General features: G+C 53.1%; 1 protein-coding gene and 1 pseudogene across 12 annotated transcripts; one reads left to right on the forward strand and one right to left on the reverse strand.

Annotated features, from left to right (window-relative positions):
- Positions 1–2,329: 2,329 nt before the first annotated feature.
- Positions 2,330–44,475, reverse strand: PSTPIP1 (proline-serine-threonine phosphatase interacting protein 1). 12 transcript variants are annotated; one of them, XM_021940772.2, is made up of 17 exons: positions 43,969–44,475; positions 21,530–21,630; positions 21,241–21,315; positions 17,779–17,912; positions 16,539–16,578; positions 14,342–14,376; positions 14,061–14,167; positions 11,758–11,820; positions 11,033–11,131; positions 10,106–10,151; positions 8,998–9,077; positions 8,296–8,394; positions 7,223–7,319; positions 6,655–6,745; positions 4,096–4,151; positions 3,722–3,846; positions 2,330–2,612 (listed from the first exon to the last, which is right to left on the reverse strand). In XM_021940772.2, the coding sequence occupies exons 1-17, from the start codon at positions 44,002–44,004 to the stop codon at positions 2,481–2,483; spliced, it is 1,416 nt and encodes a 471-aa protein (XP_021796464.2). In that variant the 5' UTR covers positions 44,005–44,475; the 3' UTR covers positions 2,330–2,480. The 12 variants fall into 12 exon arrangements, with proteins under 12 accessions (XP_021796464.2, XP_021796462.2, XP_021796463.2 ...); XM_021940770.2 differs by having other exon boundaries at positions 3,722–3,855; XM_021940771.2 differs by having other exon boundaries at positions 4,087–4,151.
- A 14,388-nt stretch (positions 44,476–58,863) lies between these two features.
- LOC101023984 lies at positions 58,864–60,929 on the forward strand (annotated as a pseudogene).
- The last annotated feature ends 9,431 nt before the right edge of the window (positions 60,930–70,360 follow it).

Raw genomic sequence — 70,360 nt, forward strand, 5'->3', positions numbered from 1 at the left:
GCACCACGTCCCCACCATTAGGTACAGTGCAGGTCACAGAGAAGTCATCAGAATATCCTGGTTGGATTACTTGGACCACCTGACAGGTCTGGGACCCAGCTGGACCTGGTAGGGCTTCAGACATGTGTCCTGGGCAATGTTTTTGGCCCAGGCAAGCATTTCACATCCAAGGCTTTATTCACGGACTTCTCTCTCCTTCAGGAGAGTATGAGACCAAGCACCAGATGACATTTTTCTCTCCAAACATCTCTATTGGGAAACCTTGGATGTATGAGAGCAGGAGTGGGTGTTTGGTTGGCTTTCGCAGGATGGCTTTAGGAGGGAAAATGACATTTCAGGAAGGATTTAAGCATCACTGAATTTTTCCAGAGAACCAAATCCTTTTCCCACCCTGTCTGCCACACACCCTCTGGTGGGAAGCAGTGATGGGTGACGCTCAGCAGACGGCTAGCCTGACCCCAGCTCCGGAGCCCAGCTTCCCGGGCCCCGCACCTGCAGCCTGGGGGCTGCCTGTACCTTTGCATGTCTGCTTGGCCCCAGCACGAATAACACTTTGGTGGGAGAACAGCCCTCTCACTGCATTGCAGACTTGAGAGGTGCCCACGCACCTGAGGTGGCAACCCAAGGGCGCTTTCCCTCCCCTGCCTTCACCATGTCTCATGCTTGCTTAACTGAATCCAATTTTTTGCTCAAGTAAAGATCAGGGTATAAAGATGGGCATTCGTGTGAAACACCAGAGCAGTCCCCTTCTGCGAGCCCCTTCTTGCCCTCTTCTTAGAGCAGAGCTTGGTGAAAAGCCTCATTTCTGCCATGGTGGCATTTGACAGCCTGGGCACGTGGGAGAGCCTCTGTATGCCAGCTGGCTGCCAGCCTGGCAGAGCCAGGACTGGTGGGGAAGCCTCATGACAGTGATGAGCTCCCTGTCACTAGAGATGTTAAAGCCCACTGGGATGCCCATTCCCCAGAGGTGGCGGGGCAGGCATCGTGCAGGAGGTGCCAAGAGAGTCTCATCTAGTCCTCAGTCCTGGGGAATTCCAGGGGTGACCTCACTCCCTTCTCTCTGTCACACACACACACACACACACACACACACACACACTCACTCTCTCTCTCCCTGTCATGGTGGAGCTACCAGAGGCAAGAAGGAGCAGAAAGGAGTCTCCCTATCTCCTTTGCGTGTTCAGGGCCACCTCTTCCCAGAAACCTTGGTGACATCTCTGTGCACTGGGACATTTCCTGTAGAGTTCTTAAACTTTCTGGGCCGTGTGGTCCCCTTACTGGGTCAAGAGTTCCTTGCATGGAGCAGACTGAGGCTTTGCTCCTCTGATTTGAGGGCAAATCCAGCCCTCCCTAGGCCTGGCACAGAGCTGTGTCCGTAGAGAGCAGTCCTCAAAGGGTATGGATGAGGAGAGGCCGAGCAGTTCGCAATCCAGATGAAGACAGTCCGCGGGTAACAGCAGTGCCCTGCAGCAGCTCGTCAGCATGGTCCCAGCAGAGGACCACTGTGTCCCCCCTCCCACCCCTTACAGTCCTGCACCTGCCTGCCTCCGAGGCGGGGTGGGGATCCCAGGCGGGTGTGGGGTGGGCCGACTTGGCCACCCCCAAGACTGAGGGCCAGGGGCCCTCTCCCCCACACCCACTCCCAAATGCCTTTGGCATGGATGAAGCCTATCATGGTTGGAGCAGGGCTTGGCTAGTGGTGGAAGTTATGTTCCTGGGACCAAAAAGAGAAAAGGACTGAAGGCCCCCCCTGTGCCCCTCTCTGCCTGGGGTCTGGAGCCCTGCTCGGCCAGGGTTGCCATGTTGACAGGAGTGTCACGGACAACAGTGGCTTCCCCGGGCCCCACTTGGCACCCATAAGCCACAAGCCTGCCTTCCTCGGCTTCCACCATGGCCTCTCCAACAGATCCATCACTAGCTTCCTGTTTCCAGACTGAGTCCTCAGAATATTCCTGGATGTACCCCCAACCTCACCTTTGCCCACGCACTTGCTCTGCTCTGGCCTTTGCTGCCCGGCTGTGGACCTGCTCAACTCTCCGTCCCCAAGACGCCTGCTCTCCCCATTGCAGCCCTGCTGAACCCCTTCTTGCCCCTGCCACATCCTCCTGCAACCCTGTATCCTCTGTCCAGGTGTGAATGTGTCTCCCTGGCGGTCTGGGAGCTCCTAGTAACTGGGGCCAAGCCTCTTCTCCTCCAACTATAGCTGAAGCCTTGGCTGAGTTGGGGAGCTCCGCCGTCCAGGCTCCTTCCCTTGTTCCTTTACCTCCTCTGAACTGAGCACTCGGACCCTGGAGCAGGAGAAGGAGAGAAAGACCCCAGCACACCAAGGAGAACAGAACGCACTCCTTTATTCTCTGGGAGACAGGATGTCTCTCAGGGCTGGGGACGCTTGGTTCTGGGCCCCAGCAAGGCATGGTCAGTGCTGGGAGCACTGCTGGCTCCACTGGCAGGGCAGGTCCGAGGGGGCTCCTGGCCCTTCCTCAAAGCTTCTCCAGGTAGGAACCAGGGACGAAGCCACGCTGCCCATTCCTCTCCACGGTCCACCAGCCATCCTCCCCTTCCAGGATCACCTCCAGGATGTCTCCCGCAGAGAGGTCCAGCTCATCCGGGTTCTGGCCAAGAGATTGAAAGCACATGACGCTAGAAGGGCCTGCGGGGAGGGGCGTGGCCTGGTGTTCCCCCACCCAGCAGTAAATGCGGCATGCCGAGCTGTGTCCCTGCCTGCTGGGGCAGCCCCTTGGAGACACAGGATGGGGGTAACCCAAGGGACCTGGCTTCCCATCCACCCCAGTTTGTCATCATAGGCCTCCCCCAACCTGGGTTTCTTCCCCACCTGTACCTCCCCTCTCCCACTCTGGAGACGCAGTGACTGGAGCATGTCAGGGGCCAGGGGTATGCATCACACCCCAAGCCCAGGACACACGCCCAAGCTTACCTAACAGCCTCCCCTTTGTGGTCCCCAGCCCCAGGTAGCAACTGCCATCCAAGTACCCCGTCACTCTCCTGGCCTGGCTTCCCTACCTCCCCGAGCCCTGGCCTTGTCAGTGGAGCCCACACCCAGCCTGCCTGGCCATGGGGGGTGCTTAGCCTCAGTCCAGTGGATGTGAGGCCTGGGTATGCACCCCTCCCCTCAAGCAGGGAGCAGAGTGGACCCTCTCTCATAGCTGCCCTGTGGCTGCCTTGGTACATCCTCACCCTATGCACATCAGAAAATCAATCCTGGCACGATTGCAAGACTGATTCTGGCCACAGTTTTCCACACCCATGGCCACAGAGGACAGGGCCCTGACCCAAAGGCGCAGAGCCTGGCCCTCAAGCTATGACCTGCAGGCAACCCCAGGCTCTGCCAGCTCCCCGCATGTGTGTACCACGCAGCGCCCAGCCTGTGTGGACGGCACAGGCCCATGTGCCCCACATGTGTGCTGTGTACAGGCCCCGGCAGACACAGGCCTGCTGCACACCAGCTTCCAGTCAGTACATGCACGCTGAGGCCCCCCAAGCCCTGGGTGCTGTTCTCAGAGCTCATGCCCGAGCACACTCCCAGGTGCCCTTGCTAGTGTGGACATAACTCTCGGGCACATGTGCCCTCCTGAGCAGGAGAGGATGCTCGAAGATGAGTGAAACCACCAGGAGAGATGAGGATGCGAGGCACTGAATGGGGGAGGGAGCGCTCAGGTGCAGGGGAGGTGGCACAGGTGGGTTTAGGGTGTGGAGGCCTCACCTGTGCTGTATAGTCGTAGAGCGCCCGGTACTCCTGGGCTGGCGAGGCCGGGTTTCCCTGCATCTCCTGCACTGCGATGGCTGCGTAGACACCCTCATTCCGCTCAGGGGTGGGGGTCAGGGTCTCTGTGGAGGCTGAGAGCAGGGTGAGGCATGGACCCCTCCCCTTTCTGGGGACACTGGCCCCTGGAGGTTCTGCTAGAATAGGGTTTCTCCATGCTGGGCCCTGCCTCTTCCTTCCGCTCTCCATACTTGCTTTTGGGGGACACACCTTTCCCCTTGAGGGGCCTCAGTGGCCCCATCTGTGCCACGTGGGAGACCTTTCCTTCCCCCCTGGATCAGTGTGTTTGGGAGTCCCCTCCTGACCCCCTTTACCAGCAGAAGCTGCCAACGAAGTGGTCTTGGGACTTCCGTGCAGCAGTCCAGAGAACCTGGGGATGGGGAGGAAAGAGGATGAGTGCCCCCGCTCCACACTCAGGGTGCCACCGGGAGGAGGGTTTAGACACGGAGAAGTCTCAGAGCTGCACACGCTCTGCCAGGGCTGGGGCTGCCCCTAGCCTCCTGGCATGGATGTGATTTATGAGGTGCCCCTCAGGCAGGAGGGCCCCCAGAAGGTGGTCCCGGTGGCTCCTCCTTCCCCAGCTGTGCCCTCCACTGGCGCCCTCTGCAGCACCTGCTCCCTGCAGGGCCCTTTGGGGGGATCCTAGAACCCCCAAAGCTGCAGCTTCATGGGAAGACTCCCATGGCCCTTTTGGGGGTTCTAGGACCTCCATGCTGAGGCCTAGACACCCAGTCCTTACCCTCCAGACCCCTGCTCTGGCTTGCCCTAGCAGCTTCCCTGGCCAGTAGGGGTGGGGGTGCACTGCCACACAAAGCCTGGCTCACGTGCCCTGCTGAGGCCTCCACTGCCTGGGCTGAGCCAGCCCTCCTCCCTGCGGGCCTGCTCAGCCACCCTGTGCACAGGAGTTCTGGGATAGCGCTGGGCTACTTTATCCCTGCCCCGTGCCAGGCTTAGGCCTGGACTGAGCTGGGGTTGTGAAGGTTTACTGAATAAAGGAAAATAAAACAGAAGAGGCAGATGCTGGGGGCAGCCCCTGAAGTGGGCAGTAGTGAGGGCTCAACAAGTAGAGGCTGACACTGCCTCCAAGGCCAGAAGCCTTCTTGGTGGGGTGGGGCTGAGTCTTCAAAGGTGAGTGAAGCTTTCCTAGGAGAGAAGGGGAATGAGGCACTGCGGGTGACCAGGAGAGGGAGCACTCAGGTGCAGGGGAGGAGGCACGGCACAGGTGGGGTTTGTGGAGTGGACCAGACCAATTTGGGTGTGGGGGGGACAGGACTGAAATAGGGACTGGACCAGACCCTGAGGGACCTTGAATGCAGGTGAGGGGCTGAGCCATGACTCAGGGGCCTGTGGGAGGCAGCCCTGCAATTCAAGGTGGCATGTGGGGGACCTTTCCCACATGAGGGGCCGAGGGCCAAGGCCCTAGGAGTGCACACACATGCACAGGGTGGACATGCGTGGACCCAGCACATGGGAGGGCCTGACACCAACAGAGGCGGGCAGACACGCACCAGCGCCCCAGGCAGCAAAGGACAGGGTGAGAGCCAGCAGGGGCTGGGGACGGGAGGAGGAAGCGGCCAGAGCAGGGGGAAAGGTGTGCAAGGCTTGCTGAGCCATTGTGCTGCCTGCCCCACACCTCTTTTTCCCAGACTGTCTATACTTCTGACTCTCAGCCACTGACCCCCACCTCTTCCCAGCCCTGCCTGGCTTCTAGCTGCCCCATCCAGAGGCCTGACCAGCCCCCTCCAGCAGCCAGGCCTCCCTCCGCCCTGCAGGACCTCTCTCTCTAATCCTCTCTGGGGCCACCCCTTCCTGATACTGCCTCAGGTGAGCTCTTTTGTCCAGTTGCTTAAATGACCACCTTTGCTGGGATCCAGGTCCTCACCAGGTGCAGGGAAGCCTGAGTCTCACAAGCTTTTGTAGCATGTGAGGCTGTGGATGTGCTGCGCCCTGGGGCCACTGCTTTCATAAGATTCTCAAAGGGGTGTGTGTGTGTACCGCTCTCAGCACCGGTGGTTCCCACGAGCCTCTGCCTCCCAGGAGTAGGAAGCTCCAGGGGCTCCTGAGGCCCTGGAATGAGCCGGTCCTTGCGAAGGGCCAGGAACTGCATCAGCCCCTCCCCACAGTCCACTACCTCCCAGAGGCAGGGCCCTCTTGGTTGAAGGTTGGCTGGAGAGAGGAGTGGCAGCATGGCAGTGGGGGCACAGGCACCACGTGAAACCCACAGACCCTTGTGGATGCTCATAGACAGGGCACATGGCCTCCCTCAAAGGCCTGGCTACGAGGGCTCCCTGAGCCGGCTATAGTGTTCCCAATGGGCTGTCACCATTGTCACTCAAGGCCTGAACCAGGAGAGTCCTTAGGTTCTGAATCTGACCCCAACACTCAGGGCCCTGGCCTTAGAGAGTGCGAATGACTTGCCCAGGTCACACATTGAGGCCCGGCACCAGGACCTTGGCACTTGACTGCAGCCAGGCCAGGGAAGGGACCCTGGAGAAGCCTGGAGAATTCTCCAGATGCCCCAGTCCTGCTCCAGCCAGACAGCGTTGCCACTGCAGCCCGACAGGGCACCAGGCTCACGCGAGGCCCCAGGGACAAGGAAGCCAGCATAGGGGCCTCCGCAGAGCTCAGAGCACATCCCCTGCTGAATAATTGGGATGTGATTATTCACTTAGTGTCTGGGTCCCTCGGGCTGAGGGCTCCATAGGCTGAACTGAATGTATCTTGTCTCCACAGGGTACCCAGCACCTAACTGGGCACCAGATACAGATACATAGTAGGTGCTCAGTGAACGAGGAAGGGCCAGGTGCAGAGGAGGGGCTTGACCCACTTCCTGGCCCAGCTTCAGGCCGTCACATCGTCTGTTGGGGCCTCACCTCTTTATCATGCCGCAGGATGGCTGTACGCTGGGGCTGCTGGTCAGTGGGGTGACGTCCCGATCATAGTAGTTCTGGTAGGGCACCGGAGCTGCAGACAGCAAGCTGTGAGGCCCAGGGCAGCCCCCAACACCCCATTCTGGCCCTGCCAGAGACTCAGCTGGGGCCCTACGTTCCCAATCTGGCCCTGGCCCACCCTGGTGCCTGGGGAGGTGCCTGTCTTGCTCCCATGAGAGACCCCACTGTAGGTACCACCAAGACCTAATATTCTGGACCCGTGATCCAGCAGAACCAAACAGGCGGGGAGTGGGGGCCGTGGGAGCTCCTCACCTCAATCCCCATCCCCACCTCTTCCTCTGAGTGCTATCGTGCCCTTAGCTTTGCCTGAGAGGAGGCTGCAGGGCTGGGACCCAACCCCCCACAACCCCTTGGGTCTGGCTAGGGCTCCTCTGCCTGAAAGGGAGCTATGAGCTACCCTAGCCCTGTCCTGGCACTTGAGGCTCAGGGCCAGGCCTTCCCAGGGGCTCAGTGCACCCAGAGGCTGTGCTGTCCACAGGCTGGTCCTCACCCGGGGGCTCGGTGCCCGTGCTCTTGGCCTGGATGAAGCCGTCGATGTCAGCGTCTATGCTGCAGCCTTCCAGCGTCAGCCGCACTTCCTCATAGAGCTGGGGCAGGAAAGAGCAGAGGCTGCAGCCCGATACCCACTCTGCCCCTCTGTGGGCCTGAACTCTGGCCAGCGGCCCCCACCCACTGGCCTCCTCACAGGACATTGTGCGCAGCTCAGGGTCTTTGATCCTGAGGGGTCACAGCCCTGGCTGACAGCTTCCTGTTTCCTGAACACCTTCTATGCGCAAGGCCCTGTGCAAGGGACTTAACTCACACCTGTCCTCTGAGGTAGACCCCACTTTTCCCATTGGATAGATGAGGAAACTCACAGGAGAGTGACTTGCTCAAGGTCACAGAGCGAGCATGCAGCACAGCCAGGTCTTGGGGCTAGTGAGAGTGGATCCAGAGCTCACCCTTCCACCTCGAGGAGGCGAGGAGGCAGCAGGGGGCTCAAGTCACTTGGGCAAAAACAACAAGAAAATCGATCCCCACAGTCCTGGACAGGAGGGTCAGGCAGGAAACACAGCAGGCAAGGGGGCCAGGGCTGCCCGGGAGAGCCATGCGCTGGGCTATATCAACAGAGCTCAGGGCCCCTGGCGGGGGGCCCTCTCTGCTGAGGAGGACCCACCCAGCAGGTTGGGCTCAGTAAGGGGAACCAGGACACCCTGGAGATGTGGGAAGCAGAGGAAGCCAGGGTCCTCCAGCTTCCGCCAGCCTCTGAGGGCTATGTCCACCTCCCCTCCCATCCCTGGCAGAGGGAGCAGGTGCTCTGTGGCTCTGAGGCATGAGGAGGAAGTCAGATGGCAGGGGAACCACAGAGTCACCATCTTCCAGGCAGAGAAGCCTTGGCCCTGTGGTACTGATCTCCTGTCCTGGGGTTCTGGGGGCAAAGGCTGAGCTGCTGAGGCCTGAGACCCCTGGGGCCAAGCTTGGACCACAAAGGACCAGGTGCTTGTTGACTGGCTCAGACGGACCTGGGCACTTTGCTGCCTAGAGGCTGCCCTCCCTTACCCCACCAAGGCCCTCAGTCCCCACCTCATCATCCTTGACACACTGCATGGAGAGCTGGTTGCTGTGCACCCACAGGGCATTGCGGAGAATGGTCAGCCGGTCAAACTCTTGCAGCTGAAAGGCCTAGGGGCAGTGGGAGGGAGATGAACTGTGAGGAGGTGCTGCAGGGCCTGGCCAGGCTGGGCCCTGTTCACAGCTCAGCCAGAGCTGACCAGGCCAGTCCTCCCTGCTGGAAGCCCGATCCAAAGGAGAGTGCCCTGGAGTCCCCATCCCGACTCTGGGCCAGCCCTGAGGCTTCAGGGAGGGAGGTGGAACTGCCCAGGGGGTCCCTGCCCCAGCCTCCCTTCAGGCCGCACCACACTGAGGCAGAGGGGTAGTGAGAGGAGCCTCGGACAGGAGTCCTGAGCCCTATCCCCCAGGCCCTGTCCATCGGCAGCGCCCAGAGAGGCTGTGGGTTTTGTCCAAGTCTCAGTTTTGGCTTCAACAAAAACGGTGAAAGAATGCCTGCCTGCAATGAAGGGGCCCGGGACTCAAGGTCAGGTGACAAGCACCAGGGCCAGGCCCCAGCACAGGCCTGTGAGCAGGAGGCTGAATAAATGAGTGAGTAACTGAGTAACGTGTACCTTCCCCCACTGCCTCGCTTGGGCCCCTTGAAGCAGCTGGAGCAGGGATGGGTGTCTTCCACTTCCCGGCTGGGGAAAGCGAGGCTCCCTGTGGGCCACTCACCTCACAGGTGGTCCGGTGTTCCTGCTCCCACTCAGCTCGGACCTTCTCCAGCTGCGTGATGCTCTGCCTGTATACCCGCTCTGCAAGCGCAGGCAGCCTCAGGGAGGGCCCTGACACGAGTTCCTCCAGCCCTGGCTCCTGCTGGGTCCCATCCTGGAGGCCTCCTCCCCCCTGGGAGCCCCGCCTCCCCTGTGGGACCTGCCCTAGCAGCTGGTGGAGCCTCATCTGAATGCCTGTCAGGGCCACCCATGCTGGTACTGCTTCTGCTCCCCAACTGTGCTCTGAGCTGCCTGAGGGCTGCAGTGGAGCCTCATATATGCAAGTCCAGAATATTGGCATCTGGGCATCTCTGGGCGCCCCACTTCACTTTCCAGAGGGGAAACTGAGGCTCAGAGAGGGCAGCTCAGAGGGTGCTGGAGGAGGGGTGGAGTCCCACAGGCTTGGGTCACAACTTCTGTGCCCAGATCTCTGGAGGTCACCTGTCCCCCCGCCAAGAGAGTAGCTGGGTCCTGATAGAGACAGAGCACAAGGGAGAGGCCTTCCCAGGGGAAGGGAGGAGGGTGGGCGCTGTGTCCGGTGGGTAGGTGGGGCACCAGCAGAGACAAGGGTGTTGGTAGGATTTGGGCATCAAGTGAAGGACAGAGGCCCAGAGAAGGCTATGTGCACACGTGCGTGTGCCCGAGCTTGAATGTGTGTGCGCACATGCATGTGATAGCGGCCCTGTCTTCTGGGGCTGTGCCATGCAAGTCCTGGGCTCTGAAGCCCGATGGCCTGGGTTCAAATGCAGTCCCCACCACTTATTGGCTGTAACCTGGGGCAAGTACTGGACCTTTTAGTGCCTCTGTTTCCTCATCTGTTGAGAAAGGGAATAATAACAGCAGCCACCTCGGAGGGCAGCTGTGAGGACTGAACACATGAAGTGCCAAGAATGGCCGGCGAATGGGGGAGCACAGCGTTTATTTTGACTGCACGTTTCTGGAATGAGAGCGCCGCGCCCATGACTGTGCAGCCAGGTGGGAGTGTGTGTGTCCCAGGGTGTAGAGGTGTGTGTGGGGAGTACCACCCAGGCCTCTGCCCTGGTCGGATGGGGCAGCCAGGGCCCACATACCTGCCTCAGTGGCTGAGTCCTTGCACTGCTTGGCTTTGTTCTGACTCTGAGGAAACAGAGGGGAAGCAGCGTTGAGACCCTGCCCCAGGAGCCCGGGCCCACCCCGGCAGCCCTGAAGTGAGTGTCACACCTTCCCCAGCCACCCTGCAGGGGAGTTCAGGAGCCAACTGTGGGCAGATAACATCATCCACGAGCAACCTCCCCTCACAGCGGACCACAGGCTAGCTCCATGGAAAGGGAATGAAGATAGGAACCGAGCCCAGCAGGATGCCTGTGAAGAGTGGGACCACAACCCACAGGAGAGATGCAACTACCGCTGAGCGCCCTGGCTGGGACTTGGGCCCTGGCCCCTGACTGACTGCCCCCAGCTCATCCTTGGGCCATTTCCCTCTCTGGGCCTCAGGCTTCCTGTCTGTGCAATGGGTGATGTGTTTCCTGGGCTCTGGGAGCTCTGATAACCCCACTCTGGCCTAGGGGCCACAGCCTCAGGAGCATGGGCTCTAGACCACCTGAGTTGGGGGTCCCTTCTCTGCAGCTTCCTGGCTCTGAGACCTTAGACAAGTCACTTACTGTGAGCCTCAGTTTCCTCTCTGTGACATGGGCCTATTGAGCCCTTCTCCGAGGTTGTGTGAGGGTTGGCGTCTGCTCTCATCGCCCCGTGGGCCTCAGTGGGCCTGCTCCGAGGAATGGGTCCCTGAGTGCCACCTGATGGTGGCAAAGGGGATCCAGCTGACCTGCCTATCCATGCCCTGAGGTTCTCTATAGGAAACCCATTTCACAGATGAGGAGACTGGGGGTCAGAGAGGGCTGAGCAGCTAGCGTGTCCCACATGCAGACCTTGCCTGGGGGTGTCTACGGCACCCCTTCCGTGCCTCCTCCACTGCCCCCAGCCCTGGGCAACCCACACCGCCCAGCAGCTCAGCGCACCTTCTCCACCTGCTTCTGGTGGCCGTTGGCGCTAATGCGCTCGAAGGCCTGCTCGGCGTCGTCTGCATCCCGGCACTTCTGCTCATAAGTCTTCTTGGACTGGGAGTGTGGAGGGGCGTGACTTGGGGGCTGCACAGCCCTGCTCTGTGTGCCCCGGGAGTGAGGCTCCCTGAGCCCAGCCTCCCTTTTTGCCTGGCGAGGGTTGTGGGTGGAGTGGGGGCATCCTCACCAGGGACAGGGATCTGGGGGTCCGGAAGGAGATTGAGAAGGTGTGGGGGTACTGGCAGTCCTGCTCCCAGGTCCTCTCCACTGAGGACAGCACGGCCTGTCCCGGGCCCCGCCTCCTGGGCTGTGCTCCTCAGCGAGGGCACGCCCCTCGCCACGCCCCTCGCCACGCCGCGCCCTCTTAGGAGCCCCTCTCCCTTCCTGCCCAGCGTCTCGCAGGATCCAGCTCAGGGGTCCCTCCTCACTCCACCCTTAGAGTCCCCAGCCGACTTCATCTACCCTTCATTCACGAGCACCCAAGGAAAGGGCCCGGGCCCATCCCCACGGGACCATGGCGCCCAGCGCAGGCCCAAGCACCCCGTAGGTTGGTGCGCCCTGCAGGACCAAGGCCGAGGCCAGCCTGTTCCAAATGCCCTGCCTGGGGCCACAGCCCAGGATCGCACCCTGAGCCCTTCTCAGCTCCTCGAGGGAAGGCCGCGGCCCCGGGCCCTGACGCTCACCTCCATGGCCTTCTTGTAGAGCGACAGCTTGCTCTTCTGGACCCGGTCCATGACGGCCTCATACTGCAGGGGACACGAGGTTCTGAGCCGAGGGCAGTGGCCTCGGGAGGCTCCCCTAGGCCAAGAGGACGGGGTGTCCCTGGGATGAGGCGCAGCACCTCTCCTGGCTCTGGAGAGGGGGTGACAGGCTGCCCTCCCTCCCCCAGAGCCTGCTGCTTCACAGTGACCCTCACAATGGAAGACAAGCCCAGGGCATCGGTGTGCCCTGAGGTCCTGGCTGCAGACCTTGGCCAGAGCTTCATCTCCAGCTGGGGAGTTCCCAGCCCCACACATGTGCACACACAGTCGTTCATCCTGCATCCCAGAGCCTCTGCAGGCATCATAGTTGCTCACACATGTATGCACACTATGACACACACATACATGCAGAGCTCCTCGTTAACTCGGAGGCACATCGGCCCCATCCCTAGCTGCGCACACGCATGATCACAGGCATCCCTGTGCACACCCACAGATGCCACTCACAAGTACACACTCCCACAGTCACCCACACACAACCTCAGGCCACATGCGGGCACAGTGGCTACTGGGCCCCTGTAGCAAGGTCTGGGGCCAAGCCTCCCCTCACCTCCCAGGCTTCCTGTTCTGATACAGAAGGCAAAACAGGCAGGAAAGCGACTGGGTTATGAGGTAGGAGGAGAACTGAGCCAGTTTGTGCCTGGGGTCTCAGGGGAGGGGTTCTGTGCCAGCTGGGAGACCAGCGAGGCACAGGCACTCACACACACACACACACACACACACACCCTAAAACACCCAAGCAGGGCTGGACAAGGACACATGCTCACAGGCACATGCAGGGGAGCGTGGGCATATGTGTACACTCCTGTGAGCATGTGTCCTTGCTCTGTGGCACACACACACACAGAGGCTCAGACACACATGGCACACTCCACAAGACAGCACTCTGCCTGCGGGGCCCTGGCCACTTGGGGAAGGAGTGCTCTGTCCAAAACAGCCTTTGCAGCCAGTGCAGCTCCTCTGGCCACAGGATGGCTCAAAATAGCAGGGCTGGAGTCCCTCCGTCCTGGCAGGCTCTCTGCAGGCTCTGTGGGCAGGTCCCGACTCAGAGAGGGTGTCTGTTGCAGCACCTCAAGCCTGGGCCGGCTTCTGGGGACCCACTGTCTGCTCAGAACCCCACATTTAGAATCCTGAAAGCCCAGCTGGCAGACGGGCAGGTGGCACAGCCAGCCACGCAACATTTCTGCCAGCAGAACCGCTAACCAGAGCTGAAGCCCTGTCTGTGGAGACTGAGGGGAGCATGGCTTGGGCTGAGTTCTCAGCACTTGGGAGGTAGACATATGTGTCCCATCCTGTGAGGGGGAAACTGAGGCACAGAGATGGGAATTGGTATGGCCAGGACACCCAGGCCCAGCCTGGCCCCAGCCTCAGATACAGCTTCCTCCCCTTGAAGGCTCAGTTGTGTCTTCATTTTCAGTTCTTCGGCCAGTATACAATGATCCTTCCTCCCCAAGCAAGAAGCGGGTCTGTGTGCTGCCCTCCCAGCCTATGCAGGGCACCACCCTCATCACTACGGCCCTGAGAGGCTGAGCCCCCATCCTCACAGGCCCAAGCCCAGCCTCCAAGCCAGCCTGCGTCCTGCCTGCCCTCCAGGGAACCCATCCCCAACCCCAGCCCTGCAGCCTCCCTGACAAGCAGCTGCCAGCCTGTGCTTACACAGCTCCCATGATGGGGACCTCACTTTCATGCAGTCACTCTGTCTCGGGATGGCCATGCCCTACATATGGGTGAGAAGTACCTTTGGATGCTAAGCAATGCCACACAACTCTCCCACCCATCTGTGTCTGACCCCTCAGCCTTGGCAGTCCTGTGGGGTGACTGGCTGCAAGTCTGCCTTTTTCCAGGACAATCAGCCCCGGTCCTTGGACTCAAGACCAGTTTCCAGTGACCCCCACAACTTAGACTGCCTCCTCTGGACACCACCAAGTTGCTACAGACCCTCTAGAGTCTTCCGCAGTAGGATCCTCCTAGGTGTGAGGCAGCTCGGCGGGAAGGACCCTCTACAGGGCTCTGGGACTAAGAGTTGGCCTTGGTGTCAGTGGCCAGGCCTCTGCCCTCCCCACCCACTTCAGATTACCCTCAAGCCCCAAAGCCTGGGGTACTGTCCCACCACCACCCCCTGCCACCCTCCACTGACTCTACCAGGAGGGTCAGCCCCCACCCCCACAGCAACTGAGAGGCTGGCAATGGGGGAGCAGCTCCCCTGCCTCCTACACCTGCCTCACCTTCTTCCTCTGCTCCTTCTGCCTCTCACGGAACTCCTCGAGACTCCGCAGCTCCTCACGCAGGGTCAGGGCCAGTTGGATGTGTGAGCTGCCCACATTCTCCATTTCTTGGGGGCAGAGCATGGATACTGGTCCCCAGTGTCAGATCTGATGGGCCTCAGCCACCCACAACTCGCCCCTGTCTGGGCCAGCCCAGCCCCAGCCCCAACATCTCATCTTCTGTCCCCCCAAACCCTCCACCAGCCCCAAAAGATCCCATTGCCCCAGGGTGGGGGACTTACGCTGCTTCAAGGAGTCAAAGGAGGCCCTCAGGGAGCTGCAAAACAGACGGGTCCAGGTCAGGAGGAGGAGAGCACAGTGGGAACCTGAAGTCCAGGCCATCCCCAGCTGGGGCGGGGAGGGGGGTAGGGAGTACTTTTATTTTGGTGGGAAGACCCTGGGTCACTCTAGAACCAAGGGACCCTTTAGCCAGATGGTGACCATCCACTGGGGCCCCAAACTGATTTCTGGAAGGCAAAGCTCTCTGCAAATTAAAGCGATCAACCCCCTGCAATGTGGCAGAAGGAGGTACTGATGCCCCACCCCCCAACCATCTGTGCGCCTGGCTGCATTCTTAGAGAAGAGGGGATTGTCTTCAGGACCCTGCCTCCCTCCCCTGAACTCCTCTCCCACACTCACAGCCCTCTCTCCTCCTCTGCAAGTACCAAATGCCCCCAGGGTGAGGCTGCAGGGGAGGGGACAGTGTTCAGATGGGCTCTCAGTAGGTGGCCCAGGGGATGTTTGGAGGAGGTTGGATGGCCGTGGGAGAGGCCAGCAGGGTAGGGCGCAGGAGGTGAGAGGTGGGCACTGTCTGCCAGGGAGGGAGGGAGAGGAGGGCCCAGCACCACATATAGGAGGCAGGGAATGATGGGCGGGGGCTGCCAGAATGAACACATAAAGACAGGACACCGAGTGCAATGTGAATCTCAGATGAACGAGCACTTTTTGAATATAGTATGCTCCTTGTAGTATTTAAAACGTATTTTTATTTTTAAAGTATTTGTTGTTTATCTGAAATTCACATTCACCTGGGCATCCAGTATTTTATCTGACTCTCCCTGCAGCCTCTCTGTGGAGCAGCTCGGCTGCCCCCTGGCGGCTACATGACCTCATGACGCCCACCGGACAGCCCTGGGTGGCGCTGGCAGCACACCAGGCAGGCTTCTCAGGGGACTTCTCCTCTCAGTAGACACCTGGGGAAGCAGAGGCCAAGGAGGAACAGCAGCCTGGCAGGAGCGTGGGGATCCAGGTCTGGGGGAGATCTGTGGGGGCCAGGCCCCTCGCCCTAAACTCGTGGATCCCAAAGTGAGGTCCACAGACCAGCAGCATCAGCATCCGCAGAGCCTGTTAGAAATACAGATTCTCAGGCTCCTCCCCGACCTCCTGAGTCTGAGGCTTCTGATTGGGGCCCGGCCCCAAGCGCTGCTGATGCCCATCCAGACGTCAGAACTGCTGGCCTGAGTGACGAGACCTCCTCGCAACTCTGCTGGCACAGGTGCCTTTATTTATCCCACTTCACAGATGAGAAGCCAAGGGTCACAGGAGTGAAGAAGCTGCACCCGTGGCCACCCTACAGTAAGAGGCAGAACCCACGGAGAGGAAGGAGAGGGGTGGCTGTGTGGTGATCCCACCTTCCCTTGTGGGACTTAGGACTCTTCTCTGACTCCTCACCAGCAGTGACACCTCCAATCCCTCTGCTTCCTGTCAGTTCGCCTCTCAGTTCAGTTCCCCTCTTTCAGTTAGAGGCCTCCAGTCACAGCGTGGTCCCCCCACCCTCAACCCAGCCCTCACACACACCACCCTCCAGCCGCACCTCCTTCATGACCACAGCATGCCCAGCCCCTCCCAGAGCCCAGGGCCTGCACATCCACTGCCCAGCCCTCAGCTTTTGGGCCTCACATCTGACAGATACCTCAAATTCAGCATGTCCAAAACCGGACTCAGCACCTGTCCTGCAAACCTCTCCTCTCCCAGGGCTCCCCTCTCAGCAAAGACACTGCTGTCCACCAGTTATACACACCAGAAATCCAGGAGTCACCCCGGGCTCTGTCCTCTCCCTTCCTTGCCTCCACCTTCTATTTTATCTCCTAAATCTCATGCCTGTCCCCCGCGAGCCGCCACCACCGCTGCAGCCCCTGCCCTACCACCTCCACCTCCCACCTGTCAGCCCTGCTCTCTGCCCCTCCCCCCATTCCTTCCAGGTGCCAGGCTCCTTCTTGCCTCAGGGCCTTTGCATGTGCCCATCTCCATTGCAGCATCTTTGCCTGGCATCCTCTCCTGTCCTTTCTGAGCACTGATGTCACTTTGGACTGACCCAGTGGATGTCTGTCACCCTGCTGAACCATGAGCCCTTGAGGACAGGGGCAATGCCTGGCTCTCCGGCTCTCCTCCTCATTGTCCCCAGGCTCATAATCTAGACTTTCTCAACCCCAAACCCACCTGTGGGCCACCCCGGTCCATGGTCTCAGTCTGCAGGGTGCTGTAAGGAATCGCAGGTTCTGGCAGCTGCTGGGCCTTTTCCCAGCCCCCACCTGAAAGCTGAGAGCCTGCCTGAATGCACAGCACTGCCAGGTGGACATTCGGCCTCTGTCCCACCCCTGGGACAGTCTTGACAGTGATGGTCTGTGCTCACCTTGAACTCCCATTTGCCCCTATGACCTGGCTAGGCCTTGGGGGCTGCATAGATGCTGGTGCTGCCTCTGTCTGGGGCACCTGGGCAGGCAGGCTCTGGCCCCTCCAGGCCCCCTCTTGCTGTCACCTGGGCTGCAGGCCTTCCTGCCCCAGGTATCCTGTCCCCATTGCTGGAACCATCAGGCCACCCTAGTTCAGCTCACACAACAAGGCCCAGAACACTCCTCCCTTTCTTGGCCCCAGAAAAAATTTCAAGGAGGCAGCCTCAGCTCTGTGGATGAGAGGAGGAGCCCAGCTTTGCCCCAGAACTCCCAAAGTGAACAGCCTTGAGCTCTGATCTTGTGGAGGGTCTGGGGGCCGCAAAAAGTCATTCTCTGTCCCATGAAATTCCCATTTCCTCCCCGCCATCTGCGCAGGGAAACTGTCAAGATCTCCCTGAGTGCCTCTACTGCGTCTCCATCGCATGTCAAGGACAGGGTCTTGCACAGGCCTCTATCTCCTGCCATCTGTTACCAGTGCCTTCATGTGTAACTCATTCCATTGCCCTTTTTGACTCAGCTCTCAGGAAGCTCAGTCTGAAATTCTGTGCTCATATACAGTCCAGATTTCCAGTGTGTTTCCTGCTCTGTCCCCACTGTGTCCCTGCTGCCTGCCCACCGGCTGAGAGGAGTAGCCCTCTCGCCTCCCTGTGCTGAGGCTGTGTCCACAGTGAGCCAGCATCAGGGGACATCTGACAGGAACAGGGCCTGGCTGTCTCCCGCCAATATCCTCAGCAATGTCGTCATTCTCTCTGAGTTCAGAGGAAGAGAGACCATGAAAAAAAAATTAAAAATCTCTCTGACAGGAAAACCACAGCATTTTTGGTTTGTGGCAAGTGGGGGTGAGGCAGGGACGTGAGGATTCAGACCTGCACCCCTTGGGGGCTGTGCCTGCTCACTGGTGACCACAGAAGGCTTACAGGAAGCTGGCCTTGCCTTGATTTTCCTTTGTTTCCCAAACCCCTGTCCTGTGCAACTTCCGGGGGCATGCAGCACCCCCAGCACCTTACCTGATGCAGGAGGAGCAATAGGGGAGTGGAGGTGACAGCTTTCTGAGGGAGGTGGCATTTCAGGCAGGCCTTGAGGGATGGGTGGGACCGGACAGGGGAGCAACAGGGCAACAGCAGGAGCAAAGGCCCAGAGGCTGGAAAGGAGAGTCAGGCAAAGTCTCTGCAGGGCTGGACATATGACGTCAGCAATATTGGTAAGCCCCCTGCAAATACTAACACTGTCTTTTTCTTTTAAGACGGCGTCTCACTCTGCAGCCCAGGTTGGAGTGCAGTGGTGCGACCTGGGCTCACTGCAACCTCCATCTTCTGGGTTCAAGTGATTCTCCTGCTTCAGCCTCCCAAGTAGCTGGGGCTGCAGGCTCGCGTCAACATGCCCAACTAATTTTTACATTTTTGATAGAGACGGGGTTTCACCATGTTGGCCAGGCTGGTCTCGAACTCCTGACCTCAGGTTGGCCTCCCAAATTGCTGGGATTATAGGCGTGAGGCATAGCGCCTGGCCCTAATGCTGTCTTTAAAATGCACCTTCACGCTGGTGGGCATTGCTGGAGTTTGGGGACTGGGTCTTACTTGTCCATCCTCCATTACCACTGCCCCACGGATGTTTGCTGAGCTAACATGTGAAGGAGGTACATGTCAAAAATCACTTAAGATGTAACCTCCTGTTAATTTCAGTGGCCTGAGCCTCCAGGCCTGAGGGTGGCTCTTGGCTGGTTTGAAGTCAGGGGACTGTGCCGAAATGCAACAGCTTCAGGCAGTGGGGCTGGGGAAGCTGGCCAGTTCTGCCCTCAGGGCTCACTAGGCTATTTATGGGGTCACTTAACCACCTGACTTTTGTCCTCGTTCTGCACCCTGTTCCTAGTCTTCCCATCCCCCAACCCCCTGCCTGTTCTGCAAGGGGCCGGGAATGAGCATCCCACAGACCAGGGGGACAGCTGTGGGCCTCAGGGAGGCCAGGAGCTTCCCCTACTCAGAGATGGGCCCTGGAGGGTGGGCCACCAGCCCCCATGCTGAAGAGCCAGGCCAACTTTCCTGAGGGCCAACACTCCCCACCCCCAAGGAGTCCAAGATGAGGAAACAGGTCCACAGCCACTGTTCACCTGTTCACACTTCCCCACCAAAAGCCCTTCAGGTTGGCATGGGTAGGGGTAACCGGGTCTAAGCCAAGACTGACAGTGAGGCAAGGCAGGATATCTGGGAGGGCTTCCTGGAGGAGATGGGCCTGGAGGAGATGCATAAATGGACCCTAATGCAAAGGACTAGGAAGGAGAAGGAAGTCACCCTCAGTGTGCTGGACTCTGGCTAAGGAATGGCAAAGCCCTCTTATTTTATTTTATTTTATTTTATTTTATTTTATTTTATTTTAAATTAGTGAATCCTCCTGACCCATCCAGGGCATGACACATAGTAGGTCCTCAATTAAATGGTGTCTAAATGGATGGAAGATGGATGCTCGGCCTACACTGTAAGGAACAGCTGCATGGCCTCACCAACACTACTTCATGCCACATGGGTCAACAGCAACACTATGGACAGCCCCACTGTGTGCAGTGAACCCCTGTGGCTGGGCACTCTCTGCTTGTCCTTGTGACTGCCCAGAACACCTCTCCAAGTGACCATCCCCTTCCACAGGTACAGACCCTGGACTCAGAGACAGGGAGCATCATCCAGGGCCACACAAGGGATAAGTCAGGGCAGACCCTGTCCCACCTGGCCTTGAATAACCACGGCGCAATCAGGGCCGCCTCCACCTGGCCCCTTCTTCTAGTTCTACAAATGGAGCAAGATGTTGTGTACCTCCCCCTTCCCGTGACCCACCCTGCCCCCCACCCCCACTGTATTTTCTTTGTGAATAGCTTCTCCTTCCCTGCTGTAAATCCCCTGTGACTCACAATCCCCTGAGCCTGCATCACACAGACTCACTCCAGCCTGGCTCCCATCGTGCCTTGCCGGGGCCACCCTCTCCACCTCTTCTGAGTCTCTGAGTTCTCCCCATGAGGTACCCTCTCTTTCTGGGAAAGTTATCTTCCAGTTGGCCTGGAGGCCGGGAGGCCGGGAGGCCAGGAGGCCAGGAGGGGCTCCCTTGGTTGTGCTGCCAGGCCTCCACAGCTGCTCCCCACCTGACTGAGAGCTCTGGGCACTGCTTCCTGCAGAAGGCATACACCCATTCACTCCTCACCATGTTCTGAGCCCTCCTCTGTGCCCAGTCTGCACCCGGCCCTCAGCCCTTCCCTTGCGAGGCCCTCAGACCATGTTCTTGTTGATCTGCACAGCAGCTCACTGGAGTGGGAGATGAGAAACAAACTCGGAGAAGCTAGGCGACTTGCCCACAGTCCCACAGCTCACATCGGCCGAGCTGGGACCAGAGCTCTAAGGACTCCCTGGAGCCCTCCGTCCTCCCAGGGCTGCGTGCACACTTTCTGGCCTCACACATGGCTCATGCCACATCTAAGCCTTCCTGTGATCTCTGGTTCCTGGTTGGAAGCAGGAGCCGCCAGGGTGCCTGGTGTCTTTGGGGGACCTTCAGAGTATGGCACATTCAGTTCCTGTTTCGGGGGAGCAGGCAGGAGGGGAAGGGGTTCCACAACAGCTGCAAGGTCAGGTCTCAGGGCCCCTCGGCAGGAGGACTCTGCAGAGACCTTTCAAGAACTTGGAGGCCGGTGGTCTGTCTTCCCCTCGACCTGGCTCTGTCCTCACCCAGGGGGACAGTCGGGGCCTTCCCCAGAGCAGCCCCTCCACTCCACTGTTAGGGTGGTTCTGTCCTGAACTCAGCCTGATCTCCTCACCCCTCCTCCCACCCCAGTGGTCTTCGTGCAGAGCCCTGCGGGGCTGGAGACCCCTGCTTCATCAGAGCCACTCCCCTGATGGCCTGCCCTCTAACCAGGCCTCAGCTAAGCCCCTGAGCCCACTTCTTCCTTTGAGGAGGGCTGCGTTACTATCCCATCACTGATGAGGAAATGGAGCCACGGAGTGTGTCAGCAGCCAGCCCATGGTCAGATAGCTGGGGGATGAGGAGCTGGCACCGGAACCCAGGTGTGTCCCCTCCTGGACCCCTGTCTCTGGCTACATCTCCATCTTTGAAGCCCATGCTGAGCCAGTGCTGCAGGGGGCTTGGGCCACCAGTGGAGAGGCCTGTCACTTGCCCCTCAGGACTTCAGTGGAGGCCACCCAGGCTGGTGCAGGCTGTACTGCAAATGACTGAGGATGGATGGCCTCCTGTCTCCCCCGCCCAGACCCTTTCCAGCACTCAGACTCTCGGGCTTCCTCCCGCACAGAACCTGGCCTCACCCTGAATGCCCGATAACCAGGCACCAAGGAGGAGTCCCGATGCTTCATGAGCAATCCAGACCTACCCTGGTTCTGCCCAGCCTCCCCCATGCCAGGGAGCCCTAAACCTCATTTAAAGGCCCAGAAACTGCCAGCAGAGGAGAGGAGTGAGCCCAAGGGCCTGGGAGCTCTTACTTGATCTCCGTCTGGCCTCCTGCCTTCCGTGCGATCTGCACCAGTTCCTTCCCGTACCGCTCCTCCGCCTGGGCCCTGCAAAAAAAAAAAAGGGCATTTGAAAGATCATCAGTGACTTGCCCTCTTTGGGGGAGGCCCAGGTTTGAGGGAACACAGGAGAGTTTTTTTAAAGCAGGACATGTTCTGACATGGCTTGGCTGGGATGGGGGCCTCGGCCACTGCCCCAGGAGCTGAGTGGAAGACACCTGTCTCCTGCCCTGTGCTCCCCGTGGCCTGCCCAGCAGCTCACCTCTGCCTCAGTAGCTCCTCCATGTCTTTGCACATCTTCCTGCCATCCAGAAGCCGCTGCAGCAGCACCTCGTAGCCCGTGTGGGCTGTGAAGTCCCTGCACTGTGACACAGGACAGAAGGACACTTGAGGGCCACGGCCAGGCAACACCAAGCACAGCCCTGTGGGGACCCTCCCACCATCTCCAGGAACAGCCTCTCTCCTGCCTCTATCTCCCCTGCTCAGGGCAAGCTCTTGGGACTCTAGACCGGGCTTTACACAGGCACACAGGAGGTCCCCTCACATCTGCGGAGGTGATAGGTACATAAGTGAACCCCACCCAGCTGACAGAGCTGGAGGTGCCGGGCCTGGCATCAGAGCTCACAGGACAGGACACACATCAGCATGAGATAGCAGATGGGAAGGGCCACCCTTAAGTCCCCCTGATGACAGTCAGCCCTGAAATTCGCTCACTCACGGTGCCACCCTTCCAATATCCCTATCTCAGCTAAGTGGGGAAACCGAGGTGCAGGTGGATGACACATGATCGCATCCAGAGTGGCCCAGCTACAAAGTGGCTGGCCTGGCCTTGAACCCCAGGGTGTCTGACTGGAGTCCCTGCCCTTTGCCTCAGCACTGTGCAGTCTCCATGACCATCACAGCAACTGCAGTTTCTTGGGCACCAGCCATGTGCCAGATGCCACGCTGGGCTCTCCGTGGGCTCAGGAAACGCCCCTCATACAGATCCAGGGAGATGGTCATGGAGGGTTACTTCAGTCAAGGCCAGAGCACACGCAAACACACCCTACATCCACCTCTGGACTGGGGTGGGGTGGGGAGCCTCAGAGAACTCTCCAGGGACAGCTACCCTCTGGTGCCTGGCACTTGGCCAGCTTGCCCTGGCTGTCGTTCTGGCCAACCCAATTCTCCTTTCTCCCTGTGCAGTGGGTTCCAGGTGTGTGTCTGAGCTGCTGGTGTGGGAAGCTGGTGTGAGGAGTTGGGGGAGGGGGGTAGTCTTTAAGGACTATGAAGGAACAGAGGTCTCCCAGGACACTCCCAGGCCTGGGGAATGGGTCCCAGGGCCAGGCTCCCCGCCACAACCCCCTAAGCTCTCCCAGTCGCTGCGTGCAGGCTTACTCCAGGGCAGCTTGAGGTGCTGGGGAGACAGGATTTTTGTCACCAACTGAACCAAGGCAGGCCTGACATTCTGCACCTAGTCTGTCTTCCTTTCTATCCCTGAGGACCCCTAAAGCCTCAGAGACTGGAGCAAGAAGTCGCAGCTCCCCTGACCACACACATTACAGTCTCCAAGGTCACACACACTCCAGGGTCGCACACACTTAACATTGACTCAGGTAAAGCCTGGCGCTCCTTCCCCTGACCCATGTCTCCCCTCAAACGCCACCTTAGGGGTGTGAGGGGAGCAGGGATGGAGTCAAAATCAAGGAGAGCTCTCTGCAGGAAGAGGCATTTGAGTCAGGTGCTGGAAGGAGAAGGTATTCTCCAAGGTCTAAGGAGAATCAGAAGTAGCAGGGAGGGGTAGCAATGGCATAAATTGCCCCAACAGCACCCCCGCTTTCCACCAACTGCAGTCCACCATCAGCAAGCTCAGAAGGGTGGACTCTCCTGGCCTGTAGGACACTTAGGACCCCAAGCTCCTACCCCCTCCATAAACATCCCTAGAATTTCCCGAGGAGGGCCTGGCCCAGGCTTAGCTCTCCCACAGAGCAACAAGCAGGGTGTCTAGCCTGTAAGGCCAGAAGCTGTGCCCCCAGCCTCAGAGGCAGGCCTCCACCCCCATGTCCAGGTTGGTGTCACTGGGCTAGCCTGGGCCAGGCTTCCATTTCTGTGGTTTACGGTGGGCAGCTGCTTGCAGCCCGTAGCCCTCCCCTTCCCATCCCTGAGCCTCTGCCCTCGCTTCAGACCCTCAGGTCGGAGCCCCCGGTGGCTGGGAAGAAAAACAAATCTGGGGCCTCAGCCTCCTGCCCCTGCCTGGAGGGATACCAGCATTCAGGTCAGAATGCCACAGATCCCCCCACCCCAGAACCGGGAGCCACCTTGTGCGGCTCCCCTTACTCCTCAGGAAACGGAGGCCAGAGAGGGAAATGGCTTGCTTGAGGCTGCAGAGTCAGGACGAGAATCTGGACTCTCAGGGGACCTGTCATTTCTTCCTGATACCTCTGGAGTGGCCGCCTGGAGCCCAGCCCACACCCAGCCCTCACGCCAAGGGAACCCTTCTTTTGTCCTCATGGAGGCCCCCAGAGTGGAAAGAGAAGCAAGTTGAACCTACGTTGGCCATTCAGGAGGAGTCAGACAGCAGCGAGAGGCCCTGCAGGCTGCGACCACCGTGCTCAAGCCCCAGAGGCTGCAGGCTCCAGGATCCTGCCCAGTCCCCCGCTCAGAGCTTTGGGCTGCTGGCAGGGGCTGTGGCTGAGTGAGCTACTGTCACAAGGACTGGGCGGTTCCCAGGAAGTGCCTGACTTTCCAGGGGCTGCTCACGATGGCTCCCAGCCCTGCACCCCTTCCCCCAGCCCACGTCCTCCTCCTTCACCCCCACCCCTGCCACCTCCTCAAGGGCATGGGTCTGACTCAGTGCTCTGATCTGGGAGAGTCAGGCTCAGGATGTGTTTAGGAAATGAATGAACCCACCATCCTACAACTTAATCAGTCGTGTGGGTCTGCCACCCAAGGCCCAGCATCAGCATCACCCCCAGGGGCCCTACCCTAGTTGTCCCCCACTCTTACCTCCCTCTCCCCTCCTCCTGTCCGACCTCCATCATCTGAATGCTGCCTGTGGCCCTGCCCTTTGTGAAATCTCTATTTATCAAGTCCACCTGGCACACACTGCACCCAGGGTATCACAGGGTATCATAGCGTTATCTTCCTGACCATGACACACATCCTGGGAGGCAAAGATGGGGACAGGAGGCCCAAGCAAGGAAAGAGACTGCCCAAAGCCACACAATGGGCAAAGGGCAGAGTTTGGGATCTGAACCCAGGTCAACCTGTCCCCAAAACCATATACCTACATCAGCCATTTAATAGACAGCCCAGGAACCATTTTCTATTTTGGAACGTCCAAACATGATTCGAAAAAATAACTCTTGAAAATGATTACTCAAATTATCTCCACCTCAAATCAAAGCTGTATTTTGGGCTATAATTTGGTTACTGTAGATTCACAGAGGGTAGCCTGGTGCCCAGGCTGGGTCAGAGGAGTGCAGCCCTGGAGAACCAGTGAACAGCCAGTGGTCACGGCCCAGCCATGTGGCACCCAGGACAACCTGTCCTGGACTAGGGGTGTCAGGTGGGGAGCGGGCACAGTCCCTTCCTCTGGGAGGCTCACTTGAGCCAGATGTGGGACCCAGCCCTCGCCATGCATGGTGTGTGGCCATCGGCTCCAGGCTGCATCCCAGAACTCCAGGAGGAGGCTCTTGGGAGGAAACATATTCCTGCCTCTGCCTTGAGGCAGTGTGGCCAAGGCCTGGGTGGCCTGTTCTGTCCAGAGATAGCCCACTGGCTTCATTCTCTGGTGGGTGTTGGTGTGAGCCATGGCCCAGGCCTGTGAGCTGACCAGGGCCCTCCACACCCCCACCGGTTGAGTGGAGAAGCACCCTCTGTACCTACCACCACTTCCCCCTTTTCATGCCCATAACACTCTTGGTGGCTGCAGGGGCGAGACCACAGACATCAGGGCCTGAAGCAAGCCACTTTACTTCTCAGGACCTCGTTTCCTCATTGTGGAAGTGGGGGCAGGAGGCTAACCCCTTTTCAGGCCCTGACAGCCCACCCCTCTAGGGCACAGTCCTGTTAGTATGGACCACAGTTCAGAGAGGGTCCTAGGGCCTGTCTAAGAGGCTGGGAAGGGTCTGACCGACTAGATGTGGGTTCACACCTCCCGTGACCCTGGCCCTTCTCAGCCTGTTTCCTTCCCTGTGAAAATGGGCCTAATAGTTCTCACCACAGAGAGGTGTCCTGAGAAGCAAGTGAAATGGTGTGCATAGGTGAGAACAGTGGACTCAAGATCAGGGCTCACCACAAGGCGGATACTGGGCTAGGGATGATGACTGCCATTTTATGGATGAGGAAAGGGTAACCCAGAGAGGTTACCCAGTCTGCCCAGGGACCTGCAGGATGCAGCCAGGATATAACCCAGATATCCCAAGCCACGATCTTGGCTGTTAACTTCCCATTACTTCGCCTCTCTGCAAAGCCCCACACTCAGGGCCTGTCACCCAGTGGCAGTTCAGCGAGCAGCAGCTCCCCGAGCCCTACCCGCCTGTCCGCCACCTCCCCCACCAGAAACACCTTCCCTCAGCAGAGGCCAGGCTGGAAGAAGTGAGTCACCTCCTCACCTCCCCTCTCGCCTTACACACCTTCCTCCACCAGAGGGTCCGTTTAAAGCAGAGCAAAGCCTTTTTCAAACGCTCGCTTGCCTGGCACTCCAGAATACACCATCTATCAGAGGACAGCTAAGCCTCCAACCTTGGAGGGGGACGCCTGGGTTTTGGTCCCAGTTCCCATCTGCTATGTCCAAGAATTGGCACCGAAATCTTCCCTGGGAACCAAGTGGGGGCTGTGGAAGGTAGCCAGGAAGAGCTGCCTGGTAATTCTGTCCATGAGAACAGCCTGACAGGGAGAGAGGGACCCTAAGGAGCAGCTGAGTGGAGCAGACTATTGGGTGCAGTGGGAGGGGCTGGAAGTGGAAGGCTGTAGGGAACGGAGTGGTTAGGGACTGTAGCGGGGCAGGGTCGCCAAAAAACCTGCCCAGGTGCCAGGGAGAGAAAGGGCTGACCTGTGTGCATTCGCTGTCACCAGTTACAAGAATACCAGGGCAATGAGACGTTTCTCCCCTTTACAGTCATGGCCCCGTGCCCCACCCCACCCATGGAGACCCCAGAGGCAGCTGGCAGTGCAGTGTGGGTACCCCGTGGCAAGGGAGGAAACCGACCCTGTTCTCTTTTCCCCATCAGAGGCTTCCAATAAAAGTCGGGGGACTGGGGAGCTTTACATTGAATGACAGAGTGAAATTGTGACACTAGGTTGGACTGGATTGGGTTACACCTGAAGATGACTAGGAAAGCTCCAGCATGGGCCCACAGGTGGGGAGGCAAGACCTAGCAGCGGATTTGGAAGGTAGAGGAAAGAAAAATGTTTCTGCTTGCACCCTACCAAGTTCAAAAACCATCTGGTAAAAGGCTTCCTATTCTTGCTGAAAATCTTTCTAATGGCTGACACGCCCTTGGGTTGATAGGTCCTTCCTTTTTAAAAAAAAACTTTTAAAAAGATTATCTTTTATTGGTGGGTGAAGAAACAGAACAGGGAGTGTAGATTCCCTGCCTGTCCTGTCATCTCAGACGCCTCGGGAGTCAGGGCCAGCTGTTTTGGATGGCAGTTGCGGAGCCGCATGGTGCTGGGGTGCTCTCCTCTCTCATACCAGCAGTGACTTCTGTAGCCGGTGTGGCTGACACTGTGGGTTTGCTAGCACCTATTTCCTGTTGCTTGTCTTCTGTGGACTGAGAACCTGGGGTAGGAAGGGCTGAGCTCCATGGAGGCAGAGGGGGTCTTTCAGGTTCCCCACTGGATCCTGGCACCCGGTGCCTACACACCACACTGCTCACAGACACACTGAGTGACAGGCTGGAGAAGCGCCTCGGTGAGGCCCTCAAGAGGACAAGGCCTTATGACTGCTGCTTCCTGAGATGCCCCATGGAGGGGACCAGATCATTTGCTTGCAGATTCAGTGACCCATTACCCAGCACCTTTAAGGAAGCCAGACATACTGGTCTCCTCTACTTCTTACAACAGTCCTCTGAGGCAGGAATTATCATCCCCATTGTATAGATATGGAAACTGAGGCATGCTAAGTCAATGAGTAGCAACCAGACTCATTCCACTGCCCTACAGTTAGTACCCCACAATGGGACTCCTCTCCACCATTACTGGTTGGCAAATTGAGGCAGGCAAAGAACCAAACACTCAGGTACAATATGGATGGATGGATGGATGGATGGATGGATGGATGGATGGGGTGGGTGGGACAGGCAGGCAGGTGGTGGTGGTGGAGGTGGGCAGGAACTGGGCAGACAGATGGAGGGAATGGGTGTGGTGATGGTGGGACAGATGATGGAATAAATTAGATAAATTAGATGATGAATGGGTAAATTGGATAGGTAGATGGGTAGATAGATCAGATGGTAAAATGGGTGGAGTGGATGGAGTGGATGGAGTAAATGGGTGGAGTGGATATGGATGGATGGATGATGGGTGGATGGATGGATGGGTGGATGGGTGGATATGGATGGATGGGTGGATGGGTGAATGGGTGGGTGGGTGGATGGATAGGTGGATGGATGGATGGTTGGATATGGTGGATGGGTGGATGGATGGATAGGTGGGAGGATGGGTGGATGGATGGATGGGTGGATGGGTGGATGGGTGGGTGGGTGGATGGGAGGGATGGATGGATGGCAGAGCCCTCAGTAAACAAGGCAGTTGCTTACCCAGAGTATTTGGGAGGAGGAAGGTGATAGGGAGGGAAGGAGGGTTCCAAGCCAAAGCTGTGAGGGAACTGCTGAGGTTCCAGTCTCACCTGGAGATCTCTGTGAGGGCATCAGGAGCAGAGGGAGCACTAGTGACTGGCATTTCCCAGCCCAGGCCAGGACTCATGGGGGCAGAGACAGGGAGGCCAACTCCTGGTCAATGCAAGGAAAGGCTTCCCAGGAGCCCGAGTGGCTGTATGGAAAGAGGGCGGGGTGCTTTGACAGGTGGAGAGCGCCCATCACTACAGTCTGTAAGCAGGTCTGGTTCCACAGAGAGGACTCAAGCCTCAGATGTGAAACTAGAGACTTGCTGTCTAGGGGTTCCCTGACCCAAGTGCTGCTGGGATCCATGGATAAGCAAATAAATATGGGACGAGGATGACTTACAGCTGTCTGAGATGGCCCAGGGTAAGTGTTGAACAGAGAGGGCCAAGAAGGCAAAGACAGACAGTTTTTAGAGAACAAATGTGCATTAATGTTGTCAGATGAGTAACTCTGTGTTCACCTGGGCTGACAGGACCTTGAGATTAGAAATGAGTTTCCAGAGTGCCACGGTTCTCCTCTGAGTCCCAGTCTGATGGCCTCTACTGGGCCTTACAGAGCCCCTCACCTGAGCAGCCCAGCTGGCCGGGCCCCGAAGATGCCTGGGCTGGGCTCCATTGTGCTGGGAGGCCCACAGGCCCATGGCTGACAGGGGCCCCATCAGAGCCCTGTGAGCTTCCAGGGACTCCCAGGGGTCCCACTAAGGGGACAATACAGGCACTGGACAAGGACACACTGCGCATGAGTGTGGCACCTGCCCTCGGCAATACTGATCACGAGGCAGCTGTCTGTCATGAAGATGAGGAAGGTGACGACAAGAGAGATGACTCTCTCTAATGTTGTGGGGCGTCTGGCTTTTGACCAAGGTCTGTCTGGCTTGAAAGCTTTGTTCTTTTAAATAGGCCTTTTCAATGACGAGGCAGGAAAGCGCCCCACTACCTCAGTTCCCCTGCCTGCTTCCCTCCTGCACTCTCATGGGGCCAGCCCAATTCCCACTTCTTTCTCCTGTGTCATGAAACCAAAACATGCAGAAAAGTGAGAGAGGGCTGGACATGATGGCTCATACCTGAAATCCCAGCACTTTGGGAGGCTGAGGGGGGTAGATCACTTGAGCCCAGGAGTTTGAGACCAGCCTGGTCAACATAGTGAAACCCTGTCTCTACTAAAAATACAAAATTAACTGGGTGTGGTGGCACACGCCAGTAATCCCAGCTACTTGGAGGCTGAGGCAGGAGAATCGCCTGAACCTGGGAGGCAGAGGCTGCAACGAGCCGAGATTATGCCATTGCACTCCAGCCTGGGTGACAGAGTAAGACCCTGTCTCAAAAGAAAAATAAAAGAGAAGAAAAGTGAGAGAGGAGGCAAGGAGCAAACACAAGATGGCCAGAGGTAGATGGAGACACGCCCCTCAGGCTCAGCTGCCTGGAAGTCCAGTGCTAGTGCTGTTCCTGTGCAAGCCTGCTTCAAGGTAACAGAGACAGGTGCAGGGAGATGGAGCAGGTGTCTGTAAAGGTGGCCTGAGGCCAGACTGAGGAGAGCCAAGTCATGCACAGCAAGGGGCAGGACCTTCCCAGGAGGTCATAGGAACCAGGACCAGGTTCCAGATTCAGGGGAAGGGATTGAGTGGGTAGGGTGCCTGGTGGGGCTCTCACGCATGATCCCCTCCAATCCTCAGGGAACCCTGTCAAGTCAGTACTGTGCTGTTACTGTCCCATCTTTCAGGCAGGTGAGGAACTGAGGATAACAGTGACTCGTCCAGGTCACACAGCTCTGTACAGCCCTTGCCAAGCTGATTTGGCAGTCGGGGGCTCACTAGGATCCAGCAGTGGGTGAGGCAGGAGGCAGAGGCCGACAGTGAGGGCAAGTGAGGAAGGGAGGCCGTGGGCCCTTGGGGGTGACTGATGCAGGGGAGGATGGAGCTGAGCCACCCCAGACCCTGAGCCCTGGAGGAGGCACTGACCCTATAACCAGCCAGGAGGGGTCCAGCTGTCTTCACAGGAAGAGCAGGGCTCCTTGCTACATGGGTTCCTGCCTGTGAGTGACCAGCCAGGGGTACCAGTGGTCCAGGCACTGTTGTTGCACACCCCCGTCCCCAGGCATTGCCCTCCCACACCACCTACACCTGCCAGGGAGGTCCCAGAGGAGCACAGGCTCAGGCACTGGGTTCTGGTTCTGGCCCGTTCCACACAGTCTGCATGAGTCACAAACCTCCTGGGCCCAGATTCCTCCTCTGTAAGATGGGGATGAGAGCATCATCCGCTTCCAGGGGCTCTGAGGACTAAATGGACAACACCTGCAGGAGCGTCATGCAGGGCACTTGACGCTCACTGGGCTCCTGGAAGGGCAGCCGAAAGGATTCATGCATGTTAACTGAGAGGAGCCCAGGGAAGGGGCGTTTACAAGAACTGAGTTTCATCCTCGCTGGGACACTTCTCTAGACTAGTGGCTCCCACTCTCTGGCCTCAATTTTTTCATCTGTAAATTGGGGAGAATATGTGGACTCCTAAGCCCTTATAGGGCTGATATGGGGTGTCCTGCTTTGCGGCTGTGAATTGCTGTAGGTGTGAGGGCTGGCAGGCTCCCTTGGGCTTGGGACTTGCTCAAGAGACAGAGATGGGCCCCTAGAGCTTCAGGGGAGCCCCACTCCTATGCCCATGCCCTTCCCTGAAGGCAGCCTCTGGAGGCCCTTTAGCCCCCTCTGCCAGCCTCAGCAGGTTCAGGACCTCGGAGCTGAGCCTGAGGCCTTCCGTGCCTGGGGGCTAGTTGGACTCCGCACCTGCAGGGGACGGCATGCGGGGCTCCTTATCCTTGCTTGGCCGTTAACCTGCACGTCTCCACTCTCAATCCTCTAACGTTGGTTTACTACTACAATGTTTACAGACAAGGAACCAAGGCTCAGAGAGTTGAGGGGCTCCCCAGGGCCACCCATCAGTGTAGTAGGATCAAAGCGGGCCACTGGGCTCTAATGTCAGAGTGAGAGACAAAGATGGCGCCTGCCAAGTAAAGGCTTCTATGTTGGAGCCTGGGAAATTGCTCTACTCTGCCCAACACAGCCAGTGGACATGTTGCACAGAGCCACGTTGCGGAGAAACACGGCTCTAAGTAGAGTCAGATGCTCCCCCTACCCCAGGCCTGGGGAGCTGGGCTGTGTGAGGAGTCTGGTGCTCTCTGGGACCATTCATTATTTAACATTTTACTCTCAGCCTACACAGAGGTAGGACTCAAGTCAAGACTGCCGGGTGCAGTGGCTCACACCTGTAATCCCAGCACTTTGGGAAACTGAGGCGGGTGGATTACTTGAGGTCAGGAGTTCGAGACCAGCCTGGCCAACATGATGAAACCCCATCTCTACTAAAAATACAAAAATTAGCTGGTTGTGGTGGCAGGTGCCTGTAATCCTAGCTACTCGGGAGGCTGAGGCAGGAGAATTGCTTGAGCCCAGGAGATGGAGGTTGCAGTGAGCTAACACGGTGCCATTGCACTCCAGCCTGGACAAGAGAGCAGGACTCTGTCTCAAAAAACAAACAAAACAAAACAAAACAAAAAGATGGCTGGACCCTGAGTACAAGCTCCTTCCCTTGAGGACTGGGAGTTATCTGAGGCCTGGGATGAAATTTCTGCAGCCTGACACACAAGGCACGAGATGGGCGGATCACGAGGTCAGGAGATCGAGACCATCCTGGCTAACGCAGTGAAACCCCGTCTCTACTAAAAATCCAAAAAATTAGCCAGGCATGGTGGCGGGCACCTGTAGTCCCAGCTACTCGGGAGGCTGAGGCAGGAGAATGGCATGAACCCGGGACGCAGAGCTTGCAGTGAGCCGAGACTGCGCCCCTGTACTCTAGCCTGGGCAGCAACTGCCCAGGCTGGAGTGCAGTGGCATGATTACAGCTCACTGCAACCTCGACCTCCTGGGCTCAAGTGATCCTCCCACTTCAGCCTCCCAAGTAGCTGGGACCACAGGTGTGCACCACCACGCCCCAGCTAATTTTTGTATTAGTCATAGAGATTGGGTTTTGCCATGTTGCCTAGGCTAGTCTTGAACTCCTGGGCTCAAGCAATCCACCTGCCTCAGCCTTCCAGAGTGCTGGAATTACAGGCATTAGCCACTGCACAGGGCCAGAAGTCCTGATTTTTAAAGGCTCCTCAGGTCCAGGCAAGCTGAGGCTGGGACAGACATTAATTCCTTGCAGGGTCTTCTCTTGATCCACTGAGGAAGTTGGTGACCCAGCCTCCAGGCCTTCCCTCCAGACCCTCCTTGAAGAAGAGTGAGAGCTGGTGGGCCTTAAGGAAGTTGAGACGTCATAGATGGACTTTCTTGGGGAGCTGGAAGGCAGAGCAATCGCAGGGAGGAGCCCACAACCCAGGGGCCCTCTAAAGCAAGTGTCTCCCTATGTGTGCCTACGGTGGGAATATGATGAGGAGTCTGTCATGGACTCGTGGCCAGTCCAGGTTGGGCAAACTTAGGAGGGTCCAGACCTCAGTCTCCTCACCTATAAAATGGGAACAACAAAAGCAGCTCTACTCAGGCCCCCGAAGAGCCAAAACAATCTTGAAAAAGAAGAATAAGGTTGGAGGACTCACACTTCTTGATTTCAAAGCTTACTACAAAGCTACAGTAATTGAAGTAGTGTGGTACTGTCATAAGGACAGACATATAACCAATAGAATGGAAATAGTGAGCTCAGAAATGAACCCTAACATATATGGTCAATTGATTTTTGACAGGGGTGCCAAGACCGTTCAATGAGAAAAGGACAGACTTCAACAAATGGCGCTGGGAAAACTGGATATCCACATGCAAAAGAATGAAGCTGGACCCTTACTTTATACCATATGCAAAAATGAACTCAAGATGAATTGAACACCTAAATGTAAGACCTAAAGTTACAAAATTTTAAAAGGAAAACATAGGGAAAAACTTCATGATATTTAACTTGGCGATTATTTCTCAGATATGATATTAAAATCATAGGCAACAAAACAAAGAGTAGACACATTGCATTCATCAAAATGAAAAACTTTTGTGCATCAAAAGACAATATCAAAAGAGTGAAAAGACACTCCGGAGTGGGAGAAAATATTTACAAATCATATCTCTGATAAAGGATGAGTATCCAGAATATATAAAGAACTCCTACAGCTCAACAATAAAAAGACAACCAATTCAAAAGTGGGCAAAAGTCTTAAATAGACTTTCTCCAAAGGAGGTATACAAATGCCCAATGAACACATGAAAAGATGCTCAACATCATTAATTATTAGAGAAATGTAAATCAAAACTGCGATGAGATACCACTTCATGCCTCCTAAGGTGGCTATGATTAAAAAAAAAATAGAAATTAACAAGAGTTGGCAAAGATATGAAGCAATTGGATCCCTTTTGCATTGTTGATGGGAATGTAAAACTGTTTGGCAGTTATTCAAAAAGTTAAATAAAGGATTACCATACGATCCAGCAATTCCACTCCTAGGTATATATATAAAAGAATTGAAAGCAGGGTTTCAACAGGTACTTGTACACAAATGTTCATGGCAGTGTTATTCACAATAGCTCAAAGAAACAGCCCAGTGGCCATCAATGGATCAATGGATGTACAAAATAAAGTATATGTGTAGAATGGAATAGTATTTTGTTATAAAGAGGAAGAAAATTCTGACACATGATATGACATGGATGAGCCTTGAAGACATTATGCTAACTGAAATAAGCCAGCCACAAAAGGACAAATATTATCTGATTGTACTTATAGGAGATGACTAGAATAGGCAAATCCATAGAGCTAGAAAGTAGAATCGAGGTAGAACAAGGTATGAGGTGAAGGAGTGGGGAGTTATGGTTTGATGGGTACAATTTCTGTTCAGGATGATGAAGCAGTTCAGGAAATAGTGAATGTTCTTAATGCCTCTGAATCAATACTTAAAAATGGTTAAAATGGTCAATTTTATGTTACATATAATTACCACCACCCCCAAAACTTTTAACCTCTGCTCACTCAGGTAAGTCAAATGAGGTCATGAAAATGGTACAAACCAGATGTATGCCCATTGTCAGCAACGGTAATTTTTGTTTTGTTTTGTTTTGATGTTGAGTGTTCGCTCTTATTCCCCAGGCTGGAGTGCAGTGGCACAATCTTGGCTCACTGCAACCTCTGCCTCCCAGGTTCAAGCAATTCTCCTGCCTCTGCCTCTCAAGTAGCTGGGATTACAGGCACGCACCACCACACCTGGCTACATTTTTTGTATTTTTAGTAGAGACAGAGTTTCACCATGTTGGCCAGGCTAGTCTTGAACTCCTGACCTCAGGTGATCCTCCCACCTTGGCCTTCCAAAGTGCTGGGATTATAGGCATGAGCCACCACGCTCGGCCAGCAATGGTAACTAATTACCACAATTATCTATGTTGACGCCTGTCAACCTAAAGTTCTACATGGAGGCACTGGGGAACTTTGAAAAATACTGATGTCCAGGTCCTACTCCCAGAAATCGGGATGTAATTGACCTGGGGTGTGGCCTAGGCATTGGGATTTTTTAGAATGACAGTCCTACAGTCTGGCTCTCTGCTTCATTTCTTTTCTTTCTTTGTTTTTTCTTTTTTGAGACAGTCTTGCTCTTTTGCCCAGGCTGGAGTGCAGTGGTGCGATCATGCAGTCACTACAGTTTCCAACTCCTGGCCTCAAGTGACCCTTCCACTCCAGCTTCCCAAATACCTGAGACTACAGGTGTGCACCACCAGGTACAGCTAATTTTTGTACTTTTTTTTTCTTTCTTTTTTTTTTTTTTTTAGAGAAGTGGTTTCACCATGTTGCCCAGATTGGTCTTGAACTCCTGGGTTCAAGTGGTCTTCCCGCCTCAGCCTCCCAAAGTGCTGGGATTACAGGCGTGAGTCACCCCGCCTGGCCGCTGTTCTATTTCTGACCTTATCTCCAACTACTCTCAACCTTGGTCACTCTCTCTAGCCATGCAGGCATGCTCTTGCTGCAGCCCATCACCCCCTCACTTCCTCCCCAGTGTGACTGTTTCCCGTTCCTGTTGCCACAGCTGGGAAGCCCTGAGTTCCATCTGACCACCGCATCCCCACACTGGTTGCTGGTCTCCAGGGTTCCAGCTGGCACTTCCTGTTGCCCAATGGTGGGTGGCCTGTCAACACAAGTGGGAGGAGCTGTCACTCTCCTGCCTGCTCCATCACCCATTGCTCAGTGTGCCAGGCCTCAGAAAACCACCACACCCTCCCATTAACTGCAAAGGGCTCTCTGACCCAGACCTGGGAAGGTGGCATCCAGGCCTAGCCCAGTCTGAAATTCCATGCTTGTGGCATCCCCCAGGCCCACATCCCTTCCATGAGGCTCAGTTTCCTCTCTGTAAAACAGTAATAAGAATACTGACCTCACAGGACTATTGCTGGAATTCAGTGAGATAACATAGATCATCTTGTTACTTGAAACCAAAGGAATGATTCTCTAATGGTGGAGTATAACATGCAATGCTGAACATCAGTGGAGGAGGCATTCTGGAAACAGCAAGATCTATGTATAAGGCTCACCCTATAGGTGCATATCCAATTATAAATCTGGGTCCCCTGGGACCTGTTCCTGGTCTGCTACCCCACTATGGTGAGCAGGAGGAGGTGGTCCCTTAGCACTGCCCTGAGCTACAGAAGGAGGTGGTCCCTTAGCGCTGCCCTGAGCCGCAGGAGGAGGTGGTCCCTTAGTACTGCCCTGAGCCACCCCATCCTCAAAGCCCTTATCTTAAGTGATGATGACCCTGACATCCTACAGATGAGGAAACCGAGGTTCAGAAAGGGAAAATGATTCTCCAAGGCCATCCAGCAAGTGTGGGTGAGGGCTGGGTGAGGCTTCGAAGAAGCCCGCTTCCTTCTTCTTTTTTTTGAGACGGAGTTTCGTTCTTGTTGCTCAGGCTAGAGTGCAATTGTGAAACCTCAGCTCACTGCAACCTCCACCTCCTGGGTTCAAGCGATTCTCCTGCCTCAGCCTCCTGAGTAGCTGGGGTTACAGGCACGAGCCACCATGCCCCACTAATTTTTTGTATTTTTAGTAGAGACAGGGTTTCACCATGCTGGCCAGGCTGGTCTCGAACCCCTGACCTCAGGTGATCCACTCGCCTCGGCCTCTCAAGAAGCCATTTCCTTCTAAGCCTGGAGGATGAGTCATTACTGAGTCTGTGAGGGAGGAACCTTCCAGAGCCAACCCAAATGGGAGTCCCGGTGTGGGCGGCCCAGGGCCCAGGGCATCATTCTCTCTAGCTGGAAGCAGAGGCAGTCTTGGTTTCCACCCAAAGTTCCCTCCATTGTGTGGTTTGCAGCGTCAGCCAGGCTCTGGGTGAGGAGGAAGGGCATCCCACTCACAGCCTGCAGCCTCTGTTTTCTTTTGCACGAGAGGAAACAGCCACCACCAGAGAGGGTGTAGAAAGGCAGAAGAAAGTATCTCTGCCACCACTTAGGGCAGAGACCTTTCATAATCCAGCTCGTGCCTTCCCTTCCTACCAGTCACCTTGCACAATGCTCTGGGCCAGAAAACTGTCTTCCAAACCCCCTTCCACACCTTTGCCCATGCCGTGCCTCCCACCTTGAGTGCCGTTTGTCCTCCTGACATCTCAAATCCTCACCCACCCTCCAAAGCCCAAAGAAAGGCCCTCCTTCTCCATCCCAGGGGCTGCCCTAGCTCTGTGTAGATGCCAGGAGCAGCCAGGAAAAGCACGTGGGTTCCTGGGGACTGGAGCACAAAGCAGGTCATCAAGAAGCAGATCTTGTTTTTTATCAAGAATAAAATTGAATTAAGAACACCAAATCGACCCAGAACCCTGCAGCTAGCAAATCCTGGCAGTGACCATCTGCAGGCATCGCAAAAGCAGATCAAGCAAGACCACAAACCTCTGCAATCTTCTAACACCTGAGCAGCCAGCCATGTCCTGTGGAACGGGCACAGATGAACCAAGTTCTTGGTCACCAGAGGCCCATGTACCACAAAGTATGCACAGTGTGTGGAAAGGGCGTGCTAGCAAACCACAAATTTGGCGTAGAAACACCAACTCAGTCTTGAAAGCAGGAATTACTTAGTTTTCTTTTTAAATATTTTCTTTTTAATGACACAGGTACTCTGTATTGACTTGCAGAAAATCAGATGGGGGATGGAGAGAATCCTACTTCCAAATCCATAGACACCAATGTTAATATGTAGGGAGCCATCCTTTCATCCTACACAAATTAAAATAGAAGCAAGAACAAACTCTCTAGAATTCAGGGGCAGAGGGCAATAGAGTTCGACAGACCTGGGTGGGAGTCCCTGCTCTACCCTGCACAGGTGACCCTGGTCTGGTCCTAATCCTGCCGTGCCTTAGGTCCCATCACAGAGTCAGGAAGACACTGACGATGGGTTTGGGAGCATGTGGACTGAATGGCACCATGCCTGGCACAGAACAGGCACTCAGCAAACAGGCAGCATTGCTGCTCCTCAGGGGATGATGTAAGTAGCTGGGATTCAGGGAAAAATTCTTCATGGGACTTGAAATAAATGTCATCTTTTTCATTTTTAATTGTTTGATTTAATTTTGAATAATTAATACATTCATATGGTTCAAAAATCAAACAGTATAAAAACATCAATCCTGAAAACATTCACAGACGCTCAGCCTCATCCCTCATCCATCTCTTTTCTCTCATTCTCCCAACAGGCAACCACTTTAATGAGCTCCCTGTGCATCCGTCCACAGATTTTTGTTGTCAATACAACAAGCCTGTGCCAGTATAAATGCATATTTCCCCACTTTTCACAATGGGTTGCCGACCAGACACACTGCTAGATACTCTCTGCTTTTTACAGGGAACACCAGGTCTTAAAGAGCTTTCCCAATCAGGAAAGGGAGAGCCTCCGTCCTCACTCCTTCTGACAGATGCAGCCAGGCAGGTGCTGAGAAGGTACTTGGTGGCAGCAAAGGCAGGATGTCCAGGGCCTTCAAAGCCACAGCAGTTTGCTGGGCTGCAAGGCCTTCCACAAAGTCAGAGCAGGCTCTAGTTTCCAGCAGGGCCCCACCCACAGGCCCTGATCCTTCCAGGCCATTCTGGGGTCCCTCCTTTCTGTGTGAAAAAGCTCCTGCCCAACCAGAGGACTATGGGGGATCCCAAAGTGGCTGCTAGTGCCCATGGCTAAAGAACTGTCCCCACTCTTTCACCCAGAAATGCCTCCTCCCCTGGAAAAGAGCCATTAGCCTCCTCTGCCCAAAGAAATCATCCCCAAGTGAAAAACCTTTAGAGTCAAAGATCTACCCATGGTGTTACTGTCCAGAATAATAAATAATTGTCAGTAACCTAAATGTTCAGCCATGGGGGATTGGGCAAAAAAATCACAGCATAGTCACCAAATTCACAAGCTAGAGCACTGTGCGGCCATGAACATCGGTGTGGCCGAAAATGAGGAACCCATGTCCACACCCACAAGTGTTCCTGATGGAGTGAGTTACGCTAAAAAAAGGAGAGGGTGGCAAACTGTGAACACTAGCGCTACTGAACCATACACCAAAAAAATGGGTAAGCTGGTACATTTTATGTTATGTGTATTTCACTACAATTTAAAATAAAATTTAGAATACTAGAAAAAAAAGGAGGGAGGGCCGTGCATGGTGGCTCACGCCTATAATCCCAGCACTCTGGAAACCAAGGCAGGAGGATTGCTTGAGCCCAAGAGTTTGAGACCAGCCTAGGCAACATAGGGAGACCTCACCTCTGCAAAAATAAAAAATTTTTAAAAGAGAGGGAAAATACGAAATTGTGTACACAGTATGCTTGCACCTATGTAAGGCAATCTCACCCAAACACAGCAATATCTTAGCAGTTGTGTGATTAGACTAAAGGTGCTTTCTCTTTTCCTAGTTTTCTCCATTTCCCCACTTTCCTTTTAGGATTTTATATTAGTCGATTTTGTTTCTTTAGACAGTACATATATACACATACACACTTTAAATATATATATACACACACACATACACACTTTAAATTATACATATACACACACACACACACACACATATCTTTAAACGCCCAGGATAGAACAGGTGCCCAGCAAATGTCAGGCTCTCCTAATGCCCCTGGGCCATGGTAGACAAGTCTGGGGGTAGAGACAGGCAGCTTTGTGACAGGTCAAAGTAGCGCCCCTCAGTCCCCTTCTCTGTAGTCTCATAAATGGGCATCTCAGCGTCTCAGAACTGGGGAGGGAAAAGGCACCAGCGGCTGAGTGCCACATAGGGAAGGGGCGGACCAGCCTGGCCAGTCCCACTGTGTGAAGCTGGTGAGTCACTGCCCCACCCAGCATCAATGCTGTCACCTGTTAAATGGGCTTGGGGAGGCTCAGCTCCTCCCAGTGTGGCACAGGGGTTTCCAGATGGAGCCAGAGCCCAACCTCAAAGGAGAGAGACGCCCACATGTCAAGGGGAAAGTTCACGCCTATTGTCCCCATACCCCCTTGGTGGTTCCCACCCAAAGGGTGGGTGACGGTCACTGTAGTGCATGTGGCCCAGCCTCCCCAGGTCCTTACTTTTCCTTTTAACTACCCTAAAAGGGATAGGATGTGGATCTCAATAGAATCTGATCCAGAACTAGATTTTCCCTCTTAAAACAATATCTAATGACATCTTTGCAAAGGCCATTAGATGGACATACATATTGTGAGGGATGGGGGGCCTGGGAGGGGATGGCACAGTTGAGATGCTGCTCCTCTCAGAGCACTCCTTGCCTGACCCAGTTATTCCTCCAGCCCTGGCACTGGACCATGGCTTCCTTCAGGTCAAGACAGTCTCATTCATCTGATTAGATGTTGCAGGGTGAAGAAGCTCAGGGGTCCAGGGTGGACCACCTAGTAGAGAGCCCTACTCACCAAATATTTGCAGAATATAACAAAAGTGAAATGAAGCGCTGGGCACTGTGGCTTACGCCTGTAATCCCAGCACTTTGGGAGGCCGAGGTGGGTGGATCATCTGAGGTCAGGAGTTCGAGACCAGCCAGGCCAACATGGTGAAACTCCACCTCTACTAAAAATATAAAAATTAACCGGATGTGGCGGCGCACGCCTGTAATCTCAGCTACTCGGGAGGCTGAGACAGGAGAATCGCTTGAACCCAGGAGGTGGAGGTTGCAGTGAGCTGAGATTGTGCCACTGCACTCCAGCCTGGGCGACAGAGTAAGATTCTGTCTCCAAAAAAAGTGAAATGAAGTAAAAAATGGGTTCAGGAAGGGAGATGGACCATGGAGACATTCACTGTCCATTCATTTATTCTATGAACACATCCTCAGCTGGTACCCCACTCATCAGCCCTGTGCAGAGGATACAGACAGACATTTCTTGCAATAGTTCGGCCGCCTACTGGGAGTGGAGCTGTGACAAACTGGGGGCAGGGGGAGGACCCTTCCTTCTCTGGGTTTCCCAGCTCCTTAGACTCAGTGCTAGGCTAGACAACATGAGGTCTAACGCCCTCTCCGCTCGGACAGCTGGGATTTGCAGACTCAACCTTGTCTCACTGACAGGTCCCACTCTGAGGCTCATTTACAAACTTCCTGCCAAGGGATGATGCTCTTTATCATCTGCATGTATCACAGAAATCACATTATCCCTTCCCTCCCCTGTGGCTGGTCTGCCCTGCCTCACTCCTACAGCAGCATGCATCTGAACACTCAGCTGCAGCTAAAATCAGGCTATAAATAAATACTGTGTGGTCACACTGATACAATTACAAAAACAGGTCGACCGAGGGACAGGACTGTGTCTGCACCCATGCTGAGTGTCCCCACTACTTCTGTACCATTACAGCTGCTTTTCAGACTGTTTCTGTCTCCTTCCTTACAATCAGGCTGCTAACTGCCCTGCCTGTGAAATGTCCTCTCCACCAACATTTATCCATCACCAACTGTGTATCAGGTACTGTGCAGACTGCCACCAATTGCTACATCTATAGGCTAAAAGACCCCAAGCCAAGTTCGTTAAAATTGTGGGTGAAATTAGAGTTCACAGGACCTGAGTAAAAGCTAGGGGACGTCTCCTAGGAGTGTAGTATATGAGCTTTAAGGAAAGCTCTTAGGGAAATCATCTTTGGCTCCTGAGAAACCACTTTTGCTTCCTCCCTTACTGTGAGCTAAAGCCAGACACAGCAGGGCTAGCTCCCCTCCTCCGCCCCGTGTTCTGTATGGGTGAGGTGATATGGGTGATAACTGAAGGGCTGTGATATCAAACATGATCTTTCTAGTTTAGCCAAAGTAGGGTCCCTCCACTCTGTCAACTCTGTCACCCAGACCAGAGTGCAGTGGCGCAATCTCGGCTCACTGCAAACTCCGCCTCCTGGGTTCAAGCCATTCTCTTGCCTCAGCCTCCCAAGTAGCTGGGATTACAGGAGCATGCCACCACGCCTGGCTAATTTTTGTATTTTTAGTAGAGTCAGGGTTTCATCATGTTGGCCATGTTGGTCCTGAACTCCTGGACTTCAAGTGATCCATCTGTCTTGGCCTCCCAGAGTGCTGAGATTACAGGCGTGAACCACTGCACCCGGCCTAAAAACCAGTCATTTCTAAACAGTGTGCTGGCAGGCCGAAGGGTTTAATGACAGTGCCTTGGGCTGGGGTGGGGGAAGGCCCAGACAAGGGCCAAGCTGGCTGGGCTGTTCCTAACATAACACCTGCGGTCAGAGTAGTGTGCCTTTTCTGTTTTACAGATTTGTCTACAAATGAAGCTTCAAAATATTGTTCTAGCCACCTTGTCTGATCTTCTTACCCCTCTGGGAGATAAGAGGATTTCCTCTTACCCCGAAGCCAAAAGATCCAGTGATATGAAAGATAGAGGGATCCTGAGACAACACAGGTGCTGCAGCCAGCCTGCCAGGGTTTAATCCCAGCAGTGTGACCTTGCGCAAGTCTCTTAATGTCTCTGTGCCTCAATTTCCTCATCTGAATAAGAGAGAGAACAGTAGCATCTGTTTGAAGGATTGAATGAGTGAATATGCATTCATCTTGAGAACAGCACCTGGCACATCTTTTGTGCTCAGCAAATGTTAGTTGTTATGCACTGGGATGGGCTGAGCATCAGGAAGAGGTATTAGAATCCAGAGCCCTGGGGCAGGTGATGCCTTGATGCGTACAGTGACCTTTCGGGGCGTCGGCCCAGACTCAGTGTGAAAGGTTCCCACTGGCTACTTCTCTCCCCTTCCTGCTCTGGCCTTCCCTAGGGAAACTATATGCCCACCCCAGACCCAGGGAGCCAGCCACAGAGGGGAGCAGGCACTTGGAGGCCAGGAAGCCCAGAGGTGCGACGAGCTCAGAGTGTGGGCAGGATGCCGCTCAGGAAGCTCCACAGGCGCTGGCTGCTTGCTTCTGCTGCTGCTGCCACACCCTGATCCCTTATATGCCACCCCTACCTGTGCCCAGATCCTGCCATAGGGGCTGCTCCTTGCCCAGCTCTGCACTAGGCTCTGGGCCTGGACAGAGGTCTCGGTGATAAGATAGTCAAGGGGTCCTGGCCTGCCCTGGGCTAGAGTGGACTGGGTTTCCAGGCCCTACCCCTTCCCCCAACTTTGCACACCAAGGCAGGGCAGCAAGGTGGTGACTCACATCCCCCACCCCCCAGGGCTCCAGCTGCCAGCCTGGGCCCTGAGCATCCTGGTGCCTGGTCCTCCGGCTGGGCTGAGGCAGCTCTGCCTCCATTCGATTATCTGGGCTGCGCCCACCCTGTCTTTGTAGAGATGGGGGAACTGAGGCCCAGAAAGGCACAAGGTGCCCTCCCCATGTGGGGTCCTTTGCCTACTGTGCAGTCAGTGCAGAGGAAGCAGAACATTCACACGCTGGCCACAGGCCCCAAGTGGAGCTGGCCGGAAGGGAAGGAAGGCCTGGCTCCGTGGCTCTCATCCTCCTGGCTGCAGCCCCAGGAAAGGGCCCAGGGAGGGCAGGGCAGTTGGCTGGGGCTCAGCCGGCTGAGCCGAGGGCCAGAGAGTCCTCTTCGGGGTTGGAGGCAGCACCCCAGGACAGCCATATTCCCCAGCTCCAACCAGAGAGGTCTCAGCTTTTCCCCAGAGCCCTGGGCACAGCTGGAGCTGAGGGGCAGAGGGGGAGTTGAAGGACAGCTGGAAAAATGCTGAGATGATCCGGGGGTCCAAGCTGGGCTGCAGGCTACGTGGCCCGGGCCAAGTCACTTTACCTCTACCACTGGCTGGGCGCCCTTATTTCATGGGGGAAATGACTTGATTTAAGCCTGTGTTGAATTTAAGAAAGTAAGCAAGCAATTGCCCGCCTGGCTGCCTCCTTGAAGGATCCCTAAGGTCTGCAAGGGACAAGGGGCTGGGTGAGGGAAAGAGAATTACCATTTGGAGTGAGGCAAGGGACTGGGGTCTTTAGTGCACTGGATCCCCTTGCTGATCCAATGCTTTAGTTGGTGTGTTGATTTTTATTTATCCCCATTATATAGATGGAGAGACTGAGGCTCAGAGACAGAAATGACTTGCCCAGCCTATAAGTAACAGAGCCAAGACCTGAACCCAAGTTTGTCTGGTCTCTAAATCTGTGACCCCTCCTTTGCTGCCCCACACATCCTCCTCAAGCCCCCACCCATGTGTTACCCTCTTCTGAGGAGCTCCTGCTGTGGGGAGAGGTCTCCCAGAGGAGAAAACAGCTGGGGCAGCAGAAAGGAGGACCCTCATTCATGGAGTCCACTTGCCTTCCAATCCAGAAGGGTGGGGGCCCGGGTCACCTCCATGACTATTAAGACCAAGAATCAACCACTATTTTATGAGAAAGCTCCCCTCTCAGAGCCGCATCCCATCACCTGCATGGAGATTTCAGCCTAGCTCTGCCCGCTCCACTTGTTCAGTGCCCCCAACCATCCTCACTCACCCAAAATGCATCTTTGAACTGCAGCTGGGGCATCATCCTCAGGCGTCTGCCGCGGCAAAGCTTGCTCTCCTGCCACAGGCTGGCCTGATGGAGGGCCAGGCGCCAGCAGCACCGTCCCAGTCCTGGCAGGGCTGGCCCAGGCCCCCCTTCCCGGCCGGCGCCGTCTGCAGCACTCAGAAGGCAGCCATGAGCCAGAGAGGAGCTGCCGAGGGGAGGAAAAGGCTCAACCTGTTTTGTTTGGGGCTAGAATCGGCAGCAAAATGAGGAAGGAGTGGAGCTCAGTGATGGGAGGGCGGGCCCTGGTGTCCAGCCCAGCCCCTCGCCGACCCTGCGGTGATGGAGGACACAGTCTGGGACCCAGAGCAGGGAACAGGGATGCCAGCCCTGTGTGGGAGGCAGTGGCCAGTGGAAGAGGCAGGCTGGAGTTCAGGCCAGGCAGGCAGGCAGCCCGAGGCCTGCGCAGGAAGGTTTGTGCAACCTCCCCCCGGGCGGGCGTGGGGCCCTCGCCCACAGGAAGTGGAGTTGCTGTGCTCCCCTGTGCAGCCCCGCCTGCCACCTGCCATCCTGCTCTTGCCTCTGCTTGCCCCTCCAGAGGCGCGGGCTCACTATTCCAGAGGTCATATGCTAAGGGAGCTTGAGGCCCACCGACAGTGTGGCCAGGAGGGGCCCAGGAACCCCAGGTGTGTCACTGGCCGGCCAGCCCAGCGCCCTTCCAGGCTGGGCCCAGAGATGCCAGACTCTCTACCCCGCACAAGCAAACCATTCTTGAGGGGCTTACCCAGGCCTAGGGCATCTGTCATGCATCAAACCCGGGCTGCTCCGGGACCCGAACCAGGTCCTGCCCTCAAGGGTCCCACAGTCTGGGGGCAGACACAGCTGTGCTCTGGGGGGCTGTGAGCACACAGAGGTGAGGTGAGCAGGCAGCAAGATGAGGGAGAACAGCCTGAGGCCCCGGCACTGCCCCCCACCCCCCACCACCGCCACCGCCGCAAGTCTCCCGATTAGACACTGTTTGGGGCAGAAAACCCCCCTCTGAAGATGGAGACTTCCGGCTCAGTGAATGGGAATAGACGGAGAGAGAAACAGGATTATCAAGGTACAGAGTAGGGTGTTTGGAAACCCAGCCTGAGGCCCAGTTTTTGTTTCATTTTGACCCTACCCTTCAAGGGCTGAGGGACCTTAATAGACTCTCCAACTCGCTGAGCCTCAGCTTCCTCATCTGCCACACCCAGTCTTTGGAAAGGAGACAGTGTCAAGAATATTTCTGGAATTTCCAGTTTGGTGTGCAGGTGCTGGGGGCACTGTGTGGTACCACCTGAGGAAGAGCCCTGGACTAGAACCCCTACCCCAGCCCTGAGGAGCCAGGCCCTGCCCCCTCAGCAGAAGATGCAGCAGGAAGTCCTGAGCCCAGGGCAGGCTGGCAAAATGGGATGAGTCAGGGATTGTCCACAAATCACCACCCTCACTGATGTCTGCCTTACAGCTGACGGGGTGGTAAGATAGATGAGAGTTGCTGCAGATGAAATAGCTGAGCTCCCAAGTGCCCATTATGCATGCCCAGGGTTTAGAGAGAGGTGCACACCCAGGCTCTGAAATAGCCACCCAAGAGGAAACACTCTGGGGAGAATTGCAGAGCAATGGGACTGCCCCCAGAAGGCCCTCACCTCCAGAAACCTTGGACTTGAGCTAACCTTTAATCTGTAAGGCACCCCAGTCAGGTTTTTTGTTACTTGCAGCTGAAGATAACTAATAGTGTAAAAATCCCCTTGAACTTTGTAGGCCATAGAGTGAGGCAGGCTGCACCTCCCCTCCCAATGGCACCACCACCTCTGATAGCACTGGCTCAGCCTCCCTGAGCTCAGTTTCTCCATCCATCAGATGGGATGATGCCTCTAGGTCTGGAGCAGTGTAGAGACCCTCTGTTAACAGAAGTCTCCTGCCCTCTTATTGGCAGAAAATCTCACAGCTGGGCTCCCTGCCCTGCCTCTCTAGGCGTCCTTCCCATCACCTCCCAGAGACTTCCGCTCCAGCCAGGCCTCTTCCCTCTCCCCCGAGGCACCTTTCCCACTCCCACCTGCTCTGTTCCCTGCCTCCCTTCTGGCAAGCTTTCCTTGATCTTCCTTACCTTGGCAAATCCTCCCACCCCTCAAAGCCAGCCTCAAGGCTCCCACACATGAGGCCTTTGTTTCCCAATTGCACTTGTCCAGCCAGGGCAGCTCCGGATGGAGGGCCATGCTGGTGATGGGCTGGAGCAACTGGGGAAGGAAGTAATGGGAGGAACCCCTGGAGAGACTCTGCAGTTCTCTGCTAGAGAATCTTCCTCCTCCCCTCCCTTCCACCCTTACCTATTGCAGCTCCCCGGGCTGGGCGACCAGACAGCCAATTGGGCTTTGGAGTACTTACCCAGCACCGGGTACATCATTCTGCTTTTCACATGGACCGCCTCACTTACACTGTCATTATCCCCACTTTACAGATGAGCAAACCAGTGATTAAAGAGTGTTAAGTAATGCACCCAAGTAACAGACAATAAGCGGAGGGCTGGGCTTTGGTCCGAGATCTGTCGGAAGTCAAAGCACATGCTCTTAACTTCCACGGTTGTCTTTTACCAACAGCCCTCTATTCAAAATGGGTTTCATTGTTCCTTTCTCCAGTTCTACCTCGAGACCCTCTCACCCAAGTTGATAGATAGAAAAACAGTCTAGAGAAGCCACCGGGGCTGATGGTGCTATTGGGATGAGAGGCTGCCCATTCGCAAGGCCAACCATGGGGAAGTATGAGCACATGACCCACTTTGGGCCTTTAGCACATGCTATTCTGCAGTCACTGTGTTATTTGCATCAGTTGAGGATGCTTTTGGCTGCAAAGAACATAAACCAGAGGGTCTGACACAGAGGATGTGTGCTGTCACCTACACAAAGGGGCTGGAGGCAGGGCAGCCTCCAGCTGTGGTACTTGAGGGCTTCAGCTCAGTCTCTCTGAGTTTCTCCTGCATCTATGCTTTTCCTCCTTGGGCTGGAGGCCAAGGAGCTGCAGCAGCTCTAGTCTACAACCCCAGACACAGCCACAAGCAGAGAAAGAAAAGGACACCTGCCCTTGTGTCTCATTTTCTCCAAAACCCCTGCACTCTCCCTTCTGCCCAGCTCCCCAGAAGACCTTCCCCTGTGTCTCCTTGGCCCAAAGTGGGTCATGTGCTCATAATTCCCCATGGTTGGCCTTGCAAATGGACAGCCATGGATTCTGAAAGCCAACCACGTGACCACCACAACCTTCTCCTCAGCCCAGGCACACAAGGACTGCTGAGCACCAACTCCTGCAGGGTCCTGCTGGGCCTGGGGCCTCAAGGGGAGGCCAACTTGGTTTTTGCTCTGAGGGGCCCAGAGACTGACAGACAGGTTCCAGGAAGTTCTTTCTCCATGAGGAGTGGCTCAGAGCAGGTGAGACCAGAAGAAGATATTGTGATGACTTAGACAGGAATGAGGTCTGGTTGGGGCAGGTGGGGTGGGGCTTGGGTGGATTGGTGGGATGTCAGGGAGATGGAGGAGCAAGACTGAGACACATCTGAGTGCCCCTCAGAAAAGAGTACTGTCCTAGGGGGCCCCTATTCCCAGCAGCCCCATCCACACCCACGCCCAGGCCCCTGGAGAGAGGAATACAGTCCTGAAAATCACCGCTTTTTAGTGACTGTTCCAGCTGCTTCAAAACAATTTGCCTTGAGGTCTGTGCAGTTGTGCCTCAAGCCAGGCTGTGGGGGCATCTCCCTCCTAGGCAGAGCCCCTGCCTGTTTTGCATGGTATTTGAACACATCTGCTTGAAGAATTCAAGAAGCAGTAGCTCCAAGGATTAAGAATAAAATGCAAAATCAGGTTTTATAACATTTATTGTCACAGCCCCCACCACCGACTGGCAGGACTCAGCTCCTGAAGACACTTCATCCATCCCTCTGAGCCACATAAACAACAAAACCAGTAACACCAGCTGCCACAGAAGGAGGATCAATATTTACAGGACCTCCACCAGTTTCACAGGCTCGATCTCATTGATTGCTCACTGCCTGGACAGCTACATAATTTTTTTTTTTTTGAGACGGAGTCTCACTCTGTTCCCCTGGCTGGAGTGCAGTGGCCCGATCTCGGCTCACTGCAAGCTCCGCCTCCCGGGTTCCTGCCATTCTCCTGCCTCAGCCTCCCAAGTAGCTGGGACTACAGGCGCCCGCCACTGCGCCCGGCTAATTTTTTTGTATTTTTAGTAGAGACGGGGTTTCACCGTGGTCTCGAACTCCTGACCTTGTGATCCGCCCACCTCGGCCTCCCAAAGTGCTGGGATTACAGGCGTGAGCCACCGCGCCTGGCCGACAGCTACATAATTTATGGGGCCAGTGGAAGATAAAAATGTGAGACCTCTTACTTAAAAAGCAGGGAAATACAAAAAACTAGCCGGGCGAGGTGGCGGGCGCCTGTAGTCCCAGCTACTCGGGAGGCTGAGGCCGGAGAATGGCGTGAACCCGGGAGGCGGAGCTTACAGTGAGCTGAGATCCGGCCACTGCACTCCAGCCTGGGCGACAGAGCGAGACTCCGTCTCAAAAAAAAAAAAAAAAAAAAAAAAAAAGCAGGGACAAAATTGTGGTTAAAGGTACTAATATATAAAACTTATTTCTTTACTGCAGTCTCTCGCTCAACCTGGAATGGTGTTTTTGATTTGTTATTTAACATTACACTCCCTTGGGCATGGGAATATCTGTGGGACAACCTGCCCCGCCCCACTCTCTGACTTGACTCAGTTCTGTTTGAAATTGACCAGTTGCTTGGAGTTCTCCTCCTGCCAGCCACCACGCTGACCTGTGTTCTGCATTCCCCAGCGGGGGTTGAGGAAGTCAAGCCAGGCATTGCCATTTCCCATGGACCTGCCTCACCAACCCACAGTGGACAGGCAGTTCCCAGGGGTGTTGCAAAGTCCAGGCCGGGATGCACTAGGGACCTGGGTCAGAAGTGAGTGAGAGGCTCAGCCCCCTGAGTCACCTGTTGAATTTGCCATGGTGTTGCCAGCCTGGGGCAGGGGCCACACTGCCATGGCCAATCCTCAGATGCTACCCGGTGTGCCCTTCACCCTGACTGTCACCATGCCTGCACTCAGGTCTCTGCTGGGGGCAGAGGGTGGCAGTGATTGCTAGGCAGAAGTGGAGAAGGAGACTGAGAACCAGTCCAGGGGAGGCAGTTGGAAGCAGGACCACAGGAACCAAAGCACCAAGTCCTTGATGTATGCTTCATTGTCCCACCAGACTGTACTTAAGAAAAGCAAATTCAAAAATAATGTGATTAAGAATTCCAAGATGGCAATCTCAGAGCATTAGACCCCAAGTGCAATTTCCTTACACAAGTTGCACATCTATGAAACCAACCCTGCTCATTCCTGTCTGCTCTCCACATAGCAGAGTGACATTTTCAGATCCACATTTGTTCATGTCAGCGTCCCACTGTCACCTTGCCATGATTTTCCATTACTCTCAGGACAATGGCCATTGCCCTTACATAGCCTACAGACCCTGCATAATTTGGTCCCAGCCTACTCTTCAAAACTTCAACTCACACTATGCTTCCGTCAATTTCTGGTACTGCTTCCCAGACCTTCTTTCAATTCCTCCATTCTGCCTCATTCTCTTCTACCCCGGGTTCTTCGCACATGATCTCCCTGCCTGGAAGCTTCTTCCCGTTCCATCCTAGATCCTGCCTTGGCCCAGCTAACTACTCCTTATCCCTTGGCCCTCTTATCAAATGTCACCTCTTCAGGAAAGCCTTCCCTGACCAATAAATGGATGAACGAATGGACAAAATGCAGGCAAGATGGAAGGCAAATAAACACCTGTTTTCTTTTTCTTTTTTTTTTTTTTTTTGAGTCAGAGTCTCGCTCTGTTGCCCAGGCTGGAATGCAGTGACGCAATCTTGGCTCACTACAAACTCCGCCTCCCAGGTTCAAGCAATTCTCCCAGCCTCAGCCTCCAGAGTAGCTGGGATTACAGCCATGCACCATCATGCTTGGCTAATTTTTATATTTTTAGTAGAGACAGGGTTTCACCATGTTGGCCAAGCTGGTCTCAAACTCCTGGCCTCAAGTGATCTGCCCGCCTTGGCCTCCCAAAGTTCTGGGATTACAGGTGTGAGCCACTGCACCTGGCCGAATAAACACCATTTTGAAGGAATTCAGCCAAGTTCTCAGGAGCTGGAAGAGAAGACATTGTCAGGGAATAGCCCTCAGAGGTGAGGCTGACACCAAGCTGGAGGGCAGGACTGCACTCTGAGAGTCCTAAGATTCTAATTTGTTATCCAGGAAGAATCTAAAGCGAGAGCTTCGAGCCTTCTGAAGAAGGGCAGGGGCTGGAAAGAAGAGGGAGAGAAGGAGGGTCTGAAAGCTCTTTAGTGACATTCGAAGAGCCAGGAGGCTGTTGCCATGAATTTCATTTGGAGACAGCATTGCCACTGGTCCAAGGAGTAGGCAAGTGATGCATGCTTCTCCCTTCTGCAGGGGAGCATCTGTCCTGCGGGAGTAATCCTCAACCTGCCATCAGCTATGGCCAGAAGGGCATTCATGAGTTAGCCATTCAGACCTCGGTGGGCACACTGTCATGACGCTGCCCATGGCTGTAGGGTTGTCCACCCATCCTATGGGTGAACTGGGATGTTCCAGCACCTGGCCATGATGGTTCACTGTTGCTGGGGGAAATACCCGCAGGGTCCCTCCAGGTGGCCAGAGGCACATGCCCACTGTCCTGGGGCACCCTCTGTCCACCCCACCTACCCTGTCCCAGAATGGAACAAGCTCCACTGAAGCACACCCACCAGCACCGACTGAGCCTTCCTGTCTGGGAACATGGAAATGAACAAGCTCAGCCCCGGCCAGTGTGGTGAGGGAGGTAGCCTAGGAAGGGAAAATGTGCTGAGCGCAGACAACAGAGAGAGGCTGTTGAGGAGCCTGGCCTGGGAAGTCCTCCCAAAGGAGGGGAGCTGGGTCTTGATTAATGGGAAAGAGCTCACCTGTGAGGCAGGAAGGGCGTTCCAGAATAACGCTAATAGCCTACTAGGGCTGTGCTACACCAGGCTCTGTTGTAAGCACTTCACCTGTCTTATGTATCACTTAATACTCCCAACAACAAGGTGAGGCATATGGCCCCAGTCAACAGACAAGGAACCTGAGGCTCAGACAGGTCAGTTAACTTTTCGGAGTCCCATCACTAACAAGGGTCTTTCCTCCCCAGAGTGTGGAGCTGGTAGTGAGGGGCCAGGGCCTGGGGCAGAAACAGGATGAGGAAGAAGGGAAAAGCAAGCCCCCGCTGAGAAGGAAGTACAGAGCCCGTGCGGGGTGGGGATGTGGCGTGCTCAGATGGAGGCTCCCCTCCTCTGACTCCAGGAAACATCCTTGCCCCAGAGTCCTCCACTGGGGCTAAGGGTGTGACCTTTGGCCTTCAGGATGTGATATAGTTTCTGTTTTTCAGTTTGCCCCCAGGGACAGCAGTTGCAAAAGATAAGGCTTCTTCCCACTCGCACAGCTCTTTTGAATTGATGAGGAGCTTTCAGGTTTGCTAATTTGCAGCCACAAGAGTGTGACTCTGAGTTTCCAAGCATTATCGGTCGTCAGAAGCTGAGTGCTGGTCAGGATGCTTGAAAGACAGCAAAGAGGTGCAAAGTGGCCCTTCGGGAAGTGGCCCAGGAACTGGTGGGCATGGGGAAGGGGCCTCAGTGAGTCCCAGGAATCCACTGCCACCTGCTCACCGGTCAGAGGGTGGAGGCCTGTAGTGATGGAAGAGCCAGCAGGGACCATCTGGAGGTGCTCAAACAGCACAAAGCGTGCCTACAGAAGTGGGACTTTGTTTAAAAAAAGAAAAAAACCAAAAGGCCAAGTCCCAACCTTGGCCTACTGACTGGGGGTGGCCAGGGAGTCTGCATAGATTTTAAGTTTCGTGAGTCAGTCACACACCTTGGGGCAGAATTCCTGCTATTGCCTTACTTTGTCATTTTACAAATGGGGAAACTGAGGCCCAATAAGTGGGGGTGGCAGGGCCCAGAGGGGGACCAGTAGAATGATCTCACTGACAGGCAAGGAAAGGCATAACCATCTCCCACCCCCTACCCCTTTTCTAGCCTGTCTTGTTTTGTTTCCATTATGGCAGCTATCTCTCAAAACAGCTTCAAAAATGTGTTTCTAGCATCCTCTCTCCTATTGGGTTGGTTTTAATTCAGGTGGGAAACGACTTGTTCACAGTAAGGCAAAGCTTGATTTCAGTCCAACTGGTGTTTAATTATCCCTGAAAACCTAGGATTCAGAGGCAGGAGACCCCAACTTTAGTCTTGGCTGGGCCAGAAAATCCACAGGCAGAGACACGTGATAGGCCTGTGTGCAGGCAAAGGGAGCAGCATGTGCCCAGGCTCCAAGCAGGGAAGCCCCAGACTGTCCAAGGAGTGGAACTTGGGGTAGGGGGGCGGGGGTGGATGACCCCTGGACTCAGAGTTGGAAGAGCTCCAGCTTCACCTCACTGAGACTCAGTTACCTCATCTGGAAAACAGAAATGATAAGCCTACATATTTAAGCAGGTTACTTGTTTAAAGCTCAAACCAGATTCTAACCAGGCCTGGTAGCTCACGCTGGTAATCCCAGCACTTTGGGAGGCCGATGTGGGCGGATCGCTTGAGCTCAGGAGCTCGAGACCAGCCTGGGCGACAAAGCAAGACCCTGTCTCTACCAAAAAAAAAAAAATTAACTGGGCATGATGGCATGTGCCTGTAGCCTCAGCTACCTGGGAGGCAGAAGTGACAGGATCACTTGGGCCTAGAAGGTTGTGGTTGCGGTGAGCTGTGTATAATTGCGCCACTGTACTTTAGCCTGGGTGACTGAGAACTTGTCCGAAGGAAGGAAGATACATGCCTATACCAGTGTTTGATAGCATGAAAAGGCACCTTAGTCCAGGTTCACCCACAGTAGACTCACAACCAGGGTGATGACTGTACCCTTAGACCTGACAGTGTTGCTCCTGACAGCCCTGTCTGCCCAGCTGGAAAAGCCTCATTCCCAGAACTTCAAATCATAGAACCAAGCTGAGGAGTGGCTGGAAGCCAGAGTAGCAAACAGACTTCCCAGCCCCATGAGAGCCCACACCCTCAAGGTGCAGGCACTTGCTCTCTAGCTGCCTCCGGAGCGCCGTCCTTGTAGCACCTCCTCGGGTCATCTAGAAGGCAGGCTTTCTCATGTTCCTTTTGTCTTTTTTTTGTAAATTTTTATTTTGGTATAATTTTAAATTTAGAGAAAAAGAGTACAAAAACTCCTGTCCATTTTACCGAGATTCATCAGATTGTTTAAATTTTACCTCAACTGCTTTATTATTGTTTCTCTATTTTTATATATGCATATTGATTTTTTTTCTATTAGTTGGGTAAGTTGCAGACATGGTATCCCTTCACCCTTAAATTCTTCAAGTATATATTTCCCAAGAATGAGAAAATTCTCTTATATAATCACAGTATAATTTTTGAAATTAAGAAATTTATCATCGGCCAGGTGCGGTGGCTCACACCTGTAATCCCAACACTTTGGGAGCTGAGGTGGGTAGATTGCTTGAGCTCAGGAGTTCGAGACCAGCCTGGGCAACATGGCAAAATCCTATCTCTACAAGCAATTAGCCAGGCATGGTGGCATGCACCTGAAGTCCCAGCTACTCGGGAGGCTGAAGTGGGAGGATTGCTTGAATTGGGGAGGTGGAAGCTGCAGTGAGCCCTGATCATGCCACTGCACTCCAGCCTGAGTGACAGAGTGAGACCCTGACTCAAAAAAAAAAAAAAAAGAAGAAATTTAACATCAATATAATGCTATTTTCTAATTTGCGTTCCATATTCAAATTCAATTTCATTAATTGTAATGTCCTTTAAAAGTTTGTGTTTTTTTCTCTTGGTCTCCTTAATTCTGCGACAGTTCTCCAGTCTCTCCTTGACTTTCGTGACCTTGACACTTTGGAAGATTGCAGGCCAGTTGTTTTATAGAAAGCCTCTCAATTTGGGTTTGTGTCAAGTGCTTTCCTCATAATTAGACTCAGATGATGTGTTTTTGGCAAAAGATACCACATATGTGATGCTGCATCTTTCTCAGTGCATCATAACAGGAGGCACGTGATGTCAATTTGTCCCACTATTGGTGTTGTTAACTCTGATCACTTGATTAAGGTAGTGTCCACCAGTTTTCTCCACCTTAAAGTTACTGTTTTTCCCTTAGTCATCTGTAAGAATCTTGTGGGGAAATCCTTTGAGACTATGTAAATACATAGATCACGTTTCTCTTTGCATCTTCGCCCACTAGTTTTAGCATCCATTGGTGATTCTCCAACTCCATCATTCCATCTACATTTATTATACCATAAGAAAGAATTTTCCCTTCTCCCAATTATTTATCCATTTAATTATATTAGTCTGGGTTTGGTAAGTTCTATGTCATCCAATGAGTTATAATCTGTTACTATTATTATTTATTATGATGCTCAAATTATCCCAGATTTGACCATTGCAAGCCCCTTAGGGTGGGTTCTCTTTCCTTCTGTTATGGCCCCATCATTTATTGAGCACTTCTTTACTTTCTGGCGCAAGTGTTCAGGCTCATCTTGTAAGTTACCTGCCCCTCGTTCTCAAATCAACTTTTCTCCAAGGATCCCTGGTTCCTTTCAGTGGTGAGTCCAGAACTCTGGCTCTTAACTCATTATTCTTTACCTCTTATTTCCTAGAAATTGTTTGGAGTAGACCTTGAGGAGACAGTTGAGGATTTTCTTGGTTTGTTTTGTTTGTTTGAGATGGAGTCTTACTCTGTCGCCCAGGCTAGAATGCAGTGGCACGATCTCAGCTCACTGCAACCTCTGCATCCCAGGATCAAGTGATTGTCCTGCCTCAGCCTCCTGAGTAACTGGGACTACAGTCACCCACCACCACGCCCAGCAAATTTTTGTATTTTTGGTAGAGACGGGGTTTCACCATGGTGGCCAGGCTGGCCTTGAAATCCTGACCTCAAGTGATCCACCTGCCTCGGCCTCCCAACGTGCTGGGATTACAGGTGTGAGCCACTGCGCCTGACCGACACTTGAGGTTTTGTATGAACAGATGAGCCAAGCAACTTTAGCTTATTGCTGGTACTGAGCCGCTATGAGTACCTATGGTTTGGTGGAGCCTAGAGAAACATGTGTCCTTTTATTATTATCATATTAACAGAAATAAGCATTTTTCCTTTTTTTTTTTTTTTTTTTTTTGAGACAGTTTCATTCTTGTTGCCCAGGCTGGAGTGCAATGGTGCAATCTTGGCTCACCGCAATCTCTACCTCCTGGGTTCACACGATTCTCCTGCCTCAGCCTCCCAAGTAGTTGGGACTACAGGCATGTAATATACTACCATTCCCGGCTAATTTTAAATTTTTAGTAGAGACGGGGTTTCTCTGTGTTGGTCAGGCTGGTCTCAAACTCCGGACCTCAGGTGACCCACCTGCCTTGGCCTCCCAAAGTCCTGGGATTACAGGTGTGAGCAACTGTGCCCGGTATTTTTCCTCATTCTTACTCGCTGAGCCCCCATTCTGTGCCAGGCTGGGAAGAAGCAGCCCAGCTCATCAGGCACTTCATCCCAGGCTGAGGGATTGGACTTCAAGCTAAGAGCACTAGCAGGGCACTGAAGGCCTTGAAGCCAGATGCATCCTCCTCTTGAGGATTCAGGTACCATGTCTTTCGGGTTACCTCCTACTCCCGACTTCAAGGCCTCATGGCCAAATCCCACAGAAATAGGAAAAGAAGGGAAACAATGCTCTTTGCTTTAAACAGAACGAAAGAATGACGCAGCACCTTCATGCAGCAGAAAGCATATTACCAGGCCCAGGAGCTAGCACAGCATGAGGGGAGGGAAGTGGTGAGATGTGACAAGCCAGACATTTTAAAACTGCCAGGCCAGAAAATCAGGAAGCAATGGACTCAGAGAATCTGACTCTCCTAATTGGGACTCCTTTAATACAAACACAATGACTTGTTTTATTTTCCCTATCCACATTTATCAAAGCATCTGTCCAAAGCATATGTTTGTATTTTCTAAAGTTTGTCTCTCTGCCATGTACAATTGAGAGGGTGGTTCACTGCTTAAAGTGTGACAGACATGGAGATGTGCAGCCCAGATTCCCCCTTCAAGGAAGGACCTGCTGCTCAGCTGCAGGGAGAGAGGTCATCAGACAGTCTCAGCTTTCAGTTCCTGCAGAGCCTGCCGCCACTGCTGAGGGCCACCTCACCTCAGGCTATGCCATTTCAGGGCTAGCCCACGTCTGGTGACTGATGGTGGCAGGAGTATAGAGGCCCATCCACTTAGACCTGATGCTGGACAGCTTTGATGAACACTGCTGGTTTAGCTGAGACTTTGCTGAGCTGCAGCACAGGTCAACTTCCCTCTGCCCAAGCCTGCTTCCCCCTCCTTTCACAGCTGTTGACTGCTAATAAACATCATGTGCCCCAAATTCTGTCTCAGTGTTTCTGCTTCTGCAGAACCCAGCCTGAAACACAAGGGTATCCAGCCAAGGGAATGAGTGAAGTCTGAAAATGAGACCTTATTCTTCTAGTCAAGTGATATAAACATGAGACTTCATCAGCCAAAGCAGGCGACATTTTCTAATCTTCATTAAGGGACAGTGTGAATGGCAGGGAGCCCAGGACAATTCTCGCCCTGCCTTGGGGCTCACCACTGGGCACCTCCCACCTCTGCACTCCTCTCACCTGTGATCCCTCTGTCCAACCCCCGCCTCCCCTCCCACCCCACCCCCTCCCCTCTGCACCCCTCTCACCCACACCCTGTTCTGCTCTGGCTGTGGTCACTTTCTTTAAGCAAGCCTCCTTCCCCTGGATTTTCTTCCAATAATCCTCCGGAAAAGGCTTCCCATTGCTCCAAGACACTCAGTTATACCAACACTTGTCTCCCGTCTCCTGCAGAGGAACTATGCTGCTAGATTTTTAAACTTATGCGGAGGACCAGATGGAGGATCATCAATCTCTTCAGGACACTGCCAGGCCAGAGGTTGTCCAAGACGGAAGGACACCCAGGAACTTCTGCAAATGAGTAAACCAGTGCACAGTAAGGGTGAGGTTCTTGTTCAGGGTCACACAGTGAGCTAGTCATAGAATCAGGCATTGGGTGTCAGAACTTCCTGGGATCCATTCCTGCCTATTCCTCTGGCCACCTAGTAACTGGATTTACCTTATGTCCTGGTACTGAACCAACGTTTCCCTTTGGACTTCATCCTCTGATCTTGACCTTTCCTGTCCACTCCTCCTCCCCGCAACCAAGCTCTCTCCCTCCCGCTTCTTCCCAGTCCCCGTTTTTTCCTCTCCCAGGGAGCCTGACGATCACTTCCCCACTCTGTTCTGCCCTCAGAGCCCTTTGCTCACCTTCTCTGGTCTCGGACCTTGGTGTTGGTTTTTGCTTTCTGCCCATCTGTCTGAAGGGATCCTGGGGGCCCTGGCTGGGTCAATGTAGGGACACACATGCCTGGGTTGGTGGGTCTCACTCTGCAGCATCAACTTCCAGAGGCCAAACGTTTATACCAGTCCCAACCAAGGAGATGCCATGCTATCGTGATAAACAATTGCTGTGCTCTTCTGTGTGCCCGGCCCTGAGCCGTGTGCTGCGCATTCACTGGCCTTGGTCCTCACAAAACTGCTTGAGGGTAGTATTATCACCTCAATCACACAGACGAGGAAATGAATCTCAGGAGGATGAGGCCATGTGGCCACAGCCATGTGATTAGTAAGAACCCCAGAGCCATGTGATTCAAAACATTCCATGCCCACCTTCTCTTCTTCTGTAACTCCCATATCTCCACACAGATGCAAGGACGAGGCCATAACTGCGACTGGACACACCAGAAACCCATCTCAGGAAGTCACTCAGGCCATAAGTATCACGGGATTATTGAGAGATTTTAAAATGTTCATACGCTGTGTCCAGAATTTCCATGACTGAAAAATCTACCCCAAGGAAATAAGAATCACGGGAAACAATTCTGTACAAAGATATTTGTAACAGTATTATTTGTCAAAGAAAAATCCTGAAAACAACCTAAATGTCCAAGACTACTTCTTCCACCTGTAATCCCAGCACTTTGAGAGGCTGATGCAGGCAGACCACTTCAGCCCAGGAGTTTGAGACCAGCCTGGTCAATGTAGCAAGACCTTGTCTCAAAAAAAAAAAAATCAAAAAATTAGCTGGATGTGTTGTTGCACACCTGTGATTCCAGCTACTTGGGAGGCTGAGGTGGGAGGATCACTTGAGCCCAGAAGGTCAAGGCTGCAGTGAGCCATGATCACACCACTGCATTCCAGCCTGGGTGATAGAACGAGACCACCCCCCCTCAAAAAAAAAAAAAAAACAACAAAAACCAAAAACCTAAAAACTATGGCATTGCATTGCAGAAAATACATCTCAGACATTGAAAATGTTTACCAAGAGTTTTATAATATTATAGGGCAAATGTTTATTATATAATACCAAATAAAAATAGCAGGTTAGGCTGGGTGTGATGGCTCACACCTGTAATCCCAGCAATTTAGGGGGCTGAGGCAGGCTTATTGCTTGAGCCCAGGAGTTCGAGACCAGACTGGGCAACATGGAACACCCAGTCTCTACAAAAAAATACAAAAATCAACACTGTGTGGTGGCGTGCCTGTAGACGCAGCTACTTGGGAAGTTGAGGTGGGTGGATCACTTAAGCCCAGGGCGGCGGGGGTGGGGGGACAGTGTGGCGGGCGGGGGCGGTGGAGGCTACAGAGACCCTATCTATAACAACAAAAAAAGCAGGTTAACAAAGACTGAATAGCCACATAAATCCTAAGCAAAAAGGATAAAGCTGGAGGCATCACACTTCCAGCTTTAAATGTACTAAAAAAATGGACTTCAAAATGTACTAAAAAAAGCTATAATAACCAAAACCGCATGGTACTGGCATAAAAACAGACACATAGACCAATGGAACCGAATAGACAACCCAGAAATAAATCCACTTATTTATAGTCAACTGATTTTCCACGACGGTGCCAATAATGTCCTTTGGGGGAAAGGACAGTCTCTTTAATAAATGGGTGTGGGGAAAACTGGATATCTATATGCAGAAAAATGAAACTAGATCTTTATCTGTCATCATTAAAAAATTAAATCCAAATTGATGAAAAACTTAAATGTAAGACCCCAAACTAGAAAACTACTAGAAGGGAACTAGAAGCAGTTTCTCTGCTCCTTCTTGAATCCCTGCCTGGTTCAGCCTGCCTGCCTCCACCATGTCCATCAGGGTGACCTAGAAGCCCTATAAGGTATCCATCTCTGACCCCCAGGCCTTCAGCAGCTGCTCCTACACGAGTGGGCCCAGTGCCCACATCAGCTCCTCGAGCTTCTCCTGAGTGGGCAGCAGCAGCTCCCAGGGTGTCCTGGGCGGAGGCTGTGGCGGGGCCAGTGGTATGGGAGGCAGTACTGCTGTCACAGTCAGCCAGAGCCTGCTGAGCCCCCTTAACCTGGAGGTGGACCCCAACATCCAGACCACGCACACCCAGGAGAAGGAGCAGATCAAGAGCCTCAACAAAAAGTTTGCCTCCTTCATCGACAAGGTACAGTTCCTGGAGCAGCAGAACAAGATGCTGGAGACCAAGTGGAGCCTCCTGCAGCAGCACAATACAGCTCGGAGCAACGTGGACAACACGTTCAAGAGCTACATCAACAACCGTTGGCAGCAGCTGGATACTCTGGGCCAGGAGACGCTGAAGCTGTTGGCAGGGCTTGGCAACAATCAGGGGCTGGTGGGGGACTTCAAGAACAAGTACGAGGATGAGATCAATAAGCGTACAAAGATGGAGAATGAATTTGTCCTCATCAAGAAGGATGTGGTTGAAGCTTACATAAACAAGGTAGAGCTGGAGTCTGGCCTGGAAGCACTAACTGATGAGATCAACTTCTTCAGGCAGCTGTATGAATAGGAGATCCAGGAGCTGCAGTCCTAGATCTCGGACAGGTCTGTGGCGCTGTCCATGGACAACAGCCGCTCCCTGGACATGGACAGCATCATAGCTGAGGTCAAGGCACAGTACGAGGAGATCACCAACCGCAGCAGGGCTGAGGTTGACAGCATGCACCAGATCAAGGATGAGGAGCTGCAGATGCTGGCTGGGAAGCATGGGGATGACCTGCAGCACACAAAGACTGAGATCTCGGAGATGAACCAGAACATCAGCTGGCTCCAGGCTGAGATTGAGGGCCTCAAAGGCCAGAGGGCTTCCCTGGAGGCTGCCATCGCAGATGCCAAGCAGCACAGGGAGCTGGCCATTAAGGACGCCAATGCCAAGCTGTCCGAGCCGGAGGCTGCCCTGCAGTGGGCCAAGCAGGACATGGCACAGCAGCTGCCTGAGCACCAGGAGCTGATGAACGTCAAGCTGGCCCTGGACATGGAGATCGCCACTTACAGGAAGCTGCTGGAGGGCGAGGAGAGCCGGCTGGCATCTGGGATGCAGAACATGAGTATCCATACGAAGACCACCAGTGGCTATGCCAATGGTCTGAGCTCGGGCTACAAGGGCAACACAAGCCCCAGCCTCAGCTTATGGCCTGGGCTCCAGCTTTGGTTTCATGGGGCTCCAGCTCCTTCCAGCCACACCCAGCCCACCTCAGCCATGGTTGTGGAAGAAGATGGAGACCCGCGAAGGCTGGGTGTCCAAGTCCTCTGACATCCTGCCCAAGTGAACGACCATGGCAGCCCCGCCCAACCTATCCCTCCTGTGGCTGCCCCAGAGCCTGTGGGGAGCCAAAGCCCACCTGTGGTGGGAGACTTAACTGGCTGGGGTACTCCCCCTTGGCGATGCCTCCAGCTACAAAGCAATTCGATTTTTTTTTCCAAAAGAAAACCTCAGCTAGCTATGCAGAAAGAGCAAAGAAAGAAAGAAAGAAAGAAAGAAAGAAAGAAAGAAAGAAAGAAAGAAAGAAAGAAAGAAAGAAAGAAAGAGGAAGGAAGGAAGGAAGGAAGGAAGGAAGGAAGGAAGGAAGGAAGGAAGGAAGGAAGGAAAGAAAAGACAAGACTAAAACTACTAGAAGAAAACATATAGGAAACACTTCAGGACATTGGATTGATCTGGGCAAAGATTTAATGGAGACCTCAAATGCACAGGCAACAAAAGCAAAAAACAGACAAATGGAATTAGATCAAACTAAAAAGCTTCTGTACAGCAAAGGAGACAAGCAACAGAGTGAAGAGACAGCCTGCAGAATGGGAGAAAATATTTGCAAACTATCCATCTGACAAAAGACTAACATCAAGAATACACAAGGAACTCAATCAAATAACTCAACAGCAAAAAAAAAAAAAATCTTATTTCAAAATGGGCAAATGAGCTGAATAGATATCTCTCAAAGACATACAAATGGCCAACAGGTATATGAAAAAATGTATGACATCACTAATCATCAGGAAAATGCAAATCAAAATGGTGATGAGATATCATCCCATTCCAGTTAGAATGACTACCATAAAAATGACAAAATATAACAAAGGCTGAGGACGTGGAGAAAGGAGATGTCTTATATGCTATTCATGGAAATGTAAATTAATACAGCCATTATGAAAACCAGTATAAAGTTTCCTCAAAAATCTGAAAATAGAACTAACATGTGATCCCACAGTCCCACTACAGGGTATACACCCAAAGGAAAGGAAATCAGTATACTGAAGAGATATCTGCACTCCCATGTTTATTGCAGCACTATTGACAATAACAAAGATATGAAATCAATCTAAGTGTCTATCAATGGATGAATGGATAAAGAAAATCTGGTATACATACACAGTGGAATACTATTCAGCCAGAAAAACGAATGAAATCTTGACATTCACAGCAATATGGATGAGCATGGAGGACATTATGTTAAGTGAAATAAGCCAAGGACAGGAAGAAAAATACCACATGTTCTCACTCATATGTGGGAGCTAAAAAAGTTGAGTTCATAGAAGTAGAAAGTAGAATAGCAGCTACTAAAGCCTGGGAAGGGTGGGGGATAGTGAGAGGTTAAAGGATACAAAATCACAACTAGATAGGAGGAATAAGCTCTCGCATTCTATAATACCCTAGGATGACTATAATTAACAATTTAATGTATATTTAAAAATTGCTAGAAGAGTGGATTTTAAATGTTCCCAGCACAAAGAAATGATAAATGGGCTGGACGTGGTGGCTCATGCCTGTAATCCCAGCACTTTGGGAGGCTGAGGCAGGCAGATCACTGAGTTCAAGAGTTCAAGACCAGCCTGGCCAACATGGTGAAACCCCGTCTCTACTAAACATAAAAAAATTAACTGGGCATGGTGGTGAGTGCCTATAATTCCAGCCACTTGGGAGGCTGAGGCAGGAGAATCACTTGAGCCCTGGAGGTAGAGGTTACCGTGAGCTGAGATCGTGCCACTGCACTCCAGCCTGGGCGACAGAATGAGACTCCATCACAAAAAAAAAAAAAAAAAGAAATGATAAATGTTTGAGGTGATAGGTATGCTAATTACCCTGATTTGATCATTATGGATCATATACATGTATTGAAATAGCACACTGTATCCCATAAATATGTACAATTACTACATGTTAATTAAAAATAATAATAGCTGGATGTGGTGTGTGCCTGTAGTCCCAGCTACTCGGGAGGCTGAGGCAGGAGGATCACTTGAGTTCAGGAGTTCTGGGCTGTAGTGTGCTGTGCTGATTGGGTGTCTGCACTAAGTTTGATATCAATAAGGTGACCTCCCAGGAGCCGGGGACCACCAGGTTGCCCAAGGTGCTGATCAGTGGGACTGCACCTGTGAATAGCCACTGCACTCCAGCCTGGGCAGCATAGTGAGTTTCTAAAAAAAAATTAAGAAGAAATAGCAGGTTATAAAATTATACAGAAAGGTAGGTCTCAACCATAAAAAAGTGCTCTGCAGTTAAAAAAAAAAAAAAAAAAAAAAAAGAAGCGTGACTCTTCAGGAGCTCCACTTCCTCAGGGTTCCCGCTGTGTCATGCACACACCTCTAACAGCAATTTTATTCTGACAGTGTCTCTTTGCCTTGTCTCTCTCTCTCTCTCCACTGGACTGTGAGCATTTAAGGTGGGGAGCAGTTGGGTCTTAGTTCTCTTTGATAAAGTAGCATCCAGGACAGAATCTGGCCCTGAGCGGATGCTCAATCCACATCTGTGGAATGAATGAGCAGATGGATGAAAGGAAAGGACGGGAAGGCTGAGCCAGATCCCAAGCCACTCACTTCCTTGAAATCAGAGTTCCCCCAACCCACGGCCCACTAGGATTCTTTCCTAAAGCCTTTGGCAGTTTTGTTGCCTGAGAAACAAGAAGGTCCTTCTCAGGAGCAGGCTTTTCATCTATCATTTCCTCTAATCCTCATAGCAATAAAATATCAGAATTGTGATTCCTCATTAACATTTGCAGAAACTAAGCCTCAGGGGTTGACATTTGCTCAAGCTCTTATAGCTAGTAACTGGCAGAATTCAAACCTCCCTGTCTCCAAAATCCATATTCTTGTCTTAGAGACAAGACTGCAGAAGTGACCCTGGACAAGCCCCTTCTCCTGTGTGAGCCTTGGTTTCCCCTCTGGTAATGAGGCTGCGGGTCCTCAGAGGGCTCAGCTATCCATTTCCACTCAGATAGTCCATAATAATAAAATGTCCCAACTCATTCCTCCCCAGCCTCCCTGAATTACTGGAAGCAGCCTGGAACCTACCAGAATGTAGGACTGCAAGCTTGCCAAGCGAGGCCATGTTCACCTGGCTGGAGAAGAGCTCCTGTTCCTCCTCAACACTGGCAGAAAGCCCTGGGAGCATAAGAGTACCTCATCTGCAACTCACATAAACAGGTGTGCATGGGGTTGCTGGCCATTGCCTCACATCCCCCCGCCTTAACCCCCTGGGTTGGCATCTGAGGGTTGTGGAGGGGCTTCATGCTGGTTTTGCTCAGGTCTTATGGCCAAGAGGCACCAAGAAACACAATATCTCCCCCTACTCCAGTACACACCCCACCCACAGGGAAAACCCTTATAATAACAGCCCGCACCTGCACAGTCTCCCACCTTAGCCTAGTAAGGTAAACAGGACACGGATGGCAGCTGCATGTTATAGCTGGGATCCTGGGGCCCAGAAAAAGATAGTAATGTTCCAGAGACCACCCAACATTTAAGTGGCAGAACTGAGACTGAGTTCCAGCCCCCAGGCCAGTATTCAGTGCTTTCCTTCCAGAGCCCATGTTTGTCCAGGTCATGTGGCATATTTATTGACCCCTGCCACAGGCAGGTAACCATGAGGCCATGGAATGGGCAAGATGCAGCCTCTGCCCTTGAAGGATTACAGTTCAGAGGAACAGAAGGATAAGGTCTCATGCAGGAGTTAATAAATGAAGATTAATAAGATCACAAAACAAGTGGATGAGGTGTCAGAGCAGGGGGGTTCCGAGTGCTGCCCAGGAATGGCGGGCACAGAGTGGGAGCCTGCAGAGCCTGCTGAATGCAAGACTGGCTGACTGAATGAGGGGCTGTTTCATTACCCAGAGGGATGCAGGAGGGCCAGGGGTGGGGGATTGAGGGAGAGAAAGACAACCGAGCAGAGGTGTGGTGGAGGGATGAGCACCCACAGTTTGATATACATGCAGGATGCACCTCTGAAAGGAGAAATAAAGCTGTAAAAATTCAGTAAGACCACATTTTTGAACCACTTTAAATGCCAAGCCAAGTATTTTCAAAGATCCTCTGCAGACGAAGGCTGCTGTTATAAAATATGGTTTAGAAGCATTAATTTGGCAGCAAAACAGTAACTAATCAGAGAAACAACGGCAGCCCCTAGTGGATACGTGGGCAGGGTGAGCTGGAGGCAGGGAGGAAGATAAGGATGCTGTAGAGGCTGGGCCAGGGCCAGCTGGGGACAGTGGGAAGGGAAGAGCTGATGGGTGACAGGGGCTGGCGTCTGACATCGCCTTCCTCTGATCCAACAGCTTGGCCTCCCTGCTGGCCAGCCTCAGCCTCACCCCATCAGGGGGTCAGTCCTGACCCAAGGGGAGAATAAGAAGGCAGCCAGCAGTCAATCTCACAAGCCTTTCTGGTGGTCGACTTCCTCTCTGGATGAAGCACATTAACACGGTGAAGTGCCTGGCATGGCCCCTGGCATACAGGACCACTCAGCCCCTAGACCCGGGCTTATATCTTTCAGACCCATAAGTGCCACTGCATCTGGATGTGGGACTCTTCCTCCAGGCTGCCAGAGTTGGAGTTAGGACCCTGAATCCCAAGCCGAGCTACATATGGCCCCGATGCCAGGAGCCACCCAGCCCTCCATATGGGCCTGTGTCTGTCCTCCTCATTCTTACTGCAGTTAACAATGCTGTATTTGCTTACTTGTTTGTCTCTGATATCCTCCAATGTCAGCTCTTCAACACTAAGACCCACACATCACTTGTTCACAATTATATCCTGCAACTAGCATGGTACCTGGCACATACAGACATCAAAAACGGTTGTGGGATGAATGAGTGACTATTACCCTCATAGTGGGTGCCCTTACCCAGCCAGGGGGTCATGCTTATTTCCTAAGGGTCTGCCACCCCTTCCACCTCCGCTCTAGGTTGCCTCAGAGGCACTCAAACCCCCATGGGATTCTACTCACCTCCTCACTGTCCTACCCTGATTTCACTGGACTTGTCCCAGACTGTCCTTAACCATCAGAGTCATGCCACGGGTTAAGGGCCTAAAGGACAAATAAAAGTCCTTCTGCACCCCATCCTCCCACTACTTACTGTGTGGTGGTGTCTATTATACACAGATGTCGTGGTTGTGTCTTTCTGAGACAGGGCCATCCTGGGGGCCACTAAAGAAGGCCCCTGCTCCCCTGCTAGAAGGAGGTAGGAAATGGAACTTCTGGGCCAAGCAGGGTGGGGGAGAGCTCAATCCCTCTTGGTCTGCATTTGGAAAATCTGGACGAATAGGAAGAACTCCTGGAGCCAGGGGAGAAAGATGGCACTGGGATCAAGACAGGAGATACCCAAGCTGTGCCCCAAAAGAGTTTTCCAGGTTTGGGCACTACCTGGAACAATTTCCATTGTTCTTCCCCAAGCCTTTATCTGAATGGTCTTTACCATCCCCACCCCGCTCTGAGCTGTCCCCTGGCAGCTGCCCTTGGTTCAGGCTGATTCTTGGCTGCTGGAGGAACAGCGCCCCCTAGAGGCCAGGAAGGTGGGGCAGCAGAAGTCAGTAAGAGCCCCCTAGACCCCCTATGTCAGGGCTTGAAGAGCCTGGTATCACAGCCAGCCTGGACGTTTCTGAATTTTATTTAGCCCAAGAAGGCTGAGCTTCCTGTGGTGACTTCAGTCCAACAGTTAGTGACGCTGTTCCCCTCAGACCCACCCCAGGTGCAGGGGCAGGTGCAGGGGCAGGTGCAGAGATCGAGGTACCACCTCATCACAGGGTGTCCCTCCTAAAGTCTTCTGCCTGCCCCGCCCTGCCCCAGGCCTTCTCAGTCTTGAGACAAGAGGTGGCTGCTTCCTACCCCGAGCTACGGAGAAGGGGCAAGCTTGGTGTGCAGGACTTTCCAGCGACTCCTTCGGAGTTGCTGGGCCGCTTAACTGGACCTCGAGATAACTTCTCCCAGAGCAGACGGGTGGGGACTGGCGGCCTCTCAGCTGTAACCTTTCTACACCAAATCCTGTTGTTTCGAGAGTTATTTCTGGAGCTACAGGGGCGATGGGAGACATTATTGCTCTTCATACCTTCAGAAGGTCTCTTTCAGGCACAGGAAAGGGGTTTTGGCATCTGCCGTGCTAGCAGTTTTCCACACTGAAACGTCCGTATCAGTCTTATGACTCAGAAATTCTGTTCCTGTGCCTGTGATGAGGGAGTGAGGGGCAGCCGGAGAGTCCACCGGCCTGGGAGTAGATAAGGAAAGTGGGGTTGATGTGCTGCAAGTACACGCATTATGGATATAATGGATCTATCTTAAAATCAAAGTGTTTAATGAGAAAAGTAGGAAACCAGGTGAGATTATTATACATAATGCCATTCCTGTACGTTAAAAATACATGCATAGACACGTGCTTATTTTTAGCATTGTGTTATTGCCTCTGGTGTTAAAACGAACACATGACTCTCTGGCACCTGTACGGAAAAGACTTAAAATACTTATTTTTAGGATATGAGGTGAAGGTTTTTGTCTAAAATCTGGACACTAACTTCATAGGCAGAGATGATTACATAACATCTCTCTTATGTTAAGGACTTTTTAATCTGGAACTTTTGCATAGTCACATAGCTGGAAGGAATTTCGGTGGTATTTTCAATAATTCAGTACTATTTTTTAAATGTGCTTGAAAATTCTATAAATTGACTTAGGAATACTATACTTAACTGGGAATGTAAGTATACATGCTATATTTTTACATATGTATATCCACGATATATTTTGCTCCTCAAATTATTTTTCATCTTCACATTGCATTGGCCCTAAGTTTGAAATAACAAGCTTATTCTAAGCAGAGAGGAAACTGGTGAAGTAGGATGATTTTGAAGAGAGTTTTGAGAAGTACTTACGTTTCTTCTCCCTTTAAAACTCTTGAAAAAAATCATAGCCACAACATCACACCTAAAAACAGTTAACAATAATTTTAATGTAATCAAATATCCAGCCACTGTTCAAATTTCTAATGGTGTTTTATATGTCACCAAAAAAAATTTTATTTTGTTTAGATTGTTTGAATCTTGATCTAAATAAGTTTTGCAGGTTGTGATTCTAACTATGAGTTTCCTCTACATTTCTGTTCGCTTTTCTTTACAGCCTATTTGTTTAAGAAACTAGATAATTAGGCCTGGTGCAGTGGCTCACACCTGTAATTCCAGTACTTTGACAGGCCGAGGAGGGTCGATCACTTGAGCCCAGGAGTTCGAGACCAGCCAGGGCAACATAGCAAAACCCTATCTCTGCCAAAAACAACCAAAAATTCACCAGGTATGGTGGTATGCACCTGTAGTCCCATCTCCTCAGGGGGGCTGAGGGAGGAGAATCACTGGAGTCTGGGAGGTTAAGGCTGTAGTGAGCTGTGATCATGCCACTGCACTCCAGCATGGGTGACGGAGGAGACCCTGTCTCAAAAGGAAAAAAAAAAAAAAAGAGAAAGAAACTAGATCATTTATCCTGTAGAGCTTCCCACAGTATAGAATGACTGATTGCATACCCATTTTGTCCTTTAATATTTTCTTCTATCTCATGTATTTCCTGTAAATTGCCATTTGAATCCAGATTTAGGTCCAATTTTTGGCAAGAGTACTTCATAGGAGGCCTATGAGGTCCGGTTATCTCAATTTGTGATATTAGCAGATATTGCTGATCAGTGCCACTATCCATTAATTAGGGGTTGCCACATGGTGATATTCTAATTCTACCATTTCTTCTTGATTTATGAGCTGAATTACTTCTATAAAGAGAAACGTCTCCTTATCCACTATTTGGTTACCCAGTAGTAGTTTGTACAGTACAGGCAGCATAAATGCTCAATTATTTCTCTTTATCAGTTTATGAACCACTGAATACCCCAAAGGTGACCAATTAGATATGTTTTAGTATCATTATGAACTCATGGAGTTAAACATATTTGATGTGCTTCAATCCTTTGGAATTTTTACCTTTATTGATGCAAAAATGGTCCCATCTTTGGCCAGAAGGGGCCTCTTCAAGTTGACTCCTGAGTCCTTTGGATCCCACCCTAGGTGTCCTAGAGAACTTTCTTGCCATCTGATATGGCCAATGTTCCAGTCCCCTGTTGTCCATTTCCTGTCTCAGACCTGGAATCAATTACTTTTTCAGGGAACACTAGTTCTTTTACTGGGTGTATTTCAAGAATACAATCTAGGCATTGGGGTGCTCATAGCTACTGAAATGCTTATTGTTCCTAGGTATTTTCTGAGGTCAGAACTAGGAAATACATTTTTTCTCAATATAAATATAAAGCACATCGTAAGTTCATATTGATACTTTCAATTAAATTTAGGTCAATAGGGTGTTTGCACAACCTCTTCCTTCTTCCATCTGCACCTCCTTTCTCCCATGTCCAGAATCTCATTTCTCAAAAACACCAGGAATTCCAGAATTAAAAGTTCACATAATTTCTCATTTTCTTCTTTCCCCATTGCACGCAACAGTCTCAGAACACCAACACCAAGTCTCCCATCAGCCAAGTGACTGTTGAAAACAATTTAAGATTTTTGTTTGTGCATTTGCAGTTATCTTTGTCTGCAAGCTATATCCTTTTGGGGTTGTACAGTCAAATTACTGTGTTTAGAACAGTTCATCTGTGTGCTGACTCCACCAACCAGATGCACATTATGTTTATTAGCTTCTTTTTAGGTTTCATTTTTATGTAATTTTTTTACTTTTATGAAATACTCAGTTCCAAAGTCACATGTACAAAACAAGCTATCTTCAAATAAGCCCAGCTTCCATCCCTATCTCTTCCATTCTGCTCCCTCTCTCCTCCTAAAGGTAGCCACTTTTCATTGCTTTATCCTTCCATTGCTTGTGTGCTTTTAAATATAAGCAGATATATTGATACGTTTATATATTTGCATCCCTGCCTTCCTTAGAGAACTATGAGACACACATTCCTTTTCTTAATAATATATTCTATATAGAAACAGTCTTCACTCCTTTCTCCAGCTGCCTAGTACTTCTTGGCATGGCTGTATGATAGTTTATTCAGCTAGCTTAATGACAGACATTTGGGCTGTTTCTCATTACAAATAGTCCTGCAACTAATTGCCTTTTTTTATTACGTTTTGTTTTGAGACAGTCTTGCTCTGTTGCCTAGGCTGGAGTGCATTGGCTTGATCTGGGCTCACTGCAACCTCAGTCTCCTGGGTTCAAGTGATTCTCCCCGCTCAGTCTTGTGAGTAGCTGGGACTACAGGTGCACGCCACCACACCCGGCTAATCTTTGTACTTTTTTAGTAGAGATGGAGTTTCACCATGTTGGCCAGGCTGGTCTCCAATTCCTGGCCTCAAGTGATCCACCCACCTCAGCCTCCCAAAGCACTGGGATTACAGATGTGAGCCACCGCGACAGGCTTGCCTTTTGTATTTTGATCCAAGTTCATTTTAGATGCAAATTCTATACATTCTTATTTCACAGAGTTTTTCTATATTACCAATGTGGTCAAGACTCTCCCCTACTTAAAACCCATCAACAGCTTCTGATCACTCATAGGATAAAGTTCAAACTCAGCTCAACAGACAGCCCCCACCAGACCCTGACTGGCCCCTCATATTGGTCTATCTTCTTGTCAGAGGCATTCGAACCAGAGCACCTCCATT

This window comes from Papio anubis, chromosome 7 (assembly GCF_008728515.1).
Source record: "Papio anubis isolate 15944 chromosome 7, Panubis1.0, whole genome shotgun sequence".
Classification (NCBI taxonomy): Eukaryota; Metazoa; Chordata; class Mammalia; order Primates; family Cercopithecidae; genus Papio; species Papio anubis.

Excerpts from the sequence above, each read along its gene's own strand:
- PSTPIP1 (XM_021940769.2), bottom strand. The coding sequence starts at position 44,004 with ATGATGCCCCAGCTGCAGTTCAAAGATGCATTTTGG. Across the intron at positions 17,913-21,240 it reads GGAGGCCAGACGGAGATCAA|CCTCTGGGCCTTTGCTCCTG; the intron begins GTAAGAGCTCCC and ends TCTCCTTTCCAG. Across the intron at positions 9,078-10,105 it reads GGACTCAGCCACTGAGGCAG|AGCGGGTATACAGGCAGAGC; the intron begins GTATGTGGGCCC and ends CTGCGCTTGCAG.